Source organism: Salvelinus sp. IW2-2015, linkage group LG9, assembly GCF_002910315.2.
Source record: "Salvelinus sp. IW2-2015 linkage group LG9, ASM291031v2, whole genome shotgun sequence".
Lineage (NCBI taxonomy): Eukaryota > Metazoa > Chordata > Actinopteri > Salmoniformes > Salmonidae > Salvelinus > Salvelinus sp. IW2-2015.
Window position 1 is genome coordinate 9,330,230 of NC_036849.1, and position 72,089 is coordinate 9,402,318.

The 72,089-nt window shown below is 41.2% G+C and overlaps 1 long non-coding RNA gene across 1 annotated transcript; it reads left to right on the forward strand.

The window, feature by feature from the left end:
- Positions 1 to 26,963: 26,963 nt before the first annotated feature.
- Positions 26,964 to 29,021, forward strand: LOC139028199 (uncharacterized). Its single transcript, XR_011480386.1, has 4 exons — positions 26,964 to 27,538; positions 27,621 to 27,796; positions 28,041 to 28,083; positions 28,253 to 29,021. It is a non-coding gene; the product is annotated as an uncharacterized lncRNA (long non-coding RNA).
- Positions 29,022 to 72,089: the final 43,068 nt, after the last annotated feature.

Genomic DNA, 72,089 nt, shown 5'->3' on the forward strand with positions numbered 1-72,089 from the left:
ATTTCTATTCCAATGTATCTCAGAGAACTAATAGGATGTCCAGCTTGTACAAATTGAGCAGCAACCAGATTTTTTGTCTCACCTGTCCTTATATTGCTGCGGTGCTCACTGATCCGTGTCTTAAGGCTTCTACAGGTTTTCCCTTCAAGACAGACCACAAGGACATTTCAACATGGAAATAACATTGGTGGACATGCAAATAATCAGGCCCTTTATCTTAAATGTTTGTCCTGTGCGGGGGTGTGTAAATGAGTTGCATTTGTACGTAAAGCTGCATTGAGCACGTTGGCCACATTTGTAATTACCCTCCGGAACCTTGTCCAAAAAAGTTTTCCTTTTCTCTGGTGGGTAATCCGATTTAACCACAATATCTCTCAAGTTTGGAGGTCTTTTAAAAACCATACGTGGGGGATATTTAGCAATGAGTTTCAATTGTGGGTCAGCATCAATAATGTACCAGTGCTTCCCGATAATGTCCTTAAATGCCTTCCCCAATGGTGAGTATTGGGTAAAGCATGATGGGATATGTTCTGATTTTTCTTTTACTTTTGGTTTTAGGCTTTCCACTTGTGTAAGTCCTTCAAAACAATTATTGGCATGTTTTACCCAATTGTTTTTGTACCCCCCCTTTCCTTAAATCTTTGTGCGAGGTCCGTGGTCTGTTTCAGATAAGCAGCATCAGAGCTTATAGGGAGACTTAATAGGTGAACATGGATGAAAGTTGTCACCTCTAAGGAGGGTATTGTTGTCCGTAGGTTTCCTATAGAGATCTGTAGAGAAGGATGTTTTGTCCTTAATAACCATCACATCAAGAAAACTGATTTGTGATAGGTCATAGTTAATGGTGAAGTGAAGGTGTTCATTCATAGAGTGTAGATAAGCATGGACTTCCAAAAGTTCTTCCTGGGTGCCTGTATAGATCACGAAAATGTCATCCAAATATCGGAGAGAGAAAAGGGTAAAGGTCTGGATTCAGCACCACCTGTTTTTCAAACATACCTAGATATAGGTTAGCATAATTAGGAGTCATAGTGCTCACCATCGCTGTCCCTTTGGTCTGGAGGAAGAAGTCTCCTCTGAAGAGAAAATAGTTGGAGTTTAGTACCAGTTCAGCCAAGTCCACAATACAATTGGTGCTGGGTAGAGCATTAGGGGGACGTTCATTGAGGTAGAACATGAGAGCCTCTAGGCCACCCTGATGGGGATGTTAGTATATAGACTGGTAACATCAAAAGTACACAGAATAGAATTTTCAGGTATATGGTCCGCTGATTTAAAAAAAAGTATAAAATCAATAGAGTCTCTAGTATATGTGGGGAGGGAGTTTGCCCAGGGTTTCACAAAATGGTCTGCAAAGGTAGAGATATTCTCTGTCAGAGATCCATTACTACTCACAATGGGCATGCCTGGTATAGGTGGTGCCATGCTCTTGTGAATTATGGGTAGAGCGTATATGACAGGTGTGGTTGGGCAGTCAACTTTCATATACTCATATTCTGTCTTTCTAATTTCCACTTCATTCAAAAATGTTGACAAATTATCATGGATCAGAGACTTGAATTGATTAGTAGGGTCCTTTGGGAGTCTTTTGTAAAATTCATCATCACTAGGTTGTCTCAGAATTTCCTTTTCAGTCTGCTGCATTTAGTATCACTAGTGCACCTCCTTTGTCGGCAGGTTTTATAATGATAGTGGAGTCATTTTTCAGTTCCACAAGAGATTCTTTCTCTGCTTTGGACATATTGTGGAATACCTTGTATTATTTTTATTAGCCAGGAGATTATTTACATCTTTCTCAATGAGGCGGAAATATGTCTCAAGAGGGATTTCTTTTGGGTGGTAAAAATGTGCTTTTCCTCTTGAAATATGTATTTTCCCTTGTCATGTCCTCAGTGCGAGAGTCAAGTTCATTGTCATTCAGGTTATCAATTGGAAAAACATTAGCACTGTTTCCTGTCTGGTTACTAATATTGTTCAATAGATTAACATTGGCAGCAACCCCATTACCAGAAAACTCAGTCAATCTCAAACTGCAAAAAACCTTTTGAAAGTCTATAACTGCATAAAAGTCATTGGCCTGTGATGTTGGGACAAATGATAGTCCCTTACCTAGGGCAGATGAACATGTATCAGATATAGACCTGTTGGACACGTTTATTACCGTGTCTTTCTCTGTGTGTGGGGCGGGGACTTCGGGTGCTGTCGTCTTTGTACGTAGTCCTCTCCTGCATTTCTTGTGGGGACGCAGGGTGGGCGGTGGTCTTGATGACGGCCTATTCGATGACGTCGTCCATTGGGATTCCCCAAAAAAGAAGACGCTCCAGCTCCGGATTGGTCACTGGAGTCAGATGTGAGAGAGTTGGTTGATCACCACATTAGTGGCCCTCTAGGATTATGGCTGGGCTGGCGATTACCCTTCCAGCTTGCTCGTGGGGGAGTGCCAATTGGCTGTCTCTGGCCACCCCTCCAGAAATATGCCTTCTGCTCCATGTAGTCCGCAGTATCATGCTCAAACATTTTCACCTTGTTTGTCTTTGTCTCTTCCGCAAGTTTATCACGAACGTTTTCCACATTGGTCAGAATGTACTCTTTTGTCCTTATCGGTGATCTTGTTTTTCAACATTTAACTGTGTCACTTGATCTCTGGTCGCACTCAGTTGTTCTGTCACTTCTTGTATGGTAAGAGCCAATAAATCAAGAGCATTTATTAAGAATCTCGCACCGTCGGTCACAAAAAGAGGGATTGTTTGAACCAAGAGCAGGTGCTTTCTGTATCCGTAATCCTCGTGGAATTATTTTATTCCTTAGATAATCCCTTAAGGTGACTACATGATAATATTGTTTTGTCTCACGGATCCGTAGATTCTTGAGAGATGTGATAACTGAGTCTGCATTGCAGTCTGTCATTGGGCCAGTTTCATCAAAAAGCGAGTCCTTCATTATGATCCGGGAATAATCATCCTCTGAGAACTCTTATGTCAGTCATAATGTCAAAAGACAGGTAGACTTGTGAAAAGGGAGTCTCATAAAGGAGTGCTGTGTGGTATAGAGTTCATGTACAAAAGCTGAAGAACATACGCACATCCAGGTACATTCCACAGGTGCTGGAGTTGTAGGCAAATTCATGGAAAACCGGAAGGAAAATACGGCACACTGCTGCTCATGCTCCCAGGTGATATTTATTTACGTTTCGACCCTTAGGTAAAAATGTATAACATAGTTTCACAATACTAACATTCAATGTATCAAAATACATGATCATACACAGAATATTCAATTAGGATAAAAAAAAAACACAATTTAGAATTATTGAAACTATAAGAACGGTTTCAAGTCAAACTCCTCGTTAAGGCCAAGAGGAGACAGTGTGTTCAGCCTGTGGACTACGTACAAAGACGACAACACCCGAAGTCCCCGCCCCACACACGGAGCAAGACACGGTAATAAACCTGTCCAACAGGTCTATATCTGATACATGTTCATCTGCCCTAGGTAAGGGACTATCATTTGTCCCAACATCACAGGGCAATGACAAAAAATCTGGTTGCTGCTCATTTTGTACAAGCTGGACATCCTATTAGTTCTCTGAGATACATTGGAATAGAAATGGTCAAGATGTCACGCAGGAGAGGGGACATTGAGAGGAAACTTCTTCAAAGGGAATCTTTCTGGATCCACAGGCTGAACTTGAAACTGTTCTTATAGTTTAAATAATTCTAAATTGTGTTTTTTTAATCCTAATTGAACATTGTATGTATATTACTACAAATATATTACTACAAATATATTACTACAAAACCGCTGCAGTGTGCGGCATTTTCTTTGTCCCCATGTGCAGCTGCAAACCATAGTCTGACTTTTTTTATAGCAGTTTTGGAGCAGTGGCTTCTTCCTTGCTGAGCGGCCTTTCAGGTTATGTCTATATAGGACTCGTTTTACTGAGGATATAGATACTTTTGTACCTGTTTCCTCCAGCATCTTCATGAGGTCCTTTTCTGTTGTTCTGGGATTGATTTGCACTTTTCGCACCAAAGTACGTTCATCTCTAGGAGACAGAATGCGTCTCCTTCCTGAGTGGTATGATGGCAGCATGGTCCCATGGTGTTTATACTTGCGTACTGTACTATTGTTTGTACAGATGAATGTGGTACCTTCAGGCGTTTGGAAATTGCTCCCAAGGATGAACCTGACTTGTGGAGGTCTACAATTGTTTTGGCTGATATCTTTTGATTTTCCCATGATGTCAATTCAAGAGGCACTGAGTTTGAAGGTAGGCCTTGAAATACATCCACAGGTACACCTCCGATAGGCTAATTGACATAATTTCAGTCAATCAGAAGCTTCTAAATCCATTACATCATTTTCATTTTTCAAGCTGTTTAAAGGTACAGTCAACTTAGTGTATGAAACTTCTGACCCACTGGAATTGTGATACAGTGAATTATAAGTGAAATAATCTGTCTGTAAACAATTGTTGGAAAGTTACTTGTTTCATGCACAAAGTAGATGTCCTAACCGACTTGCCAAAACTATAGTTTGTTAACAAGAAATTTGTGGAGTGGTTGAAAAACGAGTTTTAAAGACTCCAACCTAAGTGTATGTAAACTTCCGACTTCAATTGTAGCTGCTATTACTTATGCTGCAGTAGTGTGGGGGCAGGGAAATTATACTTGTGTTAATGCTGTTTTTAACCATGCCTGCATATTTTATGCACACCAAATGCTGCTATTCAATGCGATATGGGCTGGAAAACTATGGCATCACCAGTGGCTACGTATTTTTACAAAATTGGCAGAGATTTTGCAGCATGCCAAAAGAACATCTATGTGAACGTGTATTTTTATGGGCTTGTGATGTTGCAACTGCAAAGAAAAATGTCATATACCATGTCAAAGCCTTTTTTAACTCCATCCATATGACTCAGCTCACTGATACAGTACGGAGTGTATTCTAGAAATTACCGTAATGCTTTTGAATAAGCACTTTTAGAGAGCAATGAACTAAAAGTGGTACAAACTGATAAACAAACCTGAAAGTAACAAACTGCAAACCTAATGCCTTTTTAAAACACACTTTTGGGACATTACCTTGTGTGTACTGTTCTATCCAAGCAATGTCGAAGCTCTTTCGCAAAATGTAGACGTGGAGTGGCCCTTCTCGCTATTGAGACTGGTCGATAAACAAACACTCCACTAGATAAACTGAAACTCATGCCTTGCTTTACTGTGGGTTATATAACGAAATTAGGGATGATATTTTTTGTCAGCTGTCCAGCCAAAATGATGAAAATAATAAATTCTGTGACATTTTATTAAGTAACAATAATGTTAATGCCTGCGCCAAAGCCTGCCACATTATCCTCCGAGGCGTTTCTTTATACGTTCCTAATTGTCCTTTATCCACTGTACTTAAAAAATACAAATAAATATGCATACATATTTATAGATGATGCTATGCTTTCTAGATGCCATGTTTGACTATGATTGTTTTTAGTGTCTCAACTCAATTAAAGTGGTCCACAAGGTGGTTTGAAAAAAACACTTTTGTATTTTGTATTATTGTATCATTGTGGAGTGACACTTACACTCACACCATTCTGTTGTTGGGGTATGCCCACACCACCAAAAAATGTAAATGCCCCATTAGCATTTAGAATACCCAATGTTTGATTTAGTTTTTCTGATAGGTCTACTTCCCTTAAAAAGGAAGAAAACTGTCCTAATAGTTCTATAAATTGCACTGGGCTGCTAGATAATTAAATAATGAGTCCTCTGGAGACCCAGAGTCCTTGGCTAGCTGTTCTTTGTTTTCATCTGGAGGTACAGTGGGAGAACGTCTCGGGATCCCCATTGATAACCTTATCTGCCTTTTGATGGATTACTTTTTCAGGGGAAACCTCCTAGGGACACAGAGTACAATAAAGATCCAGGATGGCTCATTGTGTAAGGGGCGTGCCGTGTCGTTCTGCCACTGCTGTTCCCAGAGTCTAATCCCCTCAGTGCCATTACAGTAGAGTCTCCTGAACAACACTGAGCCAACTTAGAAACAGCCCTTTAGCTCTCTAGGCATCTCAGAACAGGGAACAGGAACATCACACCTCTTGCCCCAAAATGGATGATTTTCTTGATATAAAACCACTTACTTCTTCAAAAAGCCGACGCTTTATAGTGTTGAGTGTTCCATTAACACCCCTTGTTATACGTGTTGAATGTTAATGAGTGAAACTTCCGGCTTCCCGGCTGATTGGTGATTGACACGTTACTCATAATGCTCTTACCTTTTTACACCCACACACCTTCCATACCATATGGCTTTAGAGTATATTCTGTATACCTAGGTTCTGTTATGAAGTGCTTTATGATTCTTCTGAGTAATCTCTCTCCCCCTCCTTTTCTATCTCTTGTTATTCTACACACATTTCAATTCCCACTTTTAATTCAGTATTCTACTAGGTTGAATAAATACAGACAATAGCCTCACAATAATGTGGCGGTTCTACTGCTCTGAATCAACCATGGAAACAGCTCATGCGTTGTAGCTACAGTATGCTGCCTAGGCAGTAGGAAAGCGGTCTGAAGCCGATCATAAGGTTGGCAATGTTTCATTTTTTTCCTAATGCCATAAAAAATACCAAAAATGTTACAATACAAAAAGAAACAAACGTATGAAATTATTTCTCATTTGTGTCTATTCTTGTTTCATCATTTCCCTTCAATTCGCAAGAAGCTGAGTTTATTTCACCAGAGAAAGCATACGAGCAAGGCAAAAATCATCCCTCTGTCTGAAGCCTTGTTCACACTGCAGGCCTTAATGCTCTTGGCGACGCTAGTTGTCATAGTAACGACGGATGTATGCACAGTGCTGTAGGCTGATTGGTGCTCATGCCTCCTATCACTCAGAAGTTATGTAGCAAGCTAAGGTGACAACAATGCCTGCCATGGACGTTTGCCAATTGCTCTGAATATTCAAAATCAGTGTAAGAACACTTTTAAAGCCTCAAAGGAAATGCATGGCCTATAGCAGTTGTTTATTTAGACCCATTCAATCCACTTGAAGGGAAGCAAAAGCCGATCTGCGCTTTATTTTAGTCCCAAATAGGCATATATATTATTTAAAAAATGTCATTCCAATATTAAGAAAAGGCTCCATTCTATAGCGAGTTTATCTCCATGCAAGAGAATGATGGCGTGTGATGGAAACGCTCTCCATGTGGGAAATGTTTCAGAAAGGTTATGTTTTAGCCTCTGTCTTACATAGCGCATGGTAATACATTCAGTGCAGTAGGCCTATTAGCCTCATATTAGGGATAATGAATGGTGGGTTAATTAACATGCATAAGCTTCTAACTTATAGCCTCTGTCTTCACTGTTCTATTGCGCAATAACACACCTGCTCTCTGCTGGCCTCTCTCCTTAGCTCTTGTGGAGGAAAATCTAGACTGGTGTAGCTTGTTGGACATATTTATTTGCATTTATTTGACTAATAGACTATTTGAAGAGGGATGCAAACTTGCTCTTGTTTGTTGAATATTAAATACAGTGGCTTCAGAAAGTATTACTTCCCTTTGACTTATTGCACACTTTGTGCTACAGCCAGAATTCGGGGGAAGGCGTCCTTCCAGGGCCTTCTTGGCTCCTTCCTGCACCTTCCCAGTTGGGAGGCTAATGGAGCCCAGCTGAGGTTAATTAGTCAATAGAGTGTGTGATTGGTTGGACAATCAGCCCCAACCTTATGATTAGGCTGCTGCTGCTGGACACAGCACCAGACATGTTGGGATTAAAAGACTGAGATCAAGATAACCTTTGGTACTGAAGTTATACTTTAAGATACTTATTTGTAAGTGTTTCTGTTGGTAAATTAGGTAATAAAGCTTACTCTGTCTTACTGAGCCTCTGTACCCTGAGACACTCATAGCTCTGGTCCATGGTACCCCAAAATGACAAAGTGAAAACATATTTTTAGAAATTCTTACAAATGAAATACAGAAATCTCTCATTTACATAAGTATTCACACCACTGAGTCAATACTTTGTAGAAGCACCTTTGGCAGCGATTACAGGTGTGTCATTCTGGGTAATTCTCTAAGAGATTTCTACACCTGGAATGTGCAACATTTGCCCTTTATTCTTTTCTAAACTATTTTCAAGTATTTTTAAATAAAAACTAACTCAGCCACTCAGGAACAGTCACTGTCTTCTTGGTAAGCAGCACCAGTTCAGATTGGGTCTTGTGTTTTAGGTTAATTTCTTGCTGAAAGGTGAACTCATCTCCCAGTGTCTGGTGGAAAGCAAACTGAACCAGATTTTCTTCTAGGATTTTGTCTGTGCTTAGCTCCATTCCATTTATTTTTTTAAATCCTGAAAACCCCCCCAGTCCTGAACAACTACAAGTATACCCAGAACATTATGCAGCCACCACTATGCTTGAAAATCTGGAGAGTGGCACTCAGTAATGTGTTGTATTGGATTTGCCCCAAACATAACACTTTGTATTCAGGACAAAAAGTAAATTCCTTTTTTTCAAATTTCGCCTGAAATGACATACTCAAATCTACCTGCCTGCAGCTCAGGCCCTGAAGTAAGGATATGCATATTCTTGGTACCATTTGAAAGGAAACACTTTGAAGTTTGTGGAAATGTGAAAGGAATGTAGGAGAATATAACACAATAGATCTGGTAAAAGATAATACAAAGAAAAAACCAACCGTTCTTTTGTATTTTTTTGTACCATCATCTTTGAAATGCAAGAAGACCATGAAGGGCGGAGGGTAGCCTAGTGGTTAGAGCGTTGGACTAGTAACCGAAAAGTTGCAAGATCGAATCCCAGAGCTGACAAGGTAAAAAGCTGTCATTCTGCCCCTGAACAAGGCAGTTAGCCCACTGTTCCTAGGCTGTCATTGAAAATAAGAAAGTGTTCTTAACTGACTTGCCTAGTTAAATAAAGGTAAAAAGAAAAAAATAATATTATTCCACATTTTGGCAGTGTACTGTATGTGCAAAGTTTTAGACTGATCCAATGATGCCTAATTTGTTTATTAATAACTTTTTATGTTCACAATTGTGCACTCTCCTCAAACAATAGCATGGTATTCTTTCACTGTAATAGCTACTATAATTGGATAGTGCAGTTAAATTAACAAGAATTTAAGCTTTCTGCCAATATCAGATATGTCTATGTCCTGGGAATTGTTTTTGTTACTTACAACCTCATGCTAGTCGCATTAGCCTACGTTAGCTCAACCGTCCCGTGGAAGGGACACCGATCACGAAGAAGCTTATTTTCACTCTGTCAATTAAGTTAGTATTGTGGAGTAACTATAATGTTGTTGATCCATCCTCAGTTTTCTCATATCAAATCAAATTGTGCCGAATATAACAGGTGTAGTAGACCTTACAGTGAAATGCTTACTTACAAGTTCTTAACCAACAATGCTTTAAGAAGTTAATAAAAAAATGTTCAGTAAAAAATAGATAAGTAAAACATTTAAAATAAAAGTAACAAATAATTAAACAGCAGCAGTAAAATAACAAGCGAGGCTATATACAGGGGGTACCGGTACAGGGTCAATGTGCGGCGGGAGCACCGGTTAGTCGAGGTAATTGAGGTAATATGTACATGTAGGTAGAGTTAAAGTAACTATGCATAGATTATAAACAGAGAGTAGCAGCAGCGTTAAAGAGGGTTCTGGGAAGCCCTTTGATTAGCTGTTCAGCAGTCTTATGGCTTGGGGGTAGAAGCTGTTAAGAAGCCTTTTGGACTAGACTTGGCGCTCCTGTATCGCGTGCCGTGCGGTAGCACAGAGAACAGTCTATGACTAGAGTGGCTGGAGTTCTGGACAATATTTAGGGTCTTCCTCTGACACCGCCTGATATAGAGGTCCTGGATGGCAGGAAGCTTGGCCCCAGTGATGTACTGGGCCGTACACACTACCCTCTGTAGTGCCTTGCGGTCGGAGGCCGAGCAGTTGCCATACCAGGCAGTGATGCAACCAGTCAGGATGCTCTCGATGGTGCAGCTGTCGAACCTTTTGAGGATGTGAGGACCCATGCCAAATCTTTTCAGTCTCCTGAGGGGGAATAGGCTTTGTCGTGCCCTCTTCACGACTGTCTTGGTGTGTTTGGACCATGATAGTTTGTTGGTGATTTGCACACCAAAGAACTTTACGCTCTCAACCTGTTCCACTACAGCCCTGTCAATGAGAATGGGGGCGTGCTCGGGCCTCCTTTTCCTGTAGTCCACAATCATCTCCACAGCCATTAAACTCTAACTGTTTGAAAATCACCAATGGCATCATGGTGAAATCCCTGAGCGGTTTCCTTTATCTCCGGCAACCGAGTTAGGAAGTACCTTTGTAGTGACTGGATGTTTTGCTACACCATCCAAAGTGTAATTAATAACTTCAACACGCTCAAAGGGATATTCAATGTCATCTCTTTTTTTTTTACCCATCTTCATATAGGTGCACTTCTTTGCGAGGCAATGGAAATCCTCCCTGGTGTTTGAAATTCACTGCTCGACCTTGGGACCTTACAGATAATTGTATGTGTGGGGTACAGAGGTGCACTGTAAAAATAACTTTGCAAGTTCCACTTTAAAAAATGGAGGAACTATTTGCGTTAGCTTTTTGAGTATTTCCGACATGATGTATTTTTACATATAATATACTTAACTTTTAGTGTTTCACAAACACTAATATATTAAGTAAAAAAATGACTAAGATCCAACTTAATTTGATCAAAACCCAGAACTGTTCTGTACGTTAGATATACTAAATCTTTCTGGTTAGTTACTTTCCTTGATCGTGCCTTAGTGTGAAACATGGCTTTATGTATTTCATATCTTGACATTTGTATCCAGTGCTCGTTCCACTAGCTGATAATGATGGGTCGTTCGCGAACGAATCCGCTCTAAGAGCGGGCTCTTGTAGGTGAGCGTTGGGAGCCGGCTCTTTTGATATACGAGCCGAATCTATTTTAAAAATATAAAAAAATGAAGATATGAATAATCAAAAGATTTAAATGAATAGAATTAACTAATTCAAAGAACGAAAAAATAAATAAAATAATATAGGGCTAAATGCTCAAGCGCACACACATTTGCTCTGACTGTCTGCTCAGACTAACAGCCTCACCTGTTGTTCCTGTCAATCAGACACCCAGTGTCAACCAATGAACCAAAGATGTGTGAGGGAGGGCCGAGCCAACTCACTCAGACACTTAGCAACCGAGGAGAGAGAGGAAGGACAGCTGTGAAAACAACAGCTGGAAAATGAGTCGGAAGCACAGTAGCATTTGGATGCATTTTAATAATGTAGACAATGTTAGAGCCCAGTGTAGAATTTGCCAAAATACATTTTCATATAAAGCAGGTTCTACGTACAACCTACACCGTCATATGCGAACTGTACACCCAACTGTGAAGCTAGCTGTAGCGGAGCAGGCAGGCCCGAAACTAGCGGGCCTGCTAGTGATAGTGGTGGAGCCAGTATCCACTCAGTCAAGTAGGCCTACTCCGCGACCCACAGCAACGCTGTCTTCTATGGACCAGTTTATGCCAAAGTCTATGTCTGTAGCAAAACAAGGCCAAATTGATATTGCATTGGCTAAAATGATTTCCACCAATTTCCAGCCATTTTTTATCGTGGAGGACAGAGGTTTTAGAAATATAGCAATAGTCTAAATCCAGTCTACACAATTCCAAGCAGGAAATCCATTTCAAAATCACTTATTCCACAAATGTACGAGAGCACACAGGCTTCAGTGCGGGAGAGAGTCCAAAAAGCTACTGCAGTTTGCCTTACCACTGATTGCTGGACATCAAGGGTAACCACTTCTTACGGTTACATGTCACTTCATTGAAGATTTTTTGATGTCTAGCTGTCTTCTGGACTCCTTTGAGTTCAGCGACAGACACACCCCAGGGAACTTGGCAGAGGAAATGTTGAGAGTGGCCAGAGAATGGCAAGTAGATAGGAAAGTGGTCTGTTGTGTTAGCGACAATGCAGGAGGTGGTGTGCAGAGTCCTGGAACCGTTTGAGCAGGTCACTGTGGAGATCAGTGGAGAGAGGTACAGTAAGCAGTTATTACTAAATCATTATTTAATTCAGTATTATATATGTATGTGAGCAGTAGATGAGAATGTAGTATCAGTAGACAAAACATGAACCTGAACTAATAAGTTACTGTTCTCTCTTTTCAGCTATGTGACAGCCTCAAAAATGATACTCCTGTGTAAGGGTCTACAGCGAATCACAGCCAGCCGCCAGAGAGAAGCAAATGTAACCACAGGACATATGACAGAGTTGATGGACACCCTATGTTCATCAATGGACAGAAAGTTCCACAGAATGGAATATAATCACGTGCTATCAGAAACCACTGCACTTGACCCCATGTTTAAGAAGTTAGCCTTCAGTGATGCCAGAGCGATTGATGAGGCTCTTCAAAAATAACCTCAGCAGCAGGGAGGGACAGCCCCAGCAGTCAGCTGGCTCAGGCACCAGGGCAACAGGAAGAAGAGGGAGGGACAGCCCCAGCAGTCAGCTGGCTCAGGCACCAGGGCAACAGGAAGAAGATGGATCAGATGGCGCAGAAGCACAAGCAGTAGTGCCACAAACGTCTGCTGTTTGACGAGAGAGCAACTGGGGATGCAGCACGAAGGAATCCCTCAGCAGATGCCATAATGGAGGTCCGATCCTATTTGGAGGAGCCCTTCTGTTATTTATTTTTCTTTGATATGGTGCAATATTATATTATGCTGTTCAGATTAAATTCGTTTTGAATGGTTAGATTTACATGCACTTTTTTTATATACATAAAAAAGTTATACTTTAAATGCAAATGTTGAAAATCATTATTTTTCATAACAAACCAATGCATTTTTAAATACATTGTGGTTAAGGTACAGTACAGTATGATTTTATGTAATAATTTAATTGGAATTGTTTTAACACCAATCACAGTCAAACTATTGCAAACCGTTTGACTTGAAAAATACAAAACATATTTATTTTATAGAGCCGTTTGAGAGCCAAAAGAGCTGGCTCTTTTTGGTGAGCTGAGCGAGCTGGAATGACCATCACTAGTAACTGGAGGAAAAACTGCAAGCATTGTAGCTTAATGTATTTTCCTCTGTCAAGAGTGGCACACATGGCCTTACTAATGGTGAGAATGTGTCTTGTCATTGAATGCCAATTTGCCTGACGGTTTTGATATCTATTCATCATGATCCATTATACCTCATAGCATAACAAACTGTTTGATACTAATAAAGAAATGTGCTTTTCATTCTTCAAACATACATACAACATTGTGTAAAAGTATTTTAAAGTAAAAAAATATATAATAATTAACCACAATCGTCTGAAACTAGAGCCACATGGCCAGTTGATGTAAGAACTTAAAATTCTTAAGTTGAAAGGAAGTATTATGAAAATTGTGTAAGTTAAACACAATGTTCTTTGTAGTTGTTTTTACACAGCAATAGTTGTTTAGATTATGCATTTATCTTATGTTTAATTATTATGTATTTATTTCAGGTTGGTTGAAACAGTGAAGCAGAGTAAAGTAGAAATTATATTCAAGTAAAGATGACAACTACATATTTTTATGTAAAACAAATTACATTTTCAATAATTTACTAACCACCTCAATCGGGTACACCAGGCCTGGTTTTCATAGCTGATTTTGAAAAGGCTTTTGATAAAGTACGACTGGAGTTCATATATAAATGCCTAGAATATTTCAATTTTGGGGAATCTCTTATAAAAAGGGTTAAAGTTATGTTTTGTACCCTAGGTGTAAAATAGTAAATAATGGCTACATCTCAGAAAGTTTTAAACTATATAGAGGAGTAAAACAAGGTTGTCCACTATTGGCATATCTATTTATTATTGCCATCGAAATGTTAGCTGTTAAGATTAGATCAAAACAATAATATTAAGGGATTAGAAATCCGTGGCTTAAAAACGAAGGTGTCATTGTACGCTGATGATTCATGTTTTCTTTTAAAACCACAATTACTCTCCACGGCCTCTTAGAGGATTTAGATACTTTTCTCTCTGGATTAAAACCAAATTGATAAATGTACATATTACGTATTGGATCACAAAAAAATGCACATTTTACATTACCATGTAGTTTACCAATTAAATGGTCTGACGGAGACGTGGACATACTCGGTATACAAATCCCAAAGAAAGAAATGATCTCACTCCAATAAATTTTTATAGAAAGTTAGCAAAAATAGATAAGATCTTGCTACCGTGGAAAAATCACCCTGATTAACTCTTTAGTCATATCACAGTTTACCTATTTGCTTATGGTTTTGCCTACACCTAGTGACCTGCTTTTTAAATGATATGAAAAAAAAATATTCAATTTTATTTGGAACGGCAAGCCAGATAAAATTAAAATGGCCTATTTATATAATGAATATGAATTCGATGGGCAGAAATGATTAAATATTAAAGCATTAGACCTCTCACTAAAGGCATCAGTCATACAAAAGTTATACTTAAATCCAAACTGGTTCTCTAGTCAATTGGTACGAATGTCTCATCCTATATTCAAGAAGGGCCTTTTCCCCTTTATTCAGATTACACCTGCTCACTTTCGGTTGAGTGGAAATCTCTAAAATATCTTTATTTTTTAAACAAGCCTTAGAAAGTTGGTTGCAATTTCAGTTTAATCCACCTGAAAGGACGGAACAAATATTGTGGTTAAATTCAAATATACTAATTGATAAAAAAAACTGTATTTATCGAAAAAAAAAAAAAAAAAAAGGTATAATCTTAGTGAATGATATCATAAATAGGACTGGTGGAGTTATGTCACACATGCAGCTAACACAGACATATGGAAATGTCTGCTCTACCCAAAATTACAACAATTAATTGCATTACCACAAAAATGGAAGAGGCAAGTAGAAGGGGAAAAAAGTAAGGAACTTGTATGTCGGCCCTGTATTAAAGAACATAAATAGTTAAGAAAAGTTGATTAAATAAAAACATATACCAATTTCATTTAAGGACCAAAAAATTGACAGCTGTGCCATATAAATTGCAAAATAGTTGGGAAGAGATTTCCGATGTACCCATTCCATGGCACATGGTTTATGAATTGATACGCAAAACAACGCCGGATTCAAAACTTCGAATTTTTAAATTTAAATTACTATACAAAATTCTTGCAACTAATAGAATGTTATATATATGGGGGATACAATCTTCCCAGCTCTGCAGATTCTGCTGTGAGGAGGCAGAGTCATTAGATCATTTATTTTGGCATTGTCCATATGTAGCTCATTTTTGGTCACAGGTCCAGGAATGGCTGAAGAATTGCAACATTTGCCTAGAACTAACACTACAGATAGCAATACTGGGTGATTTGAAAAGCCATAGTCAATCAATCAATAATATAATTATTATTTTTGCAAAAATGTTTATTTTTAATTTACAATCTGTAGAAGCTATGAGAATAGGAAGGTTCAATTATTTTGTGAAGCATCACTGCACAGTTGCAAAATATATGGCAAATAGAAATCCGAAATGGATGATGTTGAAAGATAGATGGGAGGGGTTGAATGGAGCTGAAGGGTGGGACTAATAACAAGATAAACAATGTAAAGCATACGGGATCTGTAAAATGTATATAGATTCGGAACTTTTGTGAAATAGCACAGTTACAAATAGAAATCAAACAAGGACTAAGAACAAACAAGAGAGAACTATTGTAAAGTAGACTGTCTGTAAAATGTGTATAAGATGTATAAATTGAAGGTAAAAGCAGAAGTGTTTATTAGTTTACTCCAATTGGGGGATCGGTGGTAGGGTTTGCGGGGAATAATAATAAAGGTTATTCTTTCAAAAAGTATGTATGTCTATATAGGTATGTGTATGTATATATGTGTATATGTATGCATGCGTGTATGGATATATATATTTACCCCAAAAATATGGGGGATTGGAAATGATGCAGACAATTACATTGGAAGCAACATTCTTTCCGCAATATTAAGCTGATCCACCACTGAAAAAAACTAAACAAAAAAACACCTCAATCATTTTTTTTACGGTGTAGTCATTAAAAAATCATGTTATGTGACTTGTTAAGCAAAAGTTTACTCCAGAACTTATTTAGGAATGCCATAACAAAGGGGTTGAATATTGACAAGACATTTCAGTTTTTCATTTTTAATTAATTTGTAAAAAAAATTGAAAAACATAATTCCACTTTGACGTTATGGACTATTGTGTGTCGGCCAGTGACAACACAATCTCAGTTTAATCCATATTAAATTCATGCTGTAACACAACAACATTTTGAAAAAATTAAGTGTGAATACTTTCTGAAGGTACAGTAGGCCTACAGCAGCCAAAAGAACTTGCAGGAATTTGAAAGAATATGGTCTGAATAAATAATAGCCTCACATAACCATTCATTCCTCGTGAAGAAAAGCTAAATTAGTCTGCATCGTATCCTAGTACTATTATTTAAGCATGTCATTCAGTGGGGACCTGTCGTTCAGTGCAGGTATTTCAGCCTAGCTCAGTGCTTTCTGTGGTGGTGGGGCAGCCAGCGGAAAACACGGAGCATAAGGTTTGGTAATGTTCTCTATTTGCACTGTGATTGGCTCAGTGTTCTGTCACTCATGGGGACACTACATCACAGCAAAATCTACGGGGAGAGCTCTAAAATGAAAGCACCTTGGGTGCTGCCATAGAGTTATATTAGAAGAGCCCATCCAAGAAGGCTCAAGGTCATTGGCCACAGATAAGATTACGTCAAATCACGTTATATCTACTGTAGCGTTGATTGGACTGATCATGTTAACATCATACTTTCAAAATCTTAGCTAGCAAGCTAGACAAGCAGTCATCATCATGAATCACGTTGACAATCTACTGGAAAATCCTTTTCAATCCTTGTCATATGAAGATAAATTATAGATAAAATGTATCGGTGCTCATCGGCCTTTGGACATAAACATCACACAACAAGTTGGAAATCGCAAATTCAACAATGAGTGGTTTGGAAGGAATCAGTAGCTTGTTATTCAGTGGAGTAGGTGTGTGGTCCAAGTTTGGGTTTAAGGGTCATTTTTCCAAGCTTAAAAGGATAAACATTCAACACCATGGGCCAGAAAAGTTTGAATATATTGGCCATGTTGTCAATCCAGCATGACTTCTGCTGCGTTCAAAACAACTGGGAATTGGGAAAAACTAGCTCCGACTGTGAATTATATATATTTTTGAACGGTCATCCAACTTCGCAATTCCAAGTCGGGAACTTTGGCCTCTTTCTAGGGCTCCGACCTAATGATAACTGATGTCATGATTCGACCTTGTTTTTCCCCCCAGAGTTCCCAGTTGTCATGAGAGCACCATCAATCCAGAGAATGCCAGACATTGATGACAAAATTTGCCCACAAGGACCGCCGCACCACCTTCTTGTCCAAGTGAGCACAGCACAACAAGAGTCCAAAAAGGTCTTGTATGCCAGGGAGATATGTATACTGTAGCTAAGAAAGTAATACTAAGTGTATGTTGTGTAGTAAGTTTTTAGTAGCCCACGTGCCTCACCCTAATAATTTGGTCCCTTTCCCCCCCATAACTTAGCCTACTGTTCTGACTTGGTGGTGCGCATGTAGCCTATAGCCTGTTTTAGAGAAATGTAATCATTGGATACTGTAAGAGCTTTCATTGTCTGCTTATATGTCCCCTTTATTTATCATATGGTTCTGACTTGGTGTACATGGAGCATACTGGCCCATGGATGGGCCCATAACGGCCCATGTTCTGAATTATGTCGCTGTACATTTCAAAAGTGCTGAACAAATAGTTATATTGATTACATCCATCCTAGCTCGCTCATTAATGTCTTAATTGAAATGAAGGATTGCCTCTTATCCGCTCGTCGTCCCTTTATGCCATAGTTTGTACATATCAATTGGCAGTAGAAACCACATTTGTTTAAGCAAGTCAGCCATATCAGCTATGTTTTTTTTAAAGGTAGTAAATGAGGCTTTTAAAGGTAGTAAACTGTTTCAACGCCAGACAAGGCTACGCTGATAGCCAGGTGTAGCAGTGGTAATGATTCACTCAATGGTGCTGAAAAGAAAGCTCTGCTGTTGGGAGAGCTTTATCTAGGCCCACAGTTTGTGAGCACCGTTTGTCACCATTATAGTGCAATTAATGTATTGTTAAGTGTTGTGTAGTGGCTTTGCTGGCATGCATCTAAAAAATGTTTTTTTGAGTTTGCCCCACCAAGTTTGACATGCTAAAATCACCACTGATGTCATGACGAGAAGGACAATGAAAGTTATTTAATTTAACTGTTGAGAGCGAGGAAGGAATGAAGCAACATTAGTGAAAGAGGAGGTCATACGTACAACATTTGGGCAAATATTATGAAAAAAAACTATTCAGCCTATTAATTATAAAAATGTAAAATAGGCCCATTAAAAACAAATTCACTAGCCTATAATTGTAATTTTGTAGGCCGCATGTCCTGCACAAGTCAATGAACCATCAGTATCACGTGTTCTTCATGGTTTGACATTTGGTGTGTAATTCGAATAGACATGTTTGTTATGCTGCACATTCACAACATCAAAATTCACCAATGGCCCACGTTATGGCTCGGTTTGCCACTAGCAAATTTACCTGAATGTCAAGCCACATTATGTCTAAAAGAAGTTGATCTTGTCAACCTATAGATAGCAACCTCACAAATCCTTGATCCTGGTTTGGGAAACCACAATTGAAAACTGTCTTTCTGTCCTGTACTTCTGATAGCCCTAAACCACAATTCCTGCCTTTTCCTTTCTTTTGGAAACTGAATTTTTTGATTTTGTTTGCCAAATCACCCCTATTTGATTCAAAGCGGCTCAGCACCTTTAAAAATAGCAAGTGTACACGAACGGTTTTGATTAGATAACTAGTTACTTTGTAGCAATGTCTACAGCAAAAGATACAACTATAATCAATGTTACATGTACAGCTCTCCCGGAGTGAAGAGGCTAACAATTGAAAGACAGTCAACCATTTGCAACAACAACAAAAAACAAGCTTGCACAGACTAGTCTGTGACACAACTGTCTTTATTTACGTTGAACTATATCAGAATATTACAAAACACATTCATAAATCAACTTTCTTATTTTTTTGGTGCTTCGGCCATCCTCCTCCATACATTCTGAATGCAGAAGCTGGTCTGTGTTGAATAATAATGTTTCAGAGTTATGTCTTAACCTGGGTTTCTTTAACCTAGGTCTATGGTGTCTAAACAATTAGACAGATGCCATATCAGTAATTCCATTTTAGCGATGGCGCTGGAATAGCCTAGGCCATATGTGTCAAACTCATTCCACGGAGGGCCGAGTGTCTGCGGGTTTTCGCTCCTCCCTCGTACTTCATTGATTCATTAATTAGTAAAGAACTCCCCTCACCTGCTCGTATAGGTCTTAACTGAAAGGAAAAACCAAAAACCTGCAGACACTAGGCCCTCCATGGAATGAGTTTGATACCCTAGGCTATGAGCTCCTGTACATTTGTAAATATTTAATCATTTTTGGGGATTTTTGATTACATTTTTGAATTATCTTTTTATCTTCTAATTTGTTATCTGTCAGCATGGTATGACTGGCAAGTCAGTTGGTTTCGCCATATAATATTTCACTGTCATCAAGAAGCTTAGCAAGCTAACTAGGTCATGTTTTGATTGAAAGTAAGGGGATGTTTGTTTTTGAGATAAGGATGCTGAAGTTACCGTTTTGAGCAGTTTTCTTGCAGCTCCAAGGCTGACTAGTCTGGACTGATGTCCAGTGTGCTTTTCTGGCGCCTTTGTTTCTGTCGTGACTTCACCCAGCGTGCTAAATATCGGTACTGGTGGAGACCCATTGAGTCTGACTTCAGAGACTACTACAGAGAAGCATCTTTCAGAGATGGCAAGTGCCGGGGTTCCCTGATGAACAGCTCTGGACCCGTCTGAAACCTCCATCTGTTTGATCTCTGAACTGCCTTTACTCAACCCTTCCAAGCCACGAATGAACTACCCTGCCTGTCATGATCGTCCCGTCCATCATCGACACAATAATGATTTGTTTTTGTTTTCAAAATCGCATGTCTTTTCTTTCACTCTTTAATATTTAAAGCATTTTGAGATTATATGATATGATATTGAGATAAAAACGGCTGGATTGGACCACTAGCTTTTGTATCACTTTTCATTACATAAATTAAAAGTGCTACAAAAGTTAAAGGTCCAATCTAGCCATTTTTATCTCAATATCATATCATTTCTGATGTCACCAGGCAGGCCAAATCTCCATCCCTCCAAAACAGGCTGAAATTTCAGGCAGTCTTTCCAAACAGCTCTTACACAAAAATTATCATCATTTTCACAATTTCACAGTATTATTCTAACCTCATAGTGTGGAAATACAGTACATATATATTAAAGGAAAATCAAATTTGACTGCCTTTAAAAATAAGAAATATTATATTTACAGTTCTTATAGGACAGTGATTATTCACACGTTCATCTGTAGATTACATTTGGATTGCTTAGTCTGTTCTACAGTATGTGCTATGTTGTCAAAGTATAATATTTGTGTATGGTGTGTGTGGGTTGCATGTCTTTTGAGCTATGACATACAGTAAGTATCAGTTAATGCAACCGCTTTGTCAGATTTAGAAAAAGCAAACCATGCAATAATCTGAGTACGGCGCTCAGAGACCAAAACAAGCCAAACATATACCAGCCATGTTGCGGAGTCAACAGAAGTCAGAAATAGCATTATAAATATTCACTTACCTAAGATGATCTTCATCAGAATGCACTCACAGGAATCCCAGTTCCACAATAAATGTTTGTTTAGTTCGATTATGTCCAAATACCTCATTTTTGTTCGCACCTTGAGTTCACAAATCCAAATTCATGACGCGCGACTAGGTCCAGACGAAAAGTCAAAAAGTTCCGTTACAGTCCGTAGAAACATGTCAAACGATGTATAGAATCAATCTTTAGGATGTTTTTAACAAATCTTCAATAATGTTCCAATCGGAGAATTCCTTTGTCTTTAGAATTGCAATGGAACGCAGGTCGCGCTCACGTGAACGCGCGTGGTCAGCTCATGCCACTCTGCCAGACCTCTGACTCATTCAGCTCTCATTCGCCCCCACTTCACAGTAGAAGCCTCAAACAAGGTTCTAAAGACTGTTGACATCTAGTGGAAGCCTTAGGAAGTGCAATATGACCCCACAGACACTGTATATTCGATAGGCAATGAGTTGAAAAACTACAAACCTTAGATTTCCCACTTCCTGGTTGGATTTTTCTCAGGTTTTCGCCTGCCATATGAGTTCTGTTATACTCACATACATCATTCAAACAGTTTTAGAAACTTCAGAGTGTTCTATCCAATACTACTACTAATATGCATATATTAGCATCTGGGCCTGAGTAGCAGGAAGTTTACTCTGGGCATGCTTTTCATCCGAATGTGAAAATGCTGCCCCCTAGCCCAAACAGGTTAAGGAGAAGTATATCTATAATTCTATGCACAATACTTGTATCAAAGTTTAATATGAGTATTTCTGTAAATTGATGTGGCTCTGTGCAAATTCACGGGATGTTTTGGAGGCAAAGCCAAATGTAAACTGAGGTTTTTGGATATAAATATGAACTTGATCGAACAAAACATACGTTGTGTAACATGTTTTCCCAGGAGTGTCATCTGATGAAGAATATCAAAGGTTAGTGATGAATTTTATCTCTTTTTCTGCTTTTTGTGACTCCTCTCTTTGGTTGGAAAATGGCTGTATGCTTTCTGTGACTAGGTGCTGACCTAACATAATGATATGTTGTGCTTTCGCCGAAAAGCCTTTTTGAAATCGGACACTGTGGTTGGATTAATGAGAAGTTTATCTTTAAAATGGTGTCTAATACTTGTATGTTTGAGAAATTTGAATTATGAGATTTCTGTTGTTTGAATTTGGCGCCCTGCAATTTCATTGGCTGTTGGCGAGCGGAACCCCGTTTCCAGACAGGATAAGCAGAATTCAATATTATTCCAATGCAAGAACCCCCCCCCCCCAAAAAAAATTATGCCTTGCCAATTTCAACTGCGCCCGTAGTCACTTTATCCTGGCGCCAGGTCTGAATAGGCCTATAGCAAATGCAGCATATGGCATTCATTTTTCACATGCAAATAGCACTTTTTGGGTAGTGCTCAATGCGTGCCATTCAATGAGAGCAGCATTTATTTTTCAACTCTAAGCAATGAGCCCAATCAGTCCTCCACGGCAACAAAATCATAAACAACAGAGTAGGCTAAAGATCCTTAGTTTTGAGGTTATGCTCAGGTAAAACAATTCGGCCAATCTATATTTCCAAGTTCGATTCTTAAAGATTAAGGGCTATTAAATTAATTGGAATTACTTGAAATCTGACAGACTTTGGCCTAATTGTAATAGAAAGCAATGGGTTAGAAGAAGCCTACATAAAGTAAAATGCAACATCCGTTTATGGGCAGCATGTAAACAATTATTTATCCATCATGTCAATAGCTCTAAAGGGGAAAGTAACTGAAAGTAATCAGATTATGGGTAATCGAAAAATTACCGATTACAATTTTGGACAGGTAACTAGTAACTATTCAATTACATTTAGAAAGTAACCTACTCAACCCTGGCCATTACTTAATTAGCACGTTCAGTTCAACATGTCGCTGTGTTTTCCCCCATCGTCTCTCACAGTCTTCTTCACAAGGAAATGCAGAGGTGTTTCTCTTAGCAATGAATACCCATTGGACTTGGGGCTCTGCTGGGAGTTTACCTCATATTTAGATTTTTTAATTCTGCTTTGCCACTGAAATCATAATAAACACTGAGAACTAAAATATTGTGTTATGGATGTTATTGTTATGCGTATTATTATTATTAATAATAATAGGGGAGAGGGGGTAGTTCAAAAATATATCCCTAAAGGTTCTTCAAAAGGTTCTTCGAGGAGCCATTAAAAGGGGTTCTTTGAAGAACCCTTTTCTTCAAAGAACTTATAGGGGTTCCCCCACAGTTTCAATTTGCTGAACCCCTAAAGGATACTCCAGGAACCTTTTATTTTTAGAGTGATTAGTTTAGCTTTCTTCGGGTGTGGCATGCTTCTTCTGTGCTGACTGAACACTTGTCAAAGTCGACAACTAGTTATCGCAGGTAACTGTGGACGCCCCAAAAGTCAGTCCATGTTTCAGTGCAGTCAGCAGGGTCGGCATAGTGAAGAGAGGCCTAGAGAATCATTGCAGGATATCAAAAGCGGGCAATTTGTCCTCATTGGAGCCAGAGCGGTTGATTTCAATCTGCAAAAAACTGGCAAGCGACACTAAACTCAGCTTCCACCAAATTTGTTTTGCTTAGATCCAGCAGTGGTTTCACATCTAAGTCATGGGTCTCTGGGTCAAGGGCACACAGGGCCTCCATAACGTTGTCGTTTGCTTCGAGCTGGGGGTGCTGCATCAGTGCCACTGGCACTGCACTGTGCCCAAATGGCTTTGAACTCGCACCTCAGTTTCTCGACACACTCCAACTCACTGTGGACCACTTTTACTCCAGTGTAAAGAGCCATTGCTTTTTCCTGGAGTAATTTGTTTGGAAGACCAAGAAGACTGAGGATTCTGTGCGCCATGGTGGCTGTAAACTTAAAGCCGGGGTCCGTCCCCGCATTCAACAGCCCTGTAGCTTCGAGTCTTATTTCTGTGTTGTAGGAATGTGTGAGTTTTTTTCTGCTTTTTATGGATACCCAAAGTTATAGGGGGTGATAAGGGACATATATAAGCCTAGGCAACCGTACCACCTGACATGATACCAACGCCTTACTAACGTCTGTGTGACGCCTGCATCGCGTGTTAATGAAAATCCTAATGTGCATAGTTTATATTTATATAAATACAATTTAAACCATAAATGTTAGAAACGTACAAATTTTCCCGTGCAAGTAGACATTCCAACGTAGCCACCTTGAACTATAGTGTAGCCTACGGCTTGTGTATTTCCTGTTATCGCTAATGGCCTTGAAAAGATGATACCCAATCTATAGATCATTTGTCTTTCCCTATTTTATCTCGCTGTATACAGATCTAAATGTTGTTAGCCAATCACAGACTGTGTTGTTACCAGTTCCACATCAGACAACCAATAAGAGTTTCAACCAATAAGGCTTTCAGAGGACTTCATAAGTGCTATTTCGGGATCCTTGGGAAATCCCTTCAGTCGAATAAAACAGTTCATAGACTTTCTCAGAGGGTCCGTGCTATTCGGAATCCTTGGGATGTCCATACCTCTGTCAAGTATACATTTAAATTGGTTAAGTTTAGTGTTAGTTTAGGGTAAGGACGTCCCAAGGAATCCGGATTGCAGTGACTGTTCATAGAGTGAGAGACTGGCACGGTATTTGAGAGCTCGGCGGTGACAAAGACATTCATTGTTTAAAAAAAATAAAAATAATTTACAAGTGGAAAAAGTGATTTTCGAGTGTCTGCCCCTGATAGTTTCATTAGAGACAATGAAAATAATTACCAAGATGTCCTTGATCCAATTGAGGAGTAAGTAGGCTTTATTTAAGTTATGATATTGTTCGGAACTATTTAGGCATACTGTGTTAAGGCAAATGTGTTTTCTTTTTTTCAAATAATGATTTTTTGTTGAAAGCAATTTTGTATTGTCAAAAGCACGTAGGCAATATTATGTACTGTGTCGATAGCGGCGTAGGCTAGTGTACAATAACGTAATTTGATGTGCTAGTATTATTTATTTAATGGATTAATTCAATTGTAAATTAAATAACTACTTTTCACTGTAGAAGGGAAATGAGGTACAACATGCAACTTCGATCGAATACCTAAAATTAAGCCGGACAATATCACAACAGTATCCTAATATAGTGTGGATACAGTAGTAGCCTATTCTACAACAATGTAACTGTATGTGCTGGTGTTATTGATCAATTATAAATGTGGATGGGTACGCTATTTCATTCAATGATTACGTTATTGTACAAGGTAGATACAGTAATAATGTAATTGAATGTGCTATAATATCATTTATTTAATTGATTAATACAGTTGTAAATGGCTACTTCATTCAGTGAATACTGCATATATTGCTATCTCTGGGAATATGTTAATAATGGCTTTTCAGCTGTTAAACTATGGCAATGTCAAGCTACTTTCTAAATGAGCCAGAGCAACCAATCAGCCTCACTGCAGGTGCTCAACCCACCCACCACCCTCAATGTTCTCCCTCCACAAGTAACCACATTGTCTTCTCCTGTTCAACTACTTTGCCACCACACTAAAAATGACTGTACATATACCCCTGTGCCCATCTCAGTGTAACATGATCCATCCAAGGCCTTGGCTGGATGCATAAAATGTGAGAAATGTAAGTAAGATGCTATAGTGTGTGTGTGTGTGGATGGATGGAGTTCCAAGCAAAGACTTGAGAAGATGACAGGAGATAGTGATAAGAGTGAGCGCATACAATATGAAAATAAAGACCCCATGGGATCTAAAATGAGTGTGGGTTGCCTATTGTGTCTCCTTTTTGTCCGTTTGAGGATACTACAGTCACCCCTGGTGGAGGTTCTTGGAACACTGCGATGTAAGTCTGAGCAGAGGCTGACGAAAACCTTTAAAGGTGGTGTTTGAGTACAGAATCAAATGGAGTACACTCTTTGAGAAAGGGGTTCCAACAGGGTTCTTTGGCTGCCACCAAAGGAGAAAACTTTTTGGTTCCATGTAGAACCCTCTGTGGAATGGAGCCCAAAAGGGTTCTACCTAGACACAGAGGGGTTCTACCTGGCACCAAAAAGGGTTCTCCTATGGGGACTGCGAAAGAATCCTGTTAGTTTGTAGATATCACAATTTTAACTGAGTGTAGGCCTATATTGCGGTCGTGGTTCCGTGGATATCTGTGAAAAATTAATTGGTGGTGAGTTAAGATAATCAGAAATACTATGAAACATCCCCACTTTTAGCACACATTTGCAAGCAGGCAAAGTAACCTGTGTGCTGAGGCATGTGTGATCACTCAACATTGACAGGACCAACAAAAAGACATGCTTGGGACTCCCGAGTGGTGCAGCGGTCTAAGGCACTGCATCTCAGTGCTAAAGGCATCGCTACAGACCTTGGTTTGTTTCCAGGCTGTATCACAACCGGCTGTGATTGGGAGTCCCATAGGGCAGCGCACAATTGGCCCAGTGTTGTCCGGGGTAGGGTGTCATTGTAATTAAGAATTTGTTCTTAACTGACTTGCCTAGTTAAATAAAGGTTCAACAAAAAAATATATGAAAAAACATGCAAACAAAAGATGACATGTCTAACTTGCACCGTTATGCAATTGTTAGGAGACTAGATACGCTGCTGCTGCTACATTGACCCCCCCCCCGCCCATTTGTTTTGTACATTGCTGCTACTTGCTGTTTATTATCTATGCATAGTCACTCCACCCCTACCTACATGTACAAATTACCTCAGCTAACCTGTACCCCCGCACACTGACTCGGTACCTCCTGTATATAGCCTCGTTATTGTTATGTTATTGTGCTACTTCTTATTTTTTACTATATATTTTCTTAATCTTCTTGAACTGCACTGTTGGTTAAGGGCTTGTAAGTAAGCATTTCACGATAAGGTCTACACTTGTTGTAATCGGTGCATGTGACAAAGTTTGATTTGAAATAGCTAATCCTGGCTACTAATGTTCTAGTATAAATTTATTGAGGCAAGCAGATCAGATATGTCAAGGTGGTACTCAAACATATGCCATGTGTATGGTCATATGTGATATTTTATTTTATTTATTTTGCCTCCCAGGTATTTGCATTTAATGTATGTATATAATTGCTGCCGCTAGGGGAGCTGTGACGTCAATGAAGTGAGTTAGTGAGATATTTAACATTTCTTCTTCATTATGGAGAATGACTAACGTTAGTTCTGAAAACGAACGTTTCTCCGTCTCATAATTTTACCCTATTAATTCAGGTATGTAATGTGCAAAAATGCAATATGAATCAAAATATTGAGGTAACATGGTTAAATACATAGTCCATGAGTTTGGTGATATTTGAAGGCAGTTTTAACTGAGTGAAAAACTGGTTGGTATTTCCCCCATTGTAAGTAAGGTAACGAAGTTAGGCTAGGTTGCTAATGGTTTACATGAATGAGAAGGGATTAACAGGGCGTCCAAACTTTCTGTACTTTTTTTTCAACGTTTTGGATCCAATTTGTTTCATTTTCTATGAGCCGCAGCAGTTAACTGACGAAAACAATGCAATTGTATATAACATTATGGTAATATTGCCTACGTAGAATATACTGTAGAATATAATTTTTTTGACTGACTTAGTGTTTTTCTTTTGCTGTTTTTGTATAACATACTTTGAGGTCACTGATACTCCACCTTGTCGAACCAGATCAGAACGCCTTTAAAGACCACCTTTAGGCACGGACTGAGAAGGATGTGGAGGTTTTTGACCAGGTAAAAATTGTCCGCTGTTAATTTATTTTCTGGCCTTCCAAGAGATATATAAGCATTGCATTTATTTATATTATCAATCAAGGTGAGAATGAGCATGGACAGAGCGCATGAGAAGGAGAGCCACCTAAGAAGAATCAAGTGGACAAAGTGCTTCGACATCTGGGTGAATGACTTGGCTTGGAAGAAGGACGAAAGGAAGGCGATACCCGGGAAAGCTTTGTGCTCTTTCGCTCCAAGCTGGGGTCAACATTTGTTAAGGTGAAATATAAAAATCTCAGATGATATCTATTTGCATTTGCTGCCTCGTGGTGGATGGCATCGCCATGCTGTCAGCAGTACCAACACTGGCCCAGGGGTTTCTCCACATAGTCAATCTCAAGGCTAACCACTGGGTCACGTTAAGTAACTGCCACTTCCAGGTAGGTACTGTTAAGGTGTATGACTCCAGTAGTCATGACACCACCCTGGAGTTTCTCCCAACTCATCTCTCTCTCTTTTCCAGGGACCATCCCTTACCAACCCCACTGACATCAAAAATTAGACAGGTATCCTTTATTTTCTGTCTGCCATTAACATTATTGCATGTCTAATCAAACATTTCAATTAAATCATTCAATAACTATTTTTACATACCTGATAATCATGTAACCTGTGTGTTTGCTCGTTTACATCTGTCTCCTACCCTGTTCCCTTTACTCTGCTCCTGTTCTCCAGGACCTAGGGCTTCTGCCCAACACCCAGACATGGATCCACCTGATGTCCTCCATTACCAACCATCATCTACAGCTACTGTTGTCATGTTGTCATTATCTGCTAAGAAAGAGCAAGAAAACGATCATACTGGGCACATAATGTGAGCTGCACAGATTAGCTAAAAACACTAGCACTGCAAACACTCAGCACAAAGAGGGCAGCAGCGCCTGGGCTTTGCAGTTTCCCTCTTCGAGTCCACTACCTGTTGGAAATCAAGTGAGAGGCAGAACCTCCCATCCACACAATACCCACATCCCCTCTATTCCACACACCAGAATGCTGTATTTCAGTCTATGATTGCCACAAAAAAATCAGAAAGTAAATTGACATACGTACCAAAAAAATATCAATGGAAATTAGCTCACTTTGTAAGGTAAGTAACATTAATGTGTGTGTGGGGGGGCATTGTAATGATATTATGTTTACCCTGATGCCTATTTATTCATTAAAATCAGATGGTAAATAACATTAATCGCAATGGTTAGCCTATGCAAATTAATAGGAATACATCTAGCCTAATTGGTAATAAATGTGACGTGGGGGCAAGTCGGGATCCTAGTCAGGCTTTTGTTTGTCAATTCCAGATTAAATATAGGTCTTCATGTGTATCAAATCTGTTTTCAGTTCCGTTTAGTCTAAGGATAGGCATAAGAACGCAACTGCATTGAAATTAATAGCCTGATTCAATGGGATGCTCCTGAATAATAAATATTTTTATCTGTTAAGCTGTTTGGTCGATGCATAGACCCATACCGATTCAAATTGTTTGGTATTTTGCATAAGGCATTGCAGAGCATTTAATAAACCAACCACATTTTCATGTGATGTTAAGGCTGCGCAAGACCTTCGATAGGCGAGTAGACAGACTTTCAGAGTTCCCAGTTGTCTTGAACGCACTGAAGTTGGAAGTCAGAGATTGCCGACTTCTGAGTTGTTTTGAATGCGCCACTAGAGACCTAAGCTACCTCCAACAAAGAAAAGGAAAGGGGGATACCTAGTCAGTTGTACAACTGAATGCATTCAACTGAAATGTGTCTTCCGCATTGAACCCAACCTCTCTGAATCACACCTTATTCGAAATGCACGTATTCGTCGCCTGGGGAATAGTGGATTAACTGCCTTGCTCAGGCAAAACAACAACAAAAAAGTTTATTCTCAGCTTGGGGATTTGATCTTGCAAATTTTTGGTTATTGGCGCAACAATCTAACCACTAGGCTACCAAGAAGCCCTTGGGTTTGTATTGTTGCGAGAAATAGACTTATCTACACAGTAATGGTGGCTGCGTTATCAACTATCCTAATAATTTTTGCATTGCGATGATAGGCTTATTTTATCTAAATCGACAAATGAAATTGATGAACTAAACAGACACTTAAACTAACACGTAACGCGTAACACATGTAGACGTTTTCTAGGCGTCCATGGTAAGATCATGCATAAGAAACTTACACGTGACGTGTCAGTGACACGTGATGCGACGTGAACACCACGTGAACACCACGTCTACATGACGTGTACGTGTCACGTGAACGCGTCGGCAGTTCGACGCCTTAGAAACAAACTTGTCTCCATTGACAGTCCATGTTAATTCATGCTGTTATTTTATGGCACTAGGACGACATTACGTGACTTGGTGAGAGGTATCAGTAGCTTCACAAGGCTTACTTCTGGCATGAATCACACCCCATACAAAGGAGTCATACCTAACCACCCAGTGGCTTTCCATAGCCCCCCTACACACATCGTGGCGCACCCTGTCCATTATGCTGACACAGCGCAGCGGAGATAGACTTTTTTTTGCACCAACCTGTCACTCAGTCATTTTAACTTGCTCAGGCAGAATAAACTTAAACTTTCTTCATTTCTTCAATGCTGATTTGAATGTCATTGAGAAAACAAAAAGGTGAGAAATATTTTTTTCGCACACATTCTTTCAGAATTTAAAGTCATCCTAGAAGTGATCATCTAGTTTTTCAAAAGTACCTGTAAATTGATTTAACAATACTTTTGCTGGTAACAATGGATTACACTTACAGTTTTTTGTAATCAGTTATTCCCCATCCCTGGTAATGGCAGGGAGAAATATGATAACTTGCTGTCAGAGCAGAATGGCATACATTCACAAACAACAACAATACTGCCCTACCAAACAAAAGAGCAGTAACTGCACATTTGGTCAAACATTAGTTATTTATATTTTTTATACATTAAATACATGCTTTATCATGTGGACAAATATCCTGCCTCCATTGTGTTGTATTATGGATAAAAAAAGGGGGGAGGTCATGTGTGCAGTAATTGCAAATTCATAATGGAAATGTATTCCAGTGGGTGTACCAAGCAAGAAGGCAGAATACCTTTCAACACAAGTAGCAATACCCTTCAACCAAGCTTTTTCCCAATTGCCAATTGTGTTACAACAATGTATACAATCCAGAAATGACCTTAACATTTCTATGATTCATCTGTTATTGTAGAAGTGTATAGGTTGACATTCTGACCTCTGAGGAGGGTTATATAGGGATTGGGTTGCCTGTGTAAACGCAGCCATGTCTGTTTCATATGCAGTCTCACCTACCTATTAGGGCAACCTCTATCACCATCCTCATCTCCATAGCCCTTTATCCATTGATTGAATAAGCTGCTCATCACCATTATTGGAGCAACAAGAAAGAGTAACCGAGTCAAAGCCAGTGTCCCAAATGGTACCATATTCCCTATATAGTGAACTACTTTTTGACAAGGACACAATTTAGGAAATAGGGTGCCATTTGTGATGCAACCAAGGCTTTTTATCATCAACAGTGCGAATCGTCTGCTACTTCACCTACAGTTCACTCACAATTTCTGACATTTAATCCTAGTAAAAATTCCCTGTCTTAGGTCAGTTAGGTTCACCACTTCATTTTAAGAATGTGAAATGTTAGAATAACAGTAGAGAGAATTATTTATTTCAGCTTTTATTTCTTTCATCACATTCCCAGTGGGTCAGAAGTTTACATACACTCAATTAGTATTTGGTAGCATTGCCTTTAAATTGTTTAACTTTGGTCAAACGTTTCGGGTAGCCTTCCACAAGCTTCCCAGAATAAGTTGGGTGAATTTTGGCCCATTCCTCCTGACAGAGCTGGTGTAACTGTGTCAGGTTTGTAGGCCTCCTTGCTCGCACACACTTTTTCAGTTCTGCCCACACATTTTGTATAGGATTGAGGTCAGGGCTTTGTGATGGCCACTCCAATACCCTGACTTTGTTGTCCATAAGCCATTTTGCCACAACTTTGGAAGTATGCTTGGGGTCATTGTCCATTTGGAAGACCCATTTGCGACCAAGCTTTAACTTCCTGACTGATGTCCTTCAATGTTGCTTCAATATATCCAGATAATTTTCCTTCTCATGTTGCCATCTATTTTGTGAAGTACACCAGTCCCTCCTTCAGCACAGCACCCCCACAACATGATGCTGCCACCCCCGTGCTTCACGGTTGGGATGGTGTTCTTCGGCTTGCAAGCCTCCCCCTTTTTCCTCCAAACATAACGATGGTCATTATGGCCAAACAGTTTTATTTTTGTTTCATCAGACCAGAGGACATTTCTCCAAAAAGTAATTTTTTCCCCCCATGTGCAGTTGCAAACCGTAGTCAAACCGCAGTGGCTTCTTCCTTGCTGAGCAGCCTTTCAAGTTATGTCGATATAGAACTTGTTTTAATGTGGATATAGATACTTTTGTACCTTCACAAGGTCCTTTGCTGTTGTTCTGGGATTGATTCGCACTTTTTGCACCAAAGTACGTTCATCTCTAGGAGACAGAACGCATCTCCTTCCTGAGCGGTATGATGGCTGTGTGGTCCCATGGTGTTTATACTTGAGTATTTTTTAAGTTTCAAAAATTTTAAGTGAAATAAACTGTCTGTAAACAATTGTTGGAAAAATGACTTGTGTCATGCACAAAGTAGATGTCCTAACCGACTTGCCAAAATTATAGTTTGTTAACAAGAAATTTGAGGAGGGGTTGAAAAACTAGTTTTAATGACTCCAACCCTAAGTGTATGTAAACTTCCGACTTCAACTGTAGCTACTGCCTGCCAGATCCCCCGTCATTCGTTTGCAAATCAAGGCAACAGAAAGAGAAAACATTATTTCTAATTCTACCTGGATGCCGAACCCATTGAACTGATGTGGGTGGTGGAGGAGGGGAGGGAAGGAGAGGAGAAAAAGAGAGGAGCGAAAGGCGAAAGCAGCATCTGATGCATAATGTAGGCGATGAATAAGCAAATGCTTAAAACGCTGAAATCAGCCTTTTTGAGGCTTATCGTAAAAGCCATCATTTAGGATTTGTGTTGCCATAAACAACCTGTCTCTGCTAGCTTTTTTACTGCGGGTCGAGAGAACGTAGACTGAGAGATACAGGGAGAGAGGGAGAGAGAGAGACCGAGAGAGAGGAAGAGAGAGCACTCTGTATTACAGAGAGAGATGATTTTGTGGGTGACCTTTAGTTTAGTGGTTGTCAATTTATCCTGGCGAGGAGAAAGAATGTCAGCGCAAATGTGCGCAGACAAGGGCAGTTCTCAGAGCAGCTCAGAATGCGTTTAGCGGCATAGGTCATTTAGTTGAAGTAGGCGTATCAGGTTATTACTGCTAGACAGACCCCTTTCCACCTCTTCACTTCAGACTGTTGCTCTTCAGTACCACATTACGACTTTACGACCTAGTTGGTTAGATAAAACACTGAGGGTACTTTGTAGACTGGAGGGAAAAAGAACAGCCCAGCAATGTTGAAGTATTTTCTTCAGTCCATAAAGGATGTTTTCAGCTGATGGATGGAGTTGCCAGAAAGTATTTTGGTTTACAAGACATGGCCGTAAAAGCTCCAAAAGCCCCACATCTCACAGGATGCCTCCCAAATCGCACCATATTCCCTATATACTGCAATACTTTAACCAGAGCCCTATGGGACGCACACACACACTCTAATGTAGTATTGTAATATTGAAATGTAATAGTGGTGCAATGTCAATTTGTATATTGCACCAAGGGCAGACTGGGACAAGAATTCGGCCCTAGGCATTTTATTCACACCAGCCCACATCATTGCGCACACTGCAAATTTCCTGATCTTTCTGTCTCAGATATGGGACAGACACAAAAAAAACATCCTTTTGATACATTTTTTAAATGTTTTTCTTTTCCCACGTATGAATCTGTTATTCAATGAGTTTCTATGGGATAATAGCAGTAAGGCCAAAATCAATGTTTTATCAAATAATTGTTTTATGTATTTTTCTATACTTAAAGGGATCCTAACATTCAAAATCAAATAGCTTAGACTCTTATCGATTAACTAGATGGCTTGCTCTCAGTATAATACCCACTGCTAGTAGCTATGTATTCAGTCAATTTAATGTCCTAAAAACACAGTTGTAGGCCACTACCCATGAGACCTATAGGCCTATGCCCTCGCAATGGCGGGTGTACCTCTCCATATCTCAAAGCCATATCAAAAAGCTTGGTTGTAAAAATAGTTGTTACTGAGCTTTGACAAGGACAAGGAGACAAAGCTTTCAAAGCTGTATTTTTCCCATAATTATTATACAATCAGAACACATTTTTCTCTTGAGGCATATGAGGGGAGAGTAGATTGGCTCGCTCATTACTGTCACAGGCCCCAGCGAAACAGGCACAGGGGCCCACAGGGCACACACTTTCGTTACAGGACTCATGAGGATAATGCACTTTACTGTTTGACCAAAAATAGGTGAAAATGTAGAATGTGCTCTTTCTATTTTATAGGCCCCCATTCCTCTTTTTACGATCCATGATCTTGTCTAACTGATGACAGAGTCAGAGCAGGTCTATTTGCTGATGCCTCGTTTGACTTTGAATCTGAGTTACTGAGTTTACGCGACCGCACCTCAGCCTATCAAAATACCGAGCGGCCCATCCTGGCCCACTGATCAGCCCAAGACTCATTATACAGGTAACTGCCAAAATAAAGGAAACACCAACATACAGTGTCTTAATATGGTGTTAGGCCACCACGAGACAGAACAGCTTCAATGCACCTTAACATGGATTCTACAAGTGTCGGGAACTCTATTGGAGGGATGCAACTCCATTCTTTCACAAGGAATTCAATATTTGGTGTTTTGTTGATGGAAAATGCTGTCTCAGGCGCTGCTCCAGAAGTATTCAATTGGGTTCAGATTTTGTGACTGAGACGGACATTGCATGTGGTTTACATAGTTTTCATGCTCATCAAACCATTCAGTGACCACTCGTGCCCTGTGGATGGGGGTATTGTCATCTTATCGGGGCATAGCCATGGTAGCCAAAATAATGGTTACCATGGCTGCCCAGCATTTTTATACATGGCCCTAAGCATGATGGGATATTAGTTGATTCATTAACTCAGGAACCATACATGTGTGGAAGCACCTACTTTGTTATCCGCACTTAAGTGTTTCCATTATTTTGGCAATTACATGTAAATACAAAGAAATTGCACCAAAACCAAAAAATATATATTTTATTAGGCCCATGGGCCACCGCTGTCACCTTCTTAATTTTACATTTTTTATAGATTTTTGTTTGTGTGTTAATCTCGACCAGCCCACCTTACAAAAAAATGGTCCAGCCCATCTGGCATTTTACAGAATTGCCAGGTGGCCAATCCACCCCAGTATTGCACAATGTTTTGTTTGATGTAATGTTTTATGTCTGTTTGAACGCCAGGAAGAGTAGCTGCCGCCTTGGCAACAGCTAGGGGATCCTAATAATGGGGATCCACAAGACTTTGCTTGTGTAACCAAGGTGTCCTTAGACCGTTAGTTTAACATTAGCTTTGATTAGAATGTCCTGTACACCTACAGACTGAAGATACCTAAGACAGACTATTCAAACTTCAATCAGCTGCCACCTGTGACTTTTAAACAGAATGGAAGAACATGGTGTAACATTTAAACCACTATAGTGTCTGACTAAAGGTTGAAGGCTGTGCGGAGGACTGTACAGTAGATATGCCTCCTCACACTCTTCAAGTACATGAACAGTTCTCATGAAGGACTTGCTTTCTGGAAATAAATAGTTTAAGAAATTGGATAAGTCAAGCTGTGCACTGTTGAAATGAGAAAAGGAGTGTAATGTGTTTTCACAGTGGCTAGTTGGGGCCAAAAAGGCATTCATCTTAAATGTTACCCCTAGCAACTTGACCGTCAGGAAACCCAATCCAGGAGTTGGTGGCTGTTTTTCAGAGATAATAGAAGCTTAGAGTGTGTGTGTGTGTGTGTGTGTATAGATAGAGAGTGAATTAAATTAATTTAGAAACTACTGGTTGGAAGGCTGCCTTGCAGGAAAGGATGGGTTGTGAAATGCTGCTTGGGGACATGATAGAGATAGAGAGTGATCATTCTAACAGAACAATATAGCAGTAACTGCAGTAGAATCAGACTGTTGAGGAGAAATGTAACGGACATTGCAACAGCATGTCTTTCAGTCAATGCTTAACAAGATTAAAGGTTTTCTTGATCTGATCAGGAACAGAAAATACTTTTCACCCTTTCATGTCGTAAGCGGGGGTAGTGAGAGTGGGATGGAATGGATGGTGGTGGATAAGGGGGGGTTCTATTGAAGAACGAGGCCCAGGTTTCAGCATAAAATTAGGTTTAATCATGGGCTTGTGAACTTTGATCTCCCTGCCAGACCTCTGGTTGAGCAGAGCAGATAGATCAAGGTAAACTCAGTAGAGAGAGGAAACGGCATGAGCTGTGCGAGATCATCACCAACACTGAAAGAAAGGGAGGTGGGAGAGAGGGATAGAGAGAGAAGAAAGAGACAAAGAGAGGAGAGAGCACAGAAGGAATCATTAAACCATCCATCTGTTGAGGGACAAAACACACAATGTTACCAAAATAACAACCTGACTAAAAACATTTAACACTCTCACAAAGTAGTCAACGTTCAGTTACCATTTATGTTTTACATATTATTTGATGCTACCTTACATTGCTGAGAGAGAACATGAACTACAGAGGCCATTGAGCCTTGGGTCATGTATTTAGATTGGTCATATCTTTACTGATTTTCATTCTATTCATAGGGCAAAATAGCACATTTGCAGTCACCAGCATCGACAGACACTACACTCGATACATTGCCCCAGTTCATTCTCTGGTTTGGAAAATCTATACTAATTTGTTGCCATTCAATACCTCTCAAGGATATTTTATGTGTTGTTTCCTTATTCTATTGTACTCCTTACTCAGATGCATTGACTTTAGTTATGGTTTGTCCCTATATGAATCAGAAATATCAGTCAAACTGTTAAACTGTCTGGTATTATGTGTCACTATTAGTATTCAACTTCCTTTACGATACACAGCATCACCAGTCCCTACCTGGAGTTAAAAGACAAAAGGCCTAGGATTTCAACAATTTATACGTTAGTTCATAAAACAGCAGAACAAAAGGTAGGAGGATTACAATAAAAAATTAACATCTCAAAGTGAAGCATAGATAAAGCTAGTTTCATGTTTTTGTTTTTTATTTCCTTTGGAAGGTAAAACGGTAGAAACCTTGCAGAGGTGGCAACACTTTGTAGTGCAAGAAGAGCTTCAATAGCGTATAACAAAGGAGGAGCCTCCTTTCTGAGAGATTGTGAAAGCAGAACATTTCTTGGTATGGCAGATGTGAAGGAGACAATCTTAGTTGCTGTAGATTCACAAAATCTGTTCACTGCAGGGATGCTATTTGTATGAAAGCCTGGAGGTATGCAGGTTTTTAGCCTCCCAATCTGCAGAAATGTGTATAGCAGCACTCAGTTCATTAGCTTGTTTCTATTCTATTATCTTCTAACTGGTTACAGTTTAACTGATTGTGTATCATATAGTGTCTCTTTGAAATGTCAAAAAAATGGTTAGGATCTTAAATTTGATTGATTTGACTGCAGGAAATGCAAACTTGGAATGTATTCGCTGTAAAGCCTTTTTGAAATCCAACGATGCGGTTAGATTGCCAAGATTCTAAGCTAAAGAATCATGTATGACGCTTGTATTATCATGAATGTTTAATATTGTGTTTATTGTATTTTGAATTTGGCGCTCTGCAATTTCACCGGATGTTGTCGAGGTGGGTCGCTAGTGGAATGCCTGCGCCAGAAAGGTTAAAAAGGCTTCTGAAGTTTGTACTTTTCAATTTAAAATGTCAGACTTCCTTTGCCCTAACCAAAACATTTGTCAACCCCAATAAAAATGTCCATTCATTATAATCCACACAGTAATTCATATTTCCTGTTGCTGCAATAACTTTTCCTTCTGTGAAAAAGTGGTTAAATTAATCTCCTACACTTGTATGGTGTAGAGAGATTGCAAAACACAGCTGGCAGTAGAGGATGATGGTCATTTATTTTTCTTCCGGTCTATTGTTTTCTATTCTGACAGGCCAACCCCTATGAAGCTGGAGCTGTAGTGGTGTTTCTCCACTACTCAGGAGGAAAGTGTTGTCCACTGATTTCTGTCTTGGCCCATGTGGTCTCTCCTCAGCTATTTCAGGCCTCTCTCTGAACTGCTTATTAATTCAGTACCTGGAGGCATAGGAGAGAGCTGCCGATTGGGGTTAAAGCACCGGTTCCTTTCTTTCATCCATTTTGTGGATTTTCTCTATTTCAAATGGAGGTTCAAGGGCTTTAAAAATGTATATCTTCATTGTATTAGAGGAAGAGTGCATCCATATTTCCATAGAAGAAGAAACAACAACAACAACAAAGAACAAAAGGAAATGGCCCATATAGTGCCTTTTTGTTTCTAAAAATAGCATAAAAGAATAAATGTTGTCTGGCCCACTTTACCAGAAGAATATACAACCAAGCAGAATGTACCGAAATATATTGTGTCCCAAATGCCACCCTATTCCCTACATACAGTAGTGCACTACTTTTGAACTAATTTGGGATATTATCTAACCTTTTCAGTGTGAGTTCCAAATATCTCTAACGGTCACCCTAGTGTGAGTTTTTTTATGCGTGTGATGTCAGAATGCACTCCACAATGTGATTGTTACGCAACAGAATAGTTAACCCGTGCTGTCCTCAAACCAAGGCAGCTGCCTACTAATTATCTGTAGGCTGTTTCAACTTGTCAATTTCAAATTACTTTCTAACAACAGTTTGAATTGAGGTGTGTTCCACCTCCTTATTAATTCACATACGAAGTAGACCATAGACCAGTTCCATTTCCAGTTGTTTTGAACACGGCATCAGATTGCAACTGTGGTACCTCAGGGTTGCCGGCTCAGACACCCCCTTTCCAGGGCTTTAATTTTTATTTAATTTATCCTATGTTTGCCCCCATTTATTGATAAATCCCCCATCATAGTAATATTTCCTGCATCATATCCCCCCACGATACCGCTATTTATACCCCCCATGGACTTGAAAACCACCCACAAATGAAATTATTTCCCCCACAAACCTACCTTAAATGGTTTCATCCCTGTTTAGCTGTCGCGCTACGGTAAGGCTAGGCAGTAGGCTGGTACAGTGGCTTGCGAAAGTATTCACCCCCCTTGGCATTTTTCCTATTTTGTTGCCTTACAACCTGGAAATAAAATTTATTTTTTGGGTGTTTGTATCATTTGATTTACACAACATGCCTACCACTTTGAAGAAGCAAAATATTTTTGGGGGTGAAACAATCAAGAAATAAGACAAAAAAACAGAAAACTTGAGTGTGCATAACTATTCACCCCCCCAAAGTCGATACTTTGTAGAGCCACCTTTTGCAGCAATTACAGATGCAAGTCTCTTGGGGTATGTCTCTATAAGCTTGGCACATCTAGCCACTGGGATTTTTGCCCATTCTTCAATGCAAAACTGCTCTAGCTCCTTCAAGTTGGATGAGTTCCACTGGTGTACAGCCATCTTTAAGTCATACCACAGATTCTCAATTGGATTGAGGTCTAGGCTTTGACTAGGCCATTCCAAGACATTTAAATGTTCCCCCTAAAATCACTCGAGTGTTGCTTTAGCAGTATGCTTAGGGTCATTGTCCTGCTGGAAGGTGAACCTCCGTCCGTCTCAAATCTCTGGAAGACAAACAGGTTTCCTTCAAGAATTTCCCTGTATTTAGCACCATCCATCATTCCTTCAACTCTGACCAGTTTCCCAGTCCCTGCCGATGAAAAACATCCCCACAGCATGATGCTGCCACCAATATGCTTCACTGTGGGGATGATGTTCTCGGGGTGATGAGAGGTGTTGGGTTTGCGCCAGACATAGCGTTTTCCTTGATGGCCAAAAAGCTCAATTTTAGTGTTATCTGGCCAGAGTACCTTCTTCCATATGTTTGGGGAGTCTCCCATATGCCTTTTGGCAAACACCAAAAGTGTTTGCTTATTTTTTTCTTTAAGCAATGGCTTTTTCTGGCCACTCTTCCATAAAGCCCAGCTCTGTGGCGTGTACGCCTTAAAAATCTCCTCGGGACAGATACTCCAATATCCACTGTGGAACTTTGCAGCTCCTTCAGGGTTATCTTTGGTCTCTTTGTTGCCTCTCTGATTAATGCCCTCCTTGCCTGGTCTGTGAGTTTTAGTGGGCAGCCCTCTCTTGGCAGGTTTGTTGTGGTGCTCCGTGGGATGTTCAAAGTTTCTGATATTTTTTTTGAACCCAACCCTGATTTCTACTTGGAGAGCTCCTTGGTCTTCGTGGTGCCGCTTGCTTGGTGGTGTTGCAGACTCTGGGGCCTTTCAGAACAGGTGTATATATACTGAGATCATCTGACAGATCATGTGACACTTAGATTGCACACAGGTGGACTTTATTTAACTAATTCTGTGATTTCTGAAGGTAATTGGTTGCACCAGATCTTATTTAGGGGCTTCATAGCAAAGGGGGTGAATACATATGCACGCACCACTTTTCCGTATTTGAATTGTTTTGAATTTCTTAAAACAAGTGATTTTTTTCATTTCACTTCACCAATTTGGACTATTTTGTGTATGTCCATTACATGAAATTCAAATCAATTTAAATTACAGGTTGTAATGCAACAAAATAGGAAAACACCAAGGGGGATGAATACTTTTGCAAGGCACTGTATTTGGGGTGATACCATTGTATTTGCTTTGTGATTTGTCGAAAACAATAAATGACTTGTCAAGTCATGTGCGCCGGTTCTTGTATACACTGTAACAAGTACCGTACATCGAAGATTTGTAATATGCTGAAAAGGGGCCAAACTAAGTTAATATTTTTCAGGCAATGGGTGCAGTCATCTTTGACTTTGTTTACTTAGTGAGTGGCATTCTGGGATTAGGCCCTAATTTTTCACTTGTCTAATATAAACAAACATGGCTGCCATTATAAAGAATTTAGCTGCTGTTAGTTTAGCTCACACACATCTCTTTTCTAAACAATATTACATTTCTCCCTTGTGCTCACCAGAGATATAATATATTGTAAACAAGTCTGGCTCTTAGGTTGCTAATTTATGTTTTATCTTTTGTCAGCCTGTTATTTAGACTGGTTTATGGAATGAGTTTGTTGTTTGGATGATGAAGTTCGCATTTATCTTTTACAATAAAAGATGAAATTGAGGAATAAAGTTGTGAAAATCTTTATTTCCCAGCAGTACAAAACATTGTTTAGATGCTTTTCAGACAACAATGCTGTTTAGAGGCGTTGTATCATACGTTCTGTTGCTACTGTTCCAATCACATATGTGTGATGGTACGCTGCAGGGACCAGTTAACAATGATCACAAATATGTGATCGTACGCGTCAAAGGGCTAAAAGTTCAATGTGGACTAAGGCACATGTAGGGCTCCAAGATGAATGACCATGAAGAAAAATCAATCTGTCTTCATAAGGGAACAGATGGATAAGAGTGCGGCTATTGTAAAAGCTGTCTGTACATTTCTCTGTAAAACAATGACCAGAATGGACAGGCCTGAAAATAACTGTGCTGAGATGTGACGTGTGATCGGTCAGAGTGAAAGAGATATCTACAGCATGGGCATGAAAGTCAAAGCTGAGAACAGACCTGCATGGTGGGCTTGGAGTTAGAAGACTTTGCAAATATAGATGCAAAATATGTGATATTCTTCTTGATGACCTTTGCATTCTCTCCTTTCTTGCAAAGCCCAAAAGATAGACTTTCTGGTATGGTCGAGGAATAATTAAAGCAATACCTTTCTCTGTCTCGCAGTGAGGCTGGAGCATCTTGCTTTTGGCACTTACCTTTCATCATGCTCCCTCCCCCCTCTGTTGAAGAACCTGCCTCACATTCACGCTGGCTGGTAATTGTGGTCATGCAAAGAGAGACTGCAGTACTGCAGATTTGACAGATTTCTTTCTTTCCTTCTTGCTCCCTTTCTCATCACCTCGGGGTGTTGTGGAGAGTAGAGGATGTGGACTGTGGAGCAGACCTACCCATCCAGCACAGCTATGAGGAAAGCACCGCTACAGCCCTTCAACCCTGCCCCGGACCGGGTCGAAGCCTGACTGCACAGATGGTACCTCTGGACCTCAGGAGGATACCAATGGTACTCGCTCCGCTGACATTACACCAGCCTAGTTATGAATGTAACCTAAAAATAACTGAAATATTGAGGCCAGGGCTCAGATTTATCCCTGGATCCACACGGATCTGGTCTGGGGACGCTGGCTACATTGATTTGTCTGTCTCCCCACACAATGCTAGCCTATTGATCGCAGCCATGGAGTGTGTGCCATAGAACCGGTGTGTTTCTCTTTGTAGGGGAACAAATACGGCGGCAGGTGACGTAGTGGTTTGCACCTGAGCCGACAATGTGAAAAATCTGTGAATGTGCCCTTGAGCAGGGGCAGCGCCGTACTACTATGTCTGACCCTGTAAAACAACAAATTTCTTTATACCTATCCGGTGTATGTGACAATAAAACATTATCTTAGATAAATGCTGTGTATCGAGAGGAGTCTGGTCCTTTCTATATATATATATATATATATAGAGAACTCTTTGACTAACTAAAACATAACGGAACACAGTAATGTGTATCTATTATTTTCCTCACTGCCACATAAATAGTTTGTTTAATGCTGTGGATTTTAGTAGCTGATAGTTCAAATACTGTTTATGTGTGCGTTTACACACCATTATCTTTTTTACCATGATCTGTTGACTCAATATGGGGTCTCATGGACTCAGGCCCTTTTTACACTGAAGAGAGTTGAAGGAGATTCTCAAGAGGAATCGAAAGAAATCCAGAGAATATACCTTTTTCTGTAATGTAAACTGTGTGTGTGTGTGTGTGTGTGTTTTTGAAACAGCTGAAATGTATAGGCATTTTCCTTATATTAAAGACTTGTTTTATTTACTTTTTACTTGGAATTGCAGTAAAAGACAGTTATTCTGAAATTGTCGCTGTAGCTTTATTGGAATTTCAGAACACAATTATTTCAATGCAAATGCGAGCAGGAACATAAGCATCAAGTGCCCAGTGAATTAATGTAATGTAATGATTTCCTAAGGTAGGCTGAGCTAACTAACTAGCCAAGAGTGTAACTTTGTGTTGCATATTGGGGGGCTCAGGGTCAATAGTTTCCGGGGTCAACACCCCTCTAGGGGGGTCCAGGGGCATGTCCTCCTGAGAGTTAAAAATAAATAAGGAGCTGTGAAATGGTGTTACTGGTGTTTTTTTTTATAGGGAAAATACATCTGCAACTTTCCTGATAATTTGGTCAATATATCCCAACCACAACTGAAATACTTTAAAGTAACTGACCGGTGAAAATCTCACTTTTAAAAGTTTATGTTCTGTTAACGCATACCCAAATAATGTTGTTGACATACTCATATTTGTTGTCAAAGCATACATTTGAGAAAAAACACTTAAAAAACCCCCACCTCAAACAGACCCTTTAAAAAATGCTTGCTATTTCCTCATAGACAATGATGTTCAGACAGTCACCACCAAACCCCTGGTTTAACAAATTTTGAATGTTATAAACAATTATGCTTATTTGTGTACCCTTCAACACGCTTGGAATGTAATTGTTTCATAGAATGACTGAGAAAGTCAGTTCCGGTGACCTTACTACTCCAAAATCAATGAAAATAAAATTATGCTGACACAATTTTAAAATACAATTTTGCCCTTCAGAAATGATCCTAACAACATATTGGTCCATATTATCAGGCTGCTGTGTTATTTAGCAATAAGAATTATAACTTGTAGCGAGGGCTGTGGCGGTCACAAAATTTTGTCAGCCGGTGATTGCCAAGCAAATAACTGTCGGTCTCACTGTAATTGACCGTTAACTAACATAAACACATTTAGCATCTCCTGGCTTCCATACGTAGTGTCACACCCTGGTCTGTTTCACCTGTTTTGTGCTTATCTCCACCTCCCACCCGGTGTCTCCCATTTCCCCCCATTATCCTCTGGTCTGTTGCCAGTTTGTCTTGTCTAGTCTTAACAGCGTGTTTTCCAATTTTCTAGTTTCTGTTTTCTAGTCCTCCCGGTTCTGACCATTCTGCCTGCCCTGACACTGAGCCTGCCTGCGGTTCTGTCCCTGGTTAACACTGCCTTGGATTACTGACTTCTGCCAGCCCTGGACCTGCCGTTTGCCTGCCCTGTTTTGTAATAAACATCTGAAATTCGAATTGTCTGCCTCCTGTGTCTGCATCTGGGTCTTATCCTAAATCGTGTTACATAATCTACAAGGCATTTAAAAAAAGTCTAATAAATCCATGTAAAATAGCCTACACCTTCACAATAAATCCATGATTTATTGTACACAGGTCTAAAGAAGCATGATATGAAGAACATTTAGTCTATTTCAGAAGAAAAGAATTGCATACTCTGAGTTGTCCTTATGTTAGGTACTGATGTGGCTCTGCCAAATGGTTGTGGGCTACTCTAGTTCATTTAGCAGACAAGATTTGCTTATAGTTCCGTGGCATTATTTTATATTATTTTATAGTATGAAGAATACAATTGAAAACATATACTAAATAATATGTTTGACATTTTTTAAATTTAAAATGCATGTCATCTATGCACTTAAATAGCAAATGGAGGACGCTTTCCCCACGGTTTATTGTCATGCCAGCCAGGTAGGCTGTACTCTTGTTGTAATTATAAGCAATGTGCTTAACATTAGGAAAGTTTAGAAATAAATATAGTATTCCTAGCCTATAGAAAGCTGATGGGATCCTCTTTTTATTCGGGCCATCACTGTTTTCTCCTGCAATTGCATAGCCTATAGAAATGTTGCGCAACATGAGCTCATGGGCTCTCATGATGTGTTTGTGTTTAGATTTTCGAACACATTTACATTGATGATTAGAGGGACAATAGAGTGCTGAGCACCAGGCAGTTAGCAAGTTTGGTAGGCTACTAATGACAAGCAGCAGCATCAGAGCTTGGAGAAGCCTAATTACCGTGACTAAATGGTCATGTGGAATTTGACTGCCTTCATGAGTTGTGACTGCCGGTGTGGCGGTAATATGGTCAACGCAACAATCCTACCTGTAGCCCAAATGATGCCGCATTGTGGTTATAAATAAAAAGACTGAAGCATGGGTGTCACGACCGTCGTAGGGAGGAGACCAAGGCGCAGCGTGATAAGCGTACATTCTTCTTCATAAAAAGAATGAACACTGAACAAAACGAACAAAATAACAAAACTAACCATGAAGCTAATATGGCTAGTGCAGACAGGCAACTAAACATAGAATAAGAACCTACAAAACCAAAAGGGAAAATGGCAACCTAAATATGATCCCCAATCAGAGACAACGATAAACAGCTACCTCTGATTGGGAACCAATTCAGGCCACCATAGACATACATATGCCTAGACTTACCAACACCCCTAGACATACAAAAAAAGCATACCCACCCTCGTCACACCCTGACCTAACCAAAATAATAAAGAAGACATAGATAAGGTCAGGGCGTGACAATGGGTTTCCCAATCTGTATTTGTGCTAATCATTAGCTTGATCAGTGCTTTCCAAACATTTTCAGTCATGGGGGAACATCCAGTGCCCCCCTTCTTACCTCCCCCAATTGAATGAACTACTACTATTGTTACACAAAAATATTGTATAATGTTAAAAATCAGCAGGTTTGCATGGGCGGGAGTTTCAACTTTCCATGGTTACATCACCATGCGGTATATTGGTTAATAGACCAATAACAAAGAGACGTCCAAATCTCTCAGCCATTAACAAAACAAAATTGTCTTCCCCTGCCTACTCAAACCACATTCAGATAGTTTAAAACTATGTGTTTGACAGTCATCATGAGATTGACAAATGACCAATCACGGCTTGAGTGGTCATCTGAGGAGTGGTGTAAAGCTCGACGCCATTGGACTCTGGAGCAGTGAAATTAGTTCTCTGGAGTGATGAATCATGCTTCACTATCTGGTAGTCCAACTGAGGAATCTGTGTTTGGCCAGGGGAATGCTACGAATGCAGTGCGCCAACTGTAAAGTTTGGTGGAGGAGAAATAATGGTCTGGGGCTGTATTTCATGGTTCGGGATAGGCTCCTTAGTTCCATTGAACGCTAAAGCATAAAATGACATTCTAGATGATTCTGTGCTTCCAACTGTGTGGCAACAGTTTGGGGAAGGCACTTTCCTGTTTCAGCATGACAATGCCCCCGTGCACAAAGCGATGTCCATACAGAAATGGTTTGTCGAGATTGGCGTGGAAGAACTTGACTGGCCTGCACAGAGCCCTGATGTCAACCCCATCGAGCCAGGCCTAATCGCCCAACATCAGTGCCCAACCTCACTAATGCTGTGTTATTCCTTACATTGGTACCCCAGGTAATCTTAGGTTTCATTACATACAGTCGGGAGGAACTACTGAATATAAGAGCAACGTCTCAAACTCACCATCGTTCCAACCAGGAATATGACTTTCCCGAAACGGATCCAGTGTTTTGCCTTCCACCCAATACAATGGATCTGATCCCAGCCGGCGACCCTATGCGACGCCGTAAAAGAGGCAAACGTAGCGTTCTCCTGGTCAGGCTTCGGAGACGGGCACATCGCGCTCCACTCCCTAGCATACTACTCGCCAATGTCCAGTCTCTTTGACAATAAGGTTGATGAAATCCGAGCACGGGTGACATTCCAGAGAGACATCAGAGATTGTAACGTTCTCTGCTTCACAGAAACATGGCTAATTCAAGAGACGCTAACGGTGTCGGTGCAGCCAGCTGGTTTCTTCACGCATCGCGCCGACAGAAACATACATTTTTCTGGTAAGAAGAGGGGCGGGGGTGTATGCCTTATGATTAACGAGACGTGGTGTGATCATAACAACATACAGGAACTCAAGTCATTCTGTTCACCTGATCTAGAACTCCTCACAATCAAATTCGACCGCATTATCTACCAAGGGAATTCCTTCGATTATAATCACAGCCGTATATATTCCCCCCAAGCAGACACATCGATGGCCCTGAACGAACTTTATCTGACTCTTTGTAAACTGGAAACACCCAACCCTGAGGCTGCATTCATCGTAGCTGGGGATTTCAACAAGGTTAATCTGAAAACAAAACTCCCTAAATTCTATCAGCATATCGATTGTGCTACCAGGGCTGGTAAAACCTTGGATCATTGTTATACTAACTTCCGCGACGCATATAAGGCCCTCCACCGCCCTCCTTTCGGAAAAGCTGACCACGACTCCATTTTGTTGCTTCCAGCCTACAAACAGAAACTAAAACAAGCTCCCTCGCTCAGGTCTGTTCAACGCTGGTCCGACCAATCTGATTCCACGCTTCAAGACTGCTTCGATCACGCGGATTGGAATATGTTCCGCATTGCGTCCAACAACAACATTGACGAATATGCTGATTCGGTGAGCGAGTTCATTAGGAAGTGCATTGACGATGTCGTACCCACAGCAACGATTAAAACATTCCCAAACCAGAAACCGTGGATTGACGGCAGCAGTCGCGTGAAACTGAAAGCGCGAACCACTGCTTTTAACCAGGGCAAGGTGACCGGAAACATGACTCTACACTCATGACAGTTAGCTATTTCTTCCGCAAGGCAATCAAACAAGCTAAGTCCCAGTACAGAGACAAAATAGAGTCGCAATTCAACAGCTCAGACACGAGAGGTATGTGGCAGGGTCTACAGTCAATCACGGATTACAAAAAGAAAACCAGCCCCGTCGGGGACCAGGATGTCTTGCTCCCAGACAGGCTAAATAACTTTTTTGCTCACTTTGAGGACAAAACCTGCGGGCTCTCCTTCACTGCAGCCGAGGTGAGTAAAACATTTAAACGTGTTAACCCTCGCAACGCTGCAGGCCCAGACGGCATTCCCAGCCGCGTCCTCAGAGCATGCGCAGACCAGCTGGCTGGTGTGTTTACGGACATATTCAATCAATCCTTATCCCAGTCTGCTGTTCCCACATGCTTCAAGAGGGCCACACTTGTTCCTGTTCCCAAGAAAGCTAAGTAACTGAGCTAAACGACTACCGCCCCCTAGCACTCACTTCCGTCATCATGAAGTGCTTTGAGAGACTAGTCAAGGACCATATCACCTCCACCCTACCGGACACCCTAGACCCACTCCAATTTGCTTACCGACCCAATAGGTCCACAGACGACGCAATCGCAACCACACTGCACACTGCCCTAACCCATCTGGACAAGAGGAATACCTATGTGAGAATGCTGTTCATCGACTACAGCTCAGCATTTAACACCATAGTACCCTCCAAACTCGTCATCAAGCTCGAGACCCTGGGTCTCGACCCCCGCCCTGTGCAACTGGGTCCTGGACTTCCTGACGGGCCGCCCCCAGGTGGTGAGGGTAGGTAACAACATCTCCACCCCGCTGATCCTCAACACTGGGGCCCCACAAGGGTGCGTTCTGAGCCCTCTCCTGTACTCCCTGTTCACCCACGACTGCGTGGCCATGCACGCCTCCAACTCAATCATCAAGTTTGCGGATGACACTACAGTGGTAGGCTTGATTACCAACAACGACGAGACGGCCTACAGGGAGGAGGTGGGGGCCTCGGAGTATGGTGTCAGGAAAATAACCTCACACTCAACGTCAACAAAACAAAGGAGATGATTGTGGACTTCAGGAAACAGCAGAGGGAGCACCCCCCTATCCACATCGACGGTCAGTAGTGGAGAAGGTGGAAAGTTTTAAGTTCTTGGTGTACACATCACGGACAAACTGAATTGGTCCACCCACACAGACAGCGTTGTGAAGAAGGCGCAGCAGCGCCTCTTCAACCTCAGGAGGCTGAAGAAATTCGGCTTGTCACCAAAAGCACACAAACTTCTACAGATGCACAATCGAGAGCATCCTGTCGGGCTGTATCACCGCCTGGTACGGCAACTGCTCCGCCCACAACCGTAAGGCTCTCCAGAGGGTAGTGAGGTCTGCACAACGCATCACCGGGGGCAAACTACCTGCCCTCCAGGACACCTACACCACCCGATGTCACAGGAAGGCCATAAAGATCATCAAGGACAACAACCACCCAAGCCACTGCCTGTTCACCCCGCTATCATCCAGAAGGCGAGGTCAGTACAGGTCATCAAAGCAGGGACCGAGAGACTGAAAAACAGCTTCTATCTCAAGGCCATCAGACTGTTAAACAGCCACCACTAACATTTAGCGGGCCGGCCAACATACTGACTCAACTCCAGCCACTTTAATAATGGGAATTGATGGAAATTATGTAAAAATGTACCACTAGCCACTTTAAACAATGCCACTTAATATTATGTTTACATACCCTACATTACTCATCTCATATGTATATGTATATACTGTACTCTATACCATCTACTGCATCTTGCCTATGCCGTTCTGTACCATCACTCATTCATATATCTTTATGTACATATTCTTTATCCCTTTACACTTGTGTGTATAAGGTAGTAGTTGTGGAATTGTTAGGTTAGATTACTTGTTGGTATTACTGCATTGTCGGAACTAGAAGCACAAGCATTTCGCTACACTCGCATTAACATCTGCTAACCATGTGTATGTGACAAATAAAATTTGATTTGATTTGCTCTTGTGGCTGAACGGAAGCAAATCCCCCCAGCAATGTTCCAACAGCTAGTGGAAAGCTTTCCCAGAGCAGTGGAGGCTGATACAGTCGCAAAAGGGGGTCCAACTCCATATTAATGCCCATGATTTTGGAATGAGATGTTTGACAAGCAGGTGTCCACATACTACCTGTATCATTGGATCCATCTGTGATGACCGTGTACAGATTGTCTTTCATCTTCATCACTAGTTATTTTTTGAAGTTTGGTGTGACAGCTTCGTTGATTATACAGGTGGTCTTTGTGCAGGCACACTTGTCGTCTTTAGCAATTTGGGAATCAGTGAAACACTCCACGAACAGAGGCCACAGGTGATCTGCCACCGCCAGCGGCACATTGTGCTCAACCAATAACACAGCCACCTTAACCTCTGCCCTCCTTGTCTGCAACTGCAACAGAAAATGGTTATTTGTAGTAGATTTAACTGTGTTCCAAGTGTTCATGTTACATTCCTGCCTATCCAGTACAGTCTTAAGCCCTACACCCCGCCCCCCTAAGTTATACTGATAATGTACCTTTGCTTCTTGTGTAGACATCCCACCAACAGAAGCGGCTAGAATATATTTTTTTACTTGCAGACTGCAGTACCTTTTGTTTCTCCTGGTGGCCCTGGCTCTTAATATGTAATGCTTTGGTGAGAACATGTGTTCTCCTGCCTACATATAGAACACTAATCATGCATGCTTGTTTATATAAAAATGGCTATTTGGCTGTCCCTAAATTTTTAAACATGGACTCCACTCTGGGCTCTTTGCTTTTTTACCTTTTCTTGTTCTGTTGTACTGTCTCTCTGTCATCCTCTCTCTCTAGCTGCTCTGAAGGATGGGGCTCAGCCTCTCTCTCTGGCTTCTCTGATTGATTGCTGGTGCCTTTTTTAGTTGGGGGCTGATCTTTTGCTGCCCACATTGAAATTAATGTTCTCTTCCCTTCCGCTTTAGATAATATCCTTAAAACAGAGATGGATTGCATTAGCTAAACTCCAATCTGGTTTGATTGATTCAATCTCATAAATTATGTAGAACAATCTCTAAAAATCAATAGTTGCTAGCTAGCTAACCTACTGAAGTTGTCTGTAAATAAAATAAAATGTTAGCTAGCTTTCTAGCCAGACTACATAAATCCAACATCGTACCCCACATTGTAATTTGTGTCAATGATAACGCAAACTACATTGCTTACCTTCATTACTATGTTATTTCTTTGATGTGAATTCTCGCTAGGGACTTATCTGGTGTTGTAAGATGATGAGTGGCTGACCACTAAATTATGTCTGTGACAATGCGCGAGTGCAGCCTGTATCAACTTTCCCGTAACAACGAGTAGGAGGGGCATTATTTGGGCTTGCAGCAGACGCCCAGAAGTAATGATCACATTTGGAGAGATGCTAACTTCATATTCATACTTGTGTAGTAGAGTTAAAATGGTTATTCCATCAAACTTCAAATTATTAGAATAGTACACAACGCAGAACAGAACAATCAGGTTGAGGGTCAGTGGCCAAAGCCCGCGAACAGGAACATTCCAAGTTCAGAAAGAAGGGGGGAGTCAGATCGGTATGATCGCCAGGAACTTTACTTTTGGTGTCTATTTTTAATTGTTGCGCTACTGGTGCTGCCTGTTGATGTTAGGTAGCTACAGTAGCTGAATGATGTTAACATCATTAACTTCGGGTTTTGTTTCAATAAATGTATTTTATTTCATCCGGGTGCTAGTGTCACCTACTAACACCCTGGTACTACCCGCAGCTCCCGCTCTCCTCAGTCCGAGAAAACACTGAGAGAGAAAGGTATGTGTTGCAGATTACTCCTTTGTAGAAGTCCATAACGTGAAATAAATAAAACATCCCAAGGTTAATGCTGTAGATATTGTTATAAGGGAGTGTGAGGCTATTGAAACATGTAACTTTCAGAGTTTTATTGTTATTAATATGGTTTAAAGAGTGCTAAAAGTGCTGCCGGTTGCTAGCTAGCATGCCTTTCTGTGATGCAGACGGTTGGCTGAGCTGCCGACTGGTGCTGGCGTTGCAATATGGGAGATGTAGTTTGGTCCTCTACGGTCTGAATGGAATAGAGGCGATTTCACGTTGTAACTTGTTTATGTTGCAGTGTTTTTGTACATGAGTTGTTGTATTTTGGTACTGTCAACACTGAAAGCACCTAGCAATGTATTGGGGATGTGAGACAGGATATGTGTTTTACCTTTTTTCATGCTCCTGTGTAGAACAACTTGTCAGATGGTGCATTGGAGACTGATGTGTTCCTGTCCTGTCTTTTCACAATACTATTGCAGATCAAAATAAAAGCCTAAAAGACAGCCGTGGTGTCGCTCTTCATTTCTTGGTTCTCCTGTGGTACATAAGAAACCCGCTACACTTGCACACAATTCATGAAAATAAAGCACACAAAAACACTTTTTGGGGGATTCCAGCGTTAGATACGAGGTGTTGTGTGAGAGCGTGTGATCAGAGTCAATAGCATGTGTCTCATGGTGAATGCGTGAGAGTTGGCAGCTCTGCATCTGAGGGCAAAACCCAAAATACTTTAATCTGTGCAAAAACATTGGTTGTTATGCCTAACAATAACGGTTGCTATGCAGGTGGGCTAACGTCTTCTCACTTAGCAAAGCTATAAACTCTGCAGCTGGTAGGGCAGCAAAAGCTAAATGATCCTGTTTTCATAACTTTTCTATTGACATTTAATTGGGTATATCTATAATAATACCTGTTGCATTATTTCATCTTGATCAGACAAGTTGATGTCTCGTTCGTGCACAGCATTGTCTGTACAGGGGCGAGATTGAATTTCAAAAGTGAAACAAACATTGTTTCTGAGGTCGGACAGGCAGACAGCACGCTTTACACAAACCATCACTGTTGGGAATAAAATCCTGGCTAGAAGCAAGAGGAAATAAAGTGCTAATCAATGTCTTATTGCCTTTAACATTGGTTGTGTGTCAGAGATAGAATGTTGGAATGTTGTGTTGGTCCGTTAGCCCAGGGCGTTGGAATACAAGTGTGAATCCTTAGCCCAGGGTTAACAAATACTTGTGTGAACACAGGCTAAACTAGCCCAGGGCCAGTCTAGCCTGGTGCTAAGATAGCCCGGGGCTAAGAACAATGCAGTGTGAAAATGCCTTAAGATAACGTTACGATACTATATATTTGTAAGGGCAGGGTAAATTAAAATTGTTGCTATGCTGAAGTTACTTGATGAAACAAATGTTGTTAGCTAAAGTTAGCTGTGCTACTTTGGATGTGTTATTGTCTTGCAGTTACACTTATTAATTTATGGCAGTTAAATTAATAAGTGTATGGACGAGAAAATAAACCACTCAAACGTCTGCACAAGTTTGTGAATTATTGCATTATGCAAGAGTGTAATATGGTTTTGTTTGCGTTAATAAAGAGTATAATGGTAGATGCATGAAAGGTTGCTTTCATGACTAAATGTGCATGGTTAGCCTACTGGCTAGTGGCAACCACTGTGACATTTACTTTACATTTGAGCTGCAAAGCAAGAATGTCACCCGAACCCTGTCTCGGCAAGTGACACTCTCGTTGATAATGTGAATTGAAAAGTTGATGTACAGTTGAAGTCGGAAGTTTACATACACCTTAGCCAAATAGATTTAAACTCAGTTTCACAATTCCTGACATACAATCCTAGTAAAAATTCCCTGTCTTAGGTCAGTTAGGATCACCACTTTATTTTAAGAATGTGAAATGTCAGAATAATAGTAGAGAGAATGATTTATTACAGCTTTTATTTCTTTCATCACATTCCCAGTGGGTCAGAAGTTTACATACACTCAATTAGTATTTGGTAGCATTGCCTTTAAATTGTTTAACTTGGGTTATGAATTTCAGGTAGCTTCCCACAATGAGTTGGGTGAATTTTGGCCCATTCCTCCTGACAGAGCTGATGTAACTGTGTCAGGTTGGTAGGCTTCCTTCTCGCATACGCTTTTTCAGTTCTGCCCACAAATTTTCTATAGGATTGATGTCAGGGCTTTGTGATGGCCACTCCAAAACCTTAAGGCATTTTGCCACAATTTTGTAAGTATGCTTGGGGTCATTGTCCATTTGGAAGACCACTTTTCGAACAAGCTTTGACTTCCTGACTGATGTCTTGAGATGTTGCTTCAATATATCCACATCATTTTCCTCTCTCATGATGCCATCTATTTTGTGAAGTGCACCAGTCCCTCCTGCAGTAAAGTACCCCCACAACATGATACTGCCACCCCCGTGCTTCACGGTTGGGATGGTGTTATTCGGCTTGCAATCCACCCCCTTTTTCCTCCAAACATAGCGATGGTCATTATGGCCAAACAGGACATTTCTCCAAAAAGCACAATCTTTGTCCCCATGTGCAGTTGCAAACCGTAGTCTGGCTTTTCTATGGCGGTTTTGGAGCAATGGCATCTTCCTTGCTGAGCGGCCTTTCAGGTTATGTCGATATAGGACTCGTTTTACTGTGGATACAGATACTTTTGTTCCGGTTTCCTCCAGCATCTTCACAAGGTCCTTTGCTGTTGTTCTGGGATTGATTTGCACTTTTCGCACCAAAGTACATTCATCTCTAGAATATAGAACACATCTACTTCCTGAGTGGTATGACGGCTGCTTGTTCCCATGGTGTTTATACTTGCGTACTACTGTTTGTACAGATGAACGTTGTACCTTCAGGTGTTTGGAAATTGCTCCCAAAGATGAACCAGACTTGTGGAGGTCTACACATTTTTTCCCCATGATGTCAAGCAGAGGCACTGAGTTTGAAGGTAGGCCTTGAAATACATCCACAGGTACACCTCCAATTGACTCACATGATGTCAATTAGCCTATCAGAAGCTTCTAGCCATTACATTATTTTCTGGAATTTTCCAAGCTGTTTAAAGGCACAGTCAACTTCGTGAACATAAACATCTGACCCTCCGGAATTGTGATACAATGAATTATAAGTGAAATAATCTGTCTGTAAACAATCGTTGGAAAAATTACTTGTGTCATGCACAAAGTAGATTCCCTAACCGACTTGCCAAAACTATAGTTTGTTAACAAGAAATGTGTGGAGTGGTTGAAAAACGAGTTTTAATGACTCCAACCTAAGTGTATGTAAACTTCTGACTTCAACTGTATGTATCAGAGGAGACTGGTGGGAGTACGTATAGGAGGGCTATATGGTTTCCGTTATGTTCAATGTGTTTTACACGGTTCCATTTATTCCATTCCAGACATTACAATGAGCCTGCCCTCCTATAGCTCCACCCACCAGCCTCCTCTGGTAGAGATTTTTGTAAATGTAAATTTAGTCCCGATACCTCTAGTTCAGGTATGGAGTGGTAACTTGAGTGCAAGCAGTTGCTCCCGACTACACTTGGGTACACTGCAGCATCCACGAGAGTCTCTTGCTGCCAAGGGAATGTCTGACAGCTTGAGTGACGTTTTGGACACTACAATGAAAATGGTTAACTTTGTTCAAGCAAGGCCCCTGAACTCTTGTGTATTTTCTGCATTATGCAATGATATGTAACGCGTTTACAACATACAGAAGTGCGCTGGTTAAGGGGCAAAGTATTAAAGTATAATTTTTTTAAGCTGAAAGTTTTCTTAACTGACCATAATTTTCACTTGTCTGACTGCTTGCATGATGATGAGTTTCTCACACGACTGGTCTATCTGCGTGACGTTTTTTCTCACCTGAATGATCTGAATCTAGAATTACAGGGACTCTCCGCAACTATATTGAATGTGCGGGACAAATTTGAGGCTATGATTAAGAAGTTATGCTCTTTTCTATCTGCATTAACAAGGCCAACACACAGGTCTTTCCATCATTGTAAGATTTTTTTGTGTGCAAATGAACTCAAGCTTACAGAAAATGTCAAATATGATATAGCGAAACACCTGAGTGAGCTGGGTGCACAGTTACGCAGGTACTTACCCGAAACGGACGACACAAACTGGATTTGTTATCCCCTTCATGCCCTGCCTCCAGTCCACTTACCAATATCTGAACAAGACAGTCTCATCGAAATTGCAACAAGCGGTTCTGTGAAAATTGAATTTAATCAGACATCCCTGCCAGATTTCTGGATAGGGCTGCGCTCAGCGTTTCTTGCCTTGGCAAGTCGTGCTGTTAAGACACTGATGCCCTTTGCAACCACGTACCTATGTGAGAGTGGATTCTCGGCCCTCACTAGCATGAAAACTAAATACAGCCACAGACTGTGTGGGAAATGATTTAAGACTGAGACTCTCTCAATACAACCCAACATTGCAGAGTTATGTGCATCCTTTCAAGCACAACCTTCGATATTAACCTGTGGTGAGTTATTCACAATATTTGATAAACAAATATGTTTTTTTATGTAAGATGGCTAAATGAAGAGCAAAATGATTGATTGGTATTATATTATTATCTGTGCCCTGGTCCTATAAGAGCTCTTTGTCACTTCCCACGAGCCGGGGTGTGACAAATTCACACTCATTTGAGAGTGCGCTGACCCTGGTGCTAGAGTGGGTACGCAGCGGGAGGTTGAATGTTTGAAAGGGTATGGGACGATAAAAAGTTTGGGAACCACTGCTTTATTTCAATTCTCTTCAATGAGAATAAGCTGATAATAAGGGGACTCTCTGTATTGAAATGAACGAATTGCGAGAATCAACGCAATTGCGAGTGAGTTTTGAGTATTATTACAGTGAGGTGCGAGTCTGTCAGTTACATAATGTAAGAGCCATGGGGTCTCTCTGCAAAACACTGATTCCTAGCAAGACATTGGTCTTGTTGTAGGGGAATAGCCTGTGAGCGTGAGGAAGAATCACTACCACAATCAAATCAAATGTTATTAGTCACACACGCCGAATACAAAAGGTGTAGACCTTACAGTTGAAATGCTTACTGACGAGCCTCTAACCAACAATGCAGTTTAAAAAAATACGGATAAGAATAAGAAATAAAAGTAACAAGTAATTATAGAGCAGCAGTAAAATTAAAATAGTAGAACATATACAGGGGGGTACCGGTACAGTGTCAATGTACGGGGGCACCGGTTAGTTGAGGTAATATGTACGTACATATAGGAAGAGTTATTAAAGTGACTATGCATAGATGATAACGATAGAGAGTAGCAGTGGTGTAAAAGAGGGGGGAGGCAATGCAAATAGTCAGGGTAGCCATTTGATTAGGTGTTCAGGAGTCTTATGGCTTGGGGGTAGAAGCTGTTTAGAAGCCTCTTGGACCTAGACTTGGCGCTCTGGTACTGCTTACCGTGCGGTAGCAGAGAGAACAGTCCATGCTTGGGTGCTTGATGTCTTTGACAATTTTTAGGGCCTTCCTCTGACACCGCCTGGTATAGAGGTCCTGGATGGCAGGAAGCTTGGCCCCAGTGATGTACTGGGCCGTACGCACTACCCTCTGTAATGCCTTGCGGTTGGAGGTTGAGCAGTTGCCATACCAGGCAGTGATGCAACCAGTCAGGATGCTCACAATGGTGCAGCTGTAGAACCTTTTGAGGATCTGAGGACCCATGCCAAATCTTTTCAGTCTCCTGAGGGNTGCTCACAATGGTGCAGCTGTAGAACCTTTTGAGGATCTGAGGACCCATGCCAAATCTTTTCAGTCTCCTGAGGGGGAATAGGTTTTGCCGTGCCCTCTTCACAACTGTCTTAGAGTGCTTGGACCATGTTAGTTTTTTGGTGATGTGGACACCAAGGAACTTGACGCTCTCAACCTGCTCCACTGGAGTCCTGTTGATGAGAATGGGCGCATGCTCGGTCCTCTTTTTCCTGTAGTCCACAATCATCTCTTTTGTCTTGATCACGTTGAGGGAGAGGTTGTTGTCCTGGCACCACACGGCCAGGTCTCTGACCTCCTCCCTATAGGCTGTCTCATCGCTGTCGGTGATCATGCCTACCACTGTTGTGTCATCGACAAACTTAATGATGGTGTTGGAGTCGTGCGTGGCCGTGCAGTCATGAGTGAACAGGGAGTACAGGAGGGGACTGAGCACGCACCCCTGAGGGGCCCCGATGTTGAGGATCAGCGTGGCAGATGTGTTGTTACCTACCCTTACCATCTGGGGGTGTACCATCAGGAAGTCCAGGATCCAGTTGCAGAGGGAGGTGTTTAGTCCCAGAGTCCTTAGCTTAGTGATGAGCTTTGAGGGCACCATGGTTTTGAACGCTGAGCTGTAGTCAATGAATAGCATTCTCACATAGGTGTTCCTTTTGTCCAGGTGGGAAAGTGGAGTGTGGAGTGCAATAGAGATTGCATCATCTGTGGATCTGTTGAGGCGATATGCAAATTGGAGTGGGTCTAGGGCATCTGGGATAATGGTATTGATGTGAGCCATGACCAGCCTTTCAAAGCACTTCATGGCTACAGACGTCAGTGCTACGGGTCGGTAGTCATTTAGGCAGGTTACCTTATCGTTCTTGGGAACAGGCACTTTGGTGGCCTGCTTAAAACATGTTGGTATTACAGACTCAGACAGGGAGAGGTTGAAAATGTCAGTGAAGACACTTGCCAGTTGGTCAGTGCATAATCGCAGTACACGTCCTGGTAATCCATCTGGCCCTGCGGCCTTGTGAACGTCAACCTGTTTAAAGGTCCTACTCACATCGGCTGCAGAGAGCGTGATCACACAGTTGTCCGGAACAGCTGGTGCTCTCATGCATGTGTCAGTGTTATTTGCCTTGAAGCGAGCATAGAAGGAGTTTAACTTCTTTGGGCTGCAAGCCCGAAGCCGGGCACAATATGACAACAGCCACTTCAAGTGCAGGGCGCGAAATTCAAAAATATAATTTTTTAGAAATATTTAACTTTCACAACATTAACAATTCCAATACGGCAAATGAAAGATAAACATCTTGTGAATCCAGCCAACATGTCCGATTTTTAAAATTTTTTACAGCGAAAACACCACGTATATTTATGTTAGCTCACCACCAAATACAAAAAAGGACAGACATTTTTCAAGCACAGGTAGCATGCACAAACCAACCTAACTAACCAAGAACAACCAAACTAACCAGAAACAACTTCATCAGATGACAGTCTTATAACATGTTATACTAAATCTATGTTTTGTTCGAAAAATGTGCATATAATCAGTTTTACATTGCAGCTACCGTCACAAATAGCACCGAAGCAGCCAGAGTAATTACAGACACCAACGTCAAATACCTAAATACTCATCATAAAACATTTCTGAAAAATACGTGGTGTACAGCAAATGAAAGACAAGCATCTTGTGAATCCAGCCAATATTTCGATTTCTTAAGTGTTTTACAGCGAAACACAATATAGCATTATATTAGCTTACTACAATAGCCAGAAACACAAGCCATTTACCAGCAGCAAAAGTTAGCGATCGTAACAAACCAGCAAAATATAATAATTTTTTGACTAACCTTGATAAGCTTCATCAGATGACAGTCCTATAACATCAGGTTATACATACACTTATGTTTTGTTCGAAAATGTGCATATTTAGAGCTGAAATCAGTGGTTATACATTGTGCTAACGTAGCATCTTTTTCCAGAATGTCCGTATATTTTTATGACACTCAACTATTCTGACCAAATAACTATTCATAAACGTTACTAAAAATACATGTTGTAATGGAAATGATAGATATACTAGTTCTTAATGCAATCGCCGTGTTAGAATTCTAAAATAACTTCATTACGACATCCAGCTTAGTTATAGCGAGAGAGTGCCCAAAATCTGGGCGCAAACTAATAGTACACATGTTCGACAGATATATGAAATAGCATCATAAAATGGGTCCTACTTTTGATGATCTTCCATCAGATGTTGTACAAGGGGTCCTTTGTCCAGAACAATCGTTGTTTGGATTTAGAAAGTTCTCTCTCCAGTCAATCAATTTCAATTTTCAATCAATCAATTTTATTTTTATATAGCCCTTCGTACATCAGCTAATATCTCGAAGTGCTGTACAGCACCCAGCCTAAAACCCAAACAGCTAGTAATGCAGGTGTAGAAGCACGGTGGCTAGGAAAAACTCCCTAGAAAGGCCAAAACCTAGGAAGAAACCTAGAGAGGAACCAGGCTATGAGGGGTGGCCAGTCCTCTTCTGGCTGTGCCGGGTGGAGATTATAACAGAACTATGCCAAGATGTTCAAAAATGTCTATAAGTGACAAGCATGGTCAAATAATAATCATGAATATTTTCAGTTGGCTTTTCATAGCCGATCATCAAGAGTTGAAAAACAACAGGTCTGGACAGGTGGCGGTTCCATAACCGCAGGCAGAACAGCTGAAACTGGAAAGCAGCAAGGCCAGGCGGACTGGGGACAGCAAGGAGTCCACCCAGGGCGGCAGTCCCGACGCATGGTCCTAGGGCCCAGGTCCTCTAGAGAAAAGAAAGAGGAAGGAGAAAATTAGAGAAAGCCAAGATTTTCAAAATGTTCATAAATGACAAGCATGGTCAAATAATAATCAGGAATAAATCTCAGTTGGCTTTTCATAGCCGATCATTAAGAGTTGAAAACAGCAGGTCTGGGACAGGTAGGGTTTCCATAACCGCAGGCAGAACAGTTGAAACTGGAATAGCAGCAAGGCCAGGCGGACTGGGGACAGCAAGGAGTCCCACGGCCGGTAGTCCGACGTATGGTCCTAGGGCTCAGGTCCTCCGAGAGAAAGAAAGAGAGAAGGAGAAAATTAGAGAGAGACAAGATTTTCAAAATGTTCATAAATGACAAGCATGGTCAATAATAATCAGGAATAAATCTCAGTTGGCTTTCATAGCCGATCATTAAGAGTTGAAAACAGCAGGTCTGGGACAGGTAAGGGTTCCGTAACCGCAGGCAGAACAGTTGAAACTGGAATAGCAGCAAGGCCAGGCGGACTGGGGACAGCAAGGTGTCATCATGCCCGGTAGTCCTGACGTATGGTCCTAGGGCTCAGGTTCTCAGAGAGAAGAGAGAAAACGAGAGAATTAGAGAGAGCATACTTAAATTCACACAGGACACTGGATAAGACAGGAGAAGTACTCCAGGTAACCAACTGACCCTAGCCCCCCGACACAAACTACTGGCAGCATAAATACTGGAGGCTGAGACAGGAGCGGTCAGGAGACACTGTGGCCCCATCCGAAGAAACCCCCGGACAGGCCAAACAGGAATGATATAACCCCACCCACTTTGCCAAAGCACAGCCCCCGCACCACTAGAGGGAATCCTCAACCACCAACTTACAATCCTGAGACAAGGCCGAGTATAGCCCACAAAGGTCTCACAACCAGACAACCAAGGGGGGCGCCAACCCAGACAGAAAGATCACGTCAGTAACTCAACCACTCAAGTGACGCACCCCTCCTAGGGACGGCATGAAAGAGCACCAGCAAGCCAGTGACTCAGCCCCTGTAACAGGGTTAGAGGCAGAGAATCCCAGTGGAGAGAGGGGAACCGGCCTGGCAGAGACAGCAAGGGTGGTTCGTTGCTCCAGAGCCTTTCCGTTCACCTTCACACTCCTGGGCCAGACTACACTCAATCATATGACCTACTGAAGAAATAAGTCTTCAGTAAAGACTTAAAGGTTGAGACCGAGTCTGCGTCTCTCACATGGTAGGCAGACTGTTCCATAAAAATGGAGATCTATAGGAGAAAGCCCTGCCTCCCGCTGTTTGCTTGAAATTCTAGGGACAATTAGGAGGCCTGCGTCTTGTGACCGTAGCGTACGTATTGGTATGTACGGCAGGACCAACTCGGAAAGATAGGTAGGAGCAAGCCCATGTAACGCTTTATAGGTTAACAGTAAAACCTTGAAATCAGCCCTTGCCTTAACAGGAAGCCAGTGTAGGGAAGCTAGCACTGGAGTAATATGATCAAATTTCTTGGTTCTAGTCAGGATTCTAGCAGCCGTATTTAGCACTAACTGAAGTTAAATTTCTGATTTTTGCAATGTTACGTAGATGGAAAAAAGCTGTCCTTGAAACAGTCTTGATATGTTCGTCAAAAGAGAGATCAGGGTCAAGAGTAACGCCGAGGTCCTTCACAGTTTTATTTGAGACGACTTTACAACCATCAGATGAATTGTCAGATTTAACAGAAGATCTCTTTGTTTCTTGGGACCTAGAACAAGCATCTCTGTTTGTCCGAGTTTAAAAGCAGAACGTTTTCAGCCATCCACTTCCTTATGTCTGAAACACAGGCTTCTAGCGAGGGCAATTTTGGGCTTCACCATGTTTCATTGAAATGTACAGCTGTGTGTCATCCGCATAGCAGTGAAAGTTAACATTATGTTTTCGAATAACATCCCCAAGAGGTAAAATATATAGTGAAAACATAGTGGTCCTAAAACGGAACCTTGAGGAACACCGAAATGTACAGTTGATTTGTCAGAGGATAGACCATTCACAGAGACAAACTGATATCTTTCCGACAGGTAAGATCTAAACCAGGCCAGAACTTGTCCGTGTAGACCAATTTGGGTTTCCAGTCTCTCCAAAAGAATGTGGTGATCGATGGTGTCAAAGGCAGCACTAAGGTCTAGTAGCACGAGACAGATGCAGAGCCTCGGTCTGACGCCATTAAAAGGTCATTTACCACCTTCACAAGTGCAGTCTCAGTGCTATGATGGGGTTAAAACCAGACTGGAGCATTTCGTATACATTGTTTGTCTCAGAAAGGCAGTGAGTTGCTGCGCAACAGCTTTTTCTAAAATTTTTGAGAGGAATGGAAGATTTGATATAGGCCGATAGTTTTTTATATTTTCGGGTCAAGGTTTTGGCTTTTTCAAGAGAGGCTTTATCACTGCCACTTTTTAGTGAGTTTGGTACACATCCGGTGGATAGAGAGCTGTTTATTATGTTCAACATAGGAGGGCCAAGCACAGGAAGCAGCTCCTTCAGCAGTTTAGTAGGAATAGGATCCAGTATGCAGCTTGAAGGTTTAGAGGCCATTATTATTTTCATCATTGTGTCAAGAGATATAGTACTAAAACACTTAAGTGTCTCTCCGATCACAGGCTCTCGCAGAGCTGTGCAGATCCAGGCAGCTAAGCCCTGGAGGAATACGCAGATTCAAAGAGGAGTCCGTAATTTGCTTTCTAATGGTCATGATCTTTTCCTCAAAGAAGTTCATGAATTTATTACTGTGAAGTGAAAGCCATCCTCTCTTGGGGAATGCTGTTTTTAGTTAGTTTCGCAACAGTATCAAAAAGAAATTTTGGATTGTTCTTATTTCCTCGATTAAGTTGGAAAGTAGGATGATCGAGCAGCAGTGAGGGCTCTTCGGTACTGCACGGTACTGTCTTTCCAAGCTAGTCGGAAGACTTCCAGTTTGGTGTGGCGCCATTTCCGTTCCAATTTCCTGGAAGCTTGCTTCAAAGCTCGGGTATTTTCTGTATACAGGGAGCTAGTTTCTTATGACAAATGTTTTTCGTTTTTAGGGGTGCAACTGCATCTAGGTATTGCGCAAGGTTAATTGAGTTCCTCAGTTAGGTGGTTAACTGATTTTTGTCCTCTGACGTCCTTGGGTAGGCAGAAGGAGTCTGGAAGGCATCAAGGAATTTTTGTGTTGTCTGGAATTTATAGCACGACTTTTGATGCTCCTTGGTTGGGGTCTGAGCAGATTATTTGTTGCGATTGCAAACGTAATAAAATGGTGGTCGATAGTCCAGGATTATGTGGAAAACATTAAGATCTACAACATTTATTCCATGGGCAAAACTAGGTCCAGAGTATGACTTGTGGCAGTGAGTAGGTCCAGAGACATGTTGGACAAAACCCACTGAGTCGATGATGGCTCCGAAAGACTTTTGGAGTGGGTCTGTGGACTTCTCCATGTGAATATTAAAATCACCAAAAATTTGAATATGATCTGCTATGACTACAAGTCTGATAGGAATTCAGGAAACTCAGAGAGAAACGCTGTATATGGCCCAGGAGGCCTGTAAACAGTAGCTATAAAAAGTGATTGAGTAGGCTGCATAGATTTCATGACTAGAAGCTCAAAAGACGAAAACGCCATTTTTTTATTTGTAAATTGAAATTTGCTATCGTAAATGTTAGCAACACCTCCGCCTTTGCGGGATGCACGGGGGATATGGTCACTAGTGTAACCAGGAGGTGAGGCCTCATTAAAACAGTAAATTCATCAGGCTTAAGCCATGTTTCAGTCAGGCCAATCACATCAAGATTATGATCAGTGATTAGTTCATTGACTATGACTGCCTTTGAAGTGAGGGATCTAACATTAAGTAACCCTATTTTGAATGTGAGGTATCACGATCTCTTTCATAATGGCAGGAATGGAGGAGGTCTTTATCCTAATAAGATTGCTAAGGCGAACACCGCCATGTTTAGTTTTGCCCAACCTAGGTCGAGGCACAGACACAGTCTCAATGGTATGGCTGAGCTGACTACACTGACTGTGCTATTGGCAGACTCCACTAAGCTGGCAGGTTGGCTAACAGCCTGCTGCCTGGCCTGCACCTATTTCATTGTGGGGCTAGAGGAGTTAGAGCCTATCTATGTTGGTAGATAAGATGAGAGCACCCCTCCAGCTAGGATGGAGTCCGTCACTCCTCAGCAGGTCAGGCTTGGTCCTGTTTGTGGGTGAGTCCCAGAAAGAGGGCCAATTTCTACAATTCTATCTTTTGGGAGGGGCAGAAAACAGTTTTTCAACCAGCGATTGAGTGCTGAGACTCTGCTGTAGAGCTCATCACTCCCCAACTGGGAGGGGGCCAGAGACAATTACTCGATGCCGACACATCTTTCTAGCTGATTTACACGCTGAAGCTATGTTGCACTTGGTGACCTCTGACTGTTTCATCCTAACATCGTTGGTGCCGACGTGGATAACAATATCTCTATACTCTACACTCGCCAGATTTAGCTTTAGCCAGCACCATTTTTAGATTAGCCTTAACGTCGGTAGCCCTGCCCCCTGGTAAACAGTGTATGATCGCTGGGTGATTCGCTTTAAGTCTAATACTGCGGGTAATGGAGTCGCCAATGACTAGGGTTTTCAATTTGTCAGAGCTAATGGTGGGAGCCTTCGGCGTCTCAGACCCCGTAACGGGAGGAGTAGAGACAAGAGAAGACTCAGACTCAGACTCCGACTCGCTACATAATGGGGAGAACCGGTTGAAAGTTCTTGTCGGCTGAATGAGCGACACCGGTTGAGCATTCCAACAGCATTTCCCTCCAGAAGCCATGAGAAAGTTGTCCGGCTGCGGGGACTGTGCGGGGGGATTTATACCAACGTTACTATCTGTACTTACTGGTGGCACAGACGCTGTTTCTTCCTTTCCTACACTGAAATTACCCTTGCCTACGATCGCGTCCTGAAGCTGGGCTTGTAGCACAGCTATTCTCGCCGTAAGGCGATCGTTCTCCTGTATATTATGAGTACAGCGACTGCAATTAGAAGACATCATGTTAATGTTACTACTTAGCTTCGGCTGTTGAAGGTGTTGACGAACCATGTCCAGATAAAGCGTCCGGAGTGAAAAAGTTGAATGAGGGAAAAAAGTTGCGATGGAAAAACTAAAAATATAAACGGTAATTAAAAACAAAACAAAAAAAACGTAAAGTTGTCAGCTAGCAAAGTAAAGTAAAGTTGGCAGCAAAACGCACAGCAACAAAACGCACAGCAACACGTCTGCAGATTCAACAGGAAGTGACGCTCTGACGTATCTGTCCGAGACAACTCAACTCCAACTCCAGACAATTCAGCCTACAGTAGCAGCTGTAGCAGCTGTAGTCAATTAGCACGGAAAGCTAGCAAAGTGGCGCGAAGCTCTCCATCCTGAACATACGCAGACAAAGCAACACGCCTAACGTCCCGAAAAAATGTCAATAATCTAATAAAACTATATTGAAAAAATATACTTTACGATGATGTAACGACTTTCTTCCTGGGATGAAGGAGAGGACCAAAATGCAGCGCGGTTAGTGTTCAACATTTTTAATTAGACGATAAACTGTGAAACATTAACAAAATAACAAACGTGAAAACCGAGACAGTCCTATCTGGTGCAGAACACAAAGACAAGAAACAACCACCCACAATCCCCAACACAAAACAAGCCACCTATATATGATTCTCAATCAGGGACAACGATTGACAGCTGCCTCTGATTGAGAACCATATTAGGCTGGACACAGAAACAGACGAACTAGACACACAACATAGAATTCCCACCCAGCTCACGTCCTGACCAACACTAAACAAGCAAAACACATAAGAACTCTGGTCAGGACGTTACAGATGATATTGTCACATTTATCAAATAAAATCAAAGCCGGAGATATTAGTCGTCTATAACGACAGCTTTTCAGAAGGCAATACCAGGTCCCTTCTCGCACGTTCCAGAAAACAGGAAATTGGTGTCACGTCATGTCAAGAGCTTTTATTCGACCTCAGATCATGTTATACACTCCATTTCTTCTCTCACTGCCTGTTGACATTTAGTGGAAGGCGTATGAAGTGCATGTATACTAATAKATATCAAGCACATTTATAGGCAGGCCCTAGAACAGAGCATCGATTTCAGATTTTCCACTTCCTGTCAGGAAGTTTGCTGCAAAATGAGTTCTGTTTTACTCACAGATATAATTCAAACGGTTTTAGAAACTAGAGAGTGTTTTCTATCCAATAGTAATAATAATATGCATATTGTACGAGCAAGAATTGAGTACGAGGCCGTTTGAAATGGGAACCTTTTATCCAGGCTACTCAATACTGCCCCTGCAGCCCAAACAGGTTAACTCATCTGGTAGGCTTGTGTCACTGGACAGCTTTCGGCTGTGGTTCCCTTTGTAGTCTGTATTGTTTTGCAAGGCCTGCCACATCCGACGAGCGTCAGAGCCGGTGCAGTACGATTCGATCTTAGTCCTGTATTGACACTTTGCCTGTTTGATGGTTCGTCGGAGGGCATAGCGGGATTTCTTTTAAGCTTCCAGGTTGGAGTCCTTCTCCTTGAAAGTGGCAGCTCTAGCCTTTAGCTCAGTGCAGGTGTTGCCTGTAATCCATGGCTTCTGGTGGGGTATGTACTGTACGTACGGTCACTATGGGTACGACGTCATCGATGCACTTATTGATGAAGCCAATGGCTGATGTGGTGTACTCCTCAATGCCATCAGAAGAATCCCGGAACATATTCCAGCTTGTGCTAGCCAAGCAGTCCTGTAGCTTAGCATCTGCTTCATCTGATCACTTTTTTATTGATCTAGTCACTGGTGCTTCTTGCTTAAATTTTTGCTTGTAAGCAGTAATCAGTAGGATATAATTATGGTCAGATTTGCCAAATGGAGGGTGAGGGAGAGCTTTGTATGCGTCTCTGTGTGTAAAGTAAAGGTGGTCCAGAGTTATTTTTCCTCTGGTTACATATTTAACATGCTGATAGAAATTTGGTAAAACGGATTTAAGTTTTCCTGCATTAAAGTCCCCGGCTACTAGGAACACTGCCTCCGGGTGGGCGTTTTCTTATGGCGGAATACAGTTCATTCAATGCTGTCTTAGTGCCAGCCTCTGACTGTGGTGGTATGTAAACAGCTACAAAAAATACAGACGAAAACTCTCTAGGTAGATAGTGTGGTCTACAGCTTATCATGAAATACTCAACCTCAGGCGAGCAATAGCTCGAGACTTCCTTAGATATCGTGCACAAGCTGGTATTTACAAAAACACATAGTCCGCCGCCCCTTTCACAGATGCCGCTGTTCTATCCTGCCGGTGCAGCGTATAACCAGCCAGCTGTATGTTGATAGTGTCGTCATTCAGCCACAACTCCGTAAAGCATAGGATATAAAAAAAATGTATGTCCCGTTGGTAGTTTAATCTTCCACGTAGGTTTATTTTATTCTCCAAAGATTGCACGTTTGTTAGCAGAATGGAAGGAAGTGGAGATTTATTCGATCGCCTACGAATTCTAAGAAGGCAACCTGCCCTCCTTTTTCTCCGCCTGCTCTTTACGCAGATCACGGGGATCTGGGCCTGTTCCTGAGAAAGTAGTATATCGTTCGCGACGGGCTCTTCAGACTCGTTAACCTCCCTGGTACCAGTGGGACGGTAGCGTCCCTTCTTCTTCTTGTAAATCCAACCACAGTGTCCGATTTCAAAAAGGCTTTACGGCGAAAGCACACCATGCGATTATGTTAGGTCAGCGCCTAGCCACAGAAAATCATACAGCGATTTTCCAACCAAGGAGAGGGCTCACAAAAGTCAGAAATAGTTTAAATAAAATTAATCACTTACCATTGATGATCTTCATCTGGTGGCACTCCCAGGTCTCCTTAGACAATAAATGTTCGTTTTATTCAATAATGTCCCTCTTTATGTCCAAAAACCTCAGTTTGTTGGTGCGTTTAGTTCAGTAATCCAAAAGGCACAAAGCGCACTCTCAACATCCAGACGAAAAGTCAAAAAGTACAATAAAAGTTAGTAGAAACATGTCAAACGATGTTTAAAATCAATCCTCAGGTTGTTTTTGTCATAAATAATCAATAATATTTCTACCGGACAAAAGCTTCGTCAATAGAAAAGGAGAAACAAGAAATGCGCACTCCCGATCACGCGCTGGACTCATGTCTGGAAATCTCCACTGTCCACTCATTGAAAGTGCTGTATCTCCCTAATTTTTCAGAGTAAAAGCCTGAATCAATGCCTAAAGACTGGCCACATGTAGAAGAAGCCATAGAGATCGTGAACTGGGTCCTAAGTCTTTGTATGGTGGATAGGCTTTCAATGGAAAAAAAGCCTTTCAAAATAATAGTACTTCCTGGAGGGATTTTCCTCAGGTTTTCGCCTGCCATATCAGTTCTGTTATACTCACATACATTATTTTAACAGTTTTGGAAACTTCAGAGTGTTTTCTATCCACCTATACCACTTATATGCATATCCTAGCTTCTGAGCCTGAGTAGCAGGCTTTTCATCCAAAATTCCGAATGCTGCCCCCTAACCTAGTGAAGTTAAAGGGAAAAAATGGATTCTGCCAGTCCGTGGTGAGTAATCACAATCCTGATGTCCAGAAGTTATTTTCGATCATTAGAGACAGTAGCGGCAACATTATGTACAAAATAAGTACAAAAATGATGATCTGTTTCACCTGTCTTTGTGATTGTCTCCATCCCTCTCTAGGTGTTGCCCATCTTCCCCATTATCCCCTGTGTATTTATACCTGTGTTGTCTGTTGCCTGTTCATTTTTTTCATTCATACCTACCAGCGTTTTCCCCCTTGCTCCTGTCCTGTCTATAGTGCTTGTTTTCTAGATTTCCCGGTTTTGACCTTTCTGCCTGCCCTGACGCTGAGACTGCCTACCGTCCCGTACCTTTGCCCCACTACCTTGGATTACCAACCTCTGACCTTTGACTGCCTGTGTTCAAATTAATAAACTTTTGTTACTTCGACATTGTCTGCACCTAGGTCTTACCTTCAAACGTGTTAGAATATCTACATAGGCGTACAGAGGCCCATTATCAGCAACCATCACTCCTGTGTTCCAATGGCACGTTGTGTTAGCTAATCCAAGTTTATAATTTCAAAAGGCTAGTTGAGTATCTGGAGCATCAGTATTTGTGGGTTTGATTACAGGCTCAAAATGGCCAGAAACAAAGAACTTTCTTCTGAAACTCGTCAGTCTATTCTTGTTTTGAGAAATGAAGGCTATTCCATGCGAGAAATTGCCAAGAAACTGAAGATCTCGTACAACGCTGTGTACTACTCCCTTCACTGAACAGCGCAAACTGTCTCGAAAGCTGTGTACTACTCCCTTCACTGAACAGCGCAAACTGTCTCGAACCAGAATAGAAAGAGTAGTGGGAGGCCCCAGTGCACAGCTGAGCAAGCGGACAAGTATATTAGAGTGTCTAGTTTGAGAAACAGACGCCTCACAAGTCCTCAACTGGCAGCTTCATTAAAAAACTCAGCAAAAAAATAAATGTCCCTTTTTCAGAACCCTGTCTTTCAAAGATAATTCGTAAAAATCCAAATAACTTCTCATATCTTCATTGTAAAGGGTTAAAACACTGTTTCCTATGCTTGTTCGGTGAACCATAAACAATTAATGAACATGCACCTGTGGAACGGCTGTTAAGACACTAACAGCTTACAGACGGTAGGCAATTAAGGTCACAGTTATGAAAACGTAGGACACTAAAGAGGCCTTTCTACTGACTCTGAAAAACACAAAAATAAATATGCCCAGGGTCCCTGCTCATCTGCGTGAACGTGCCTTAGGCATGCTGCAGATGTGGCCAGGGCAAAAAAATGCAATGTCCGTGCTGTGAGACGCCTAAGACAGCGCTACAGGGAGACAGGACAAACGGTGTCCAGTGGCAGACCACGTGTAAAAACACCTGCACAGGATTGGTACATCCGAACATCACACCTGCGGGACAGGTACAGGATGGCAACAACAACTGCCCGAGTTACACCAGGAATGCACAATCCCTCAATCAGTGCTCAGACTGTCCGCAATAGGCTGAGAGAGGCTGGACTGAGGGCTTGTAGGCCTGTTGTAAGGCAGGTCCTCACCAGACATCACCAGCAACAACGTCGCCTATGGGCACAAACTCACCGTCGCTGGACCAGACAGGATTAAAAGTGCTCTTCATTGACGAGTCGCGGTTTTGTCTCACCAGGGGTGATGGTCGGATTCGCGCTTATCGTCGAAGGAATTGGCGTTACACTGAGGCCTGTACTCTGGAGCGGGATCGATATGGAAGTGGAGGGTCCATCATGATCTGGGGCGGTGTGTCACAGCATCATCGGACTGAGCATATTGTCATTACAGGGAAGACATCCTCCTCCCTCATGTGGTACCCTTCCTGCAGGCTCATACGGACATGACCCTCCAGCATGACAATGCCAACAGCCATACTGCTCATTCTGTGCGTGATTTCCTGCAAGACAGGAATGTCAGTGTTCTGCCATGGCCAGCGAAGAGCCCGGATCTCAATCCCATTGAGCACGTCTGGGACCTGTTGGATCGGAGGGTGAGGGCTAGGGCCATTCCCCCCAAAAATGTCCGGGAAACGTGCAGGTGCCTTCGTGGAGGAGTGGGGTAACAGCTCCAAGCAAGAACTGGCAAATCTGGTGCAGTCCATGAGGAGGAGATGCACGTCAGTACTTAATATAACTGGTGGCCACATCAGATACTGACTGTTACTTTTGATGTTGACCCCCCTTTGTTCAGCGACACATTGTTCCATTTCTGTTAGTCACATGTCCGTGGAACTTGTTCAGTTTATGTCTCAGTTGTTGAATCTTGTTATGTTCATTCAAATATTTATACATGTTAAGTTTGCTGAAAATAAACGCAGTTGACAGTGAGAGGACGTTTCTTTTTTTCTTCTGAGTTTATATATATTTTTGGTATTTTAACCTTTATTTCACTAGGCAAGTCAGTTACGAACAAATTCTTATTTACAATGACTACCTATATACTGTACATGTTAAGACACAAGCCTTTATAGAAAATGAGAAGTAGTTCATGTGAGACGAGAGACATCGATTGCATTTAATTGAAGTGAAGGAATTGCATCAGGTCAGACTGCAACTAACGGAACGAACCACTAAATATTTACGGAGCGGCTTTAAGCTAGTTTCCTAAACCATACATTATTCATGCTGAAGGAAAAGCAAACATTGATTCAGTCTGGGAAGGGGGAAAGCAAAGGACTACACTAATAAGAGAGGGAGATCTTTTCTGTTTTGGCTTATTTGTTGTTACCCCAATGACTTGAGAATGCTTTTTTACCCAAAATGACTTGGTGATTATTCAAACACCTTTAGCGCTCATGTCTGGAGAGGTGATATGTTTAGCTAGTGCAAAGAGTCTTGATGTAGGAAGAGAGAGTTTAATGTTTGTCTTTGGGTTGAGTGTTCAACTGACGCTTTGTGGGAGAAGATCGAGGGCCAAAACATCAACTGAAAAAATATACATTTGAGATATTCTTAGCTCTGCCTTCGATTTTCCTTCCTTATCTTGTCTCTGGAGATTTTTCAGGTTTCGTCTCTATACATCCATCACAAAAATATTTTTTTTGCATATTTTTCTACACAAAACAGTAGGGAGACTAAGAATAAGAGAATGATAGAGAGGAAGCAGAGTCAGTAACCTAGAAAATAATATAGGATAAAATAGATGGAAACCTTGTTCTTTAGAAAACATCTGTCTGGCATTCAGCTAGAGAAAGGGTGAGGCAGAGAGAGAGAGAGAGAGACAGGGCAGTCTAAAATAGAGCAGTCCGTTTTGTTCTGTTGTTCAGTGAGAGACGGAACACTCCAACAGTAATGTGTATCCATTATTTTCCACAAAAATTGTTTGTTTAATATATTGGATTTTATGTAAAGTAGCCGACAGTTCAAATACAGTTTATGTGTGTGTTTACACACCATTATCTGGCTTACCATGATCTGTTGACTCAATATGTGGTCTCATGGAAACAATTAACACCATTTCCATCCACACTAACACTGCTCTCTGCCAGGTTTTTCCACTGTAGCTCTAAAGGTTTAGTAAGGTCACTCCTCCCCCTTTCCATTGATTCCAATTTGAGCCTTCTGTTGTTCTAGTTATGGATACCCTAAAGACTTAATCATCCAATCAGGTTTGGAAATGAACACCTGCCAAATGCTGGTAACTTTTTGCTTTGGCATATAGATTTGCCAAACCTGCCAGCCACGATGGCAGGTAGCCAACATTAGCCAAAAAGAGCGTTCCGTAAATACCTCCC